The 54,461-nt window shown below is 53.8% G+C and overlaps 5 protein-coding genes across 17 annotated transcripts; 1 reads left to right on the top strand and 4 right to left on the bottom strand.

Moving 5' to 3' along the window:
• Positions 1 to 10,544: 10,544 nt before the first annotated feature.
• On the bottom strand, positions 10,545 to 24,443 carry OSBPL7 (oxysterol binding protein like 7). Of its 7 annotated transcripts, none has more exons than XM_073235500.1 (24): positions 24,279 to 24,443; positions 23,653 to 23,915; positions 22,798 to 22,952; positions 22,560 to 22,685; positions 22,339 to 22,392; positions 21,609 to 21,722; positions 21,145 to 21,255; positions 20,928 to 21,045; positions 20,130 to 20,233; positions 19,695 to 19,787; positions 19,477 to 19,609; positions 19,305 to 19,399; positions 19,022 to 19,129; positions 18,217 to 18,354; positions 17,475 to 17,604; positions 16,578 to 16,810; positions 16,241 to 16,378; positions 13,793 to 13,856; positions 13,597 to 13,675; positions 12,492 to 12,636; positions 12,256 to 12,403; positions 12,042 to 12,168; positions 11,719 to 11,841; positions 10,545 to 11,558 (listed from the first exon to the last, which is right to left on the bottom strand). In XM_073235500.1, the coding sequence occupies exons 2-24, from the start codon at positions 23,687 to 23,689 to the stop codon at positions 11,450 to 11,452; spliced, it is 2,682 nt and encodes an 893-aa protein (XP_073091601.1). In that variant the 5' UTR covers positions 23,690 to 23,915; positions 24,279 to 24,443; the 3' UTR covers positions 10,545 to 11,449. The 7 variants fall into 7 exon arrangements, 6 of the variants coding, with proteins under 6 accessions (XP_073091601.1, XP_036854998.1, XP_036855000.1 ...); XM_036999103.2 differs by having other exon boundaries at positions 23,653 to 23,804; XM_036999105.2 differs by having other exon boundaries at positions 17,511 to 17,604; positions 23,653 to 23,804.
• A 1,690-nt stretch (positions 24,444 to 26,133) lies between these two features.
• On the bottom strand, positions 26,134 to 31,337 carry MRPL10 (mitochondrial ribosomal protein L10). Of its 4 annotated transcripts, none has more exons than XM_017659461.3 (5): positions 31,213 to 31,337; positions 29,210 to 29,379; positions 28,207 to 28,371; positions 27,824 to 27,968; positions 26,134 to 27,095 (listed from the first exon to the last, which is right to left on the bottom strand). In XM_017659461.3, exons 1-5 carry the CDS (start codon positions 31,262 to 31,264, stop codon positions 26,833 to 26,835), a joined length of 795 nt encoding a protein of 264 aa, XP_017514950.1. In that variant the 5' UTR covers positions 31,265 to 31,337; the 3' UTR covers positions 26,134 to 26,832. The 4 variants fall into 4 exon arrangements, with proteins under 4 accessions (XP_017514950.1, XP_017514958.1, XP_036854968.1 ...); XM_017659469.3 differs by lacking the exon at positions 31,213 to 31,337 and adding an exon at positions 31,053 to 31,203; XM_036999073.2 differs by lacking the exon at positions 31,213 to 31,337 and adding an exon at positions 29,574 to 29,612.
• Positions 31,338 to 31,365: 28 nt separating this feature from the next.
• On the top strand, positions 31,366 to 36,033 carry LRRC46 (leucine rich repeat containing 46). 2 transcript variants are annotated; one of them, XM_036999069.2, is made up of 8 exons: positions 31,366 to 31,743; positions 31,840 to 31,945; positions 33,186 to 33,345; positions 34,106 to 34,152; positions 34,391 to 34,500; positions 34,684 to 34,753; positions 35,062 to 35,210; positions 35,543 to 36,033. In XM_036999069.2, the coding sequence occupies exons 1-8, from the start codon at positions 31,734 to 31,736 to the stop codon at positions 35,908 to 35,910; spliced, it is 1,020 nt and encodes a 339-aa protein (XP_036854964.1). In that variant the 5' UTR covers positions 31,366 to 31,733; the 3' UTR covers positions 35,911 to 36,033. The 2 variants fall into 2 exon arrangements, with proteins under 2 accessions (XP_036854964.1, XP_017514924.1); XM_017659435.3 differs by having other exon boundaries at positions 31,369 to 31,743; positions 33,237 to 33,345.
• Positions 36,034 to 36,537: 504 nt separating this feature from the next.
• SCRN2 (secernin 2) lies at positions 36,538 to 41,457 on the bottom strand. Of its 2 annotated transcripts, XM_017659422.3 has the most exons (9): positions 41,265 to 41,444; positions 40,065 to 40,377; positions 39,505 to 39,678; positions 39,053 to 39,234; positions 38,312 to 38,511; positions 37,649 to 37,864; positions 37,343 to 37,508; positions 37,066 to 37,246; positions 36,538 to 36,855 (listed from the first exon to the last, which is right to left on the bottom strand). In XM_017659422.3, exons 3-9 carry the CDS (start codon positions 39,676 to 39,678, stop codon positions 36,697 to 36,699), a joined length of 1,278 nt encoding a protein of 425 aa, XP_017514911.3. In that variant the 5' UTR covers positions 40,065 to 40,377; positions 41,265 to 41,444; the 3' UTR covers positions 36,538 to 36,696. The 2 variants fall into 2 exon arrangements, with proteins under 2 accessions (XP_017514911.3, XP_036854963.1); XM_036999068.2 differs by lacking the exon at positions 37,066 to 37,246 and having other exon boundaries at positions 41,265 to 41,457.
• A 2,199-nt stretch (positions 41,458 to 43,656) lies between these two features.
• SP6 (Sp6 transcription factor) lies at positions 43,657 to 50,418 on the bottom strand. Of its 2 annotated transcripts, XM_073235499.1 has the most exons (3): positions 50,263 to 50,393; positions 49,391 to 50,057; positions 43,657 to 47,254 (listed from the first exon to the last, which is right to left on the bottom strand). In XM_073235499.1, exon 3 carries the CDS (start codon positions 47,194 to 47,196, stop codon positions 46,066 to 46,068), a length of 1,131 nt encoding a protein of 376 aa, XP_073091600.1. In that variant the 5' UTR covers positions 47,197 to 47,254; positions 49,391 to 50,057; positions 50,263 to 50,393; the 3' UTR covers positions 43,657 to 46,065. The 2 variants fall into 2 exon arrangements, with proteins under 2 accessions (XP_073091600.1, XP_017514976.1); XM_017659487.3 differs by lacking the exon at positions 49,391 to 50,057 and having other exon boundaries at positions 50,263 to 50,418.
• Between the last annotated feature and the right edge of the window lie 4,043 nt (positions 50,419 to 54,461).

The raw sequence follows: 54,461 nt of genomic DNA, 5'->3' as shown, positions 1-54,461 counted from the left end.
TCAAAAATCTACCTCTGTCGTATTCTATTTCTTCAATATTACTCAAAGGCAAGAATTATTTTCCTTTTTTTCAAGTGGATTCAGGTTATTTGTATTCTGAGAAAATTGCCCACTTAATCCACCATTCACTTATAACTATTTTCATTAACCCAGCAACTGTTAGATCCCCTTCTTAACTCTCAAAATGTATTTCTGTCTGAAGGCTAAATTAAAAAGAATAGTATAAAATGTTGGAAAGGATATAGAACACTAGATCTCTCACACATGGCTGGTGTGGGTAAAAATGGAAACATCTACTGAAGCTGAAAATGCAGATGCCCTAGAACCAACAATTCCACTCCTGCTATATTCCCAGCAGAAACATGCATGTGTTCCCCAAAGGACAGGTTCAAGAATGTTCCTAATACTCACGATTCATTTTTTCTGAATTACTGGATACATCCCAAATTTCCATCAAGAGGAGGATGAATACATAAATAATGGTATGTTTATTCAGTGGAAAGCCAAATAATAGAGCAAAGGAGAAAGAAAGTACTGCTCCTTACAACAACGTGAATGAGTATCACAGACATATATTGAGTAAAAGAAGCTATACTATGTAAAGAATGACATCACAGTAAGTTCAGTGGTGACAAAAAGACAATTAGTGGTGACCTTTATGCAGAGGTGTATCGGCTGAGAGGGGTTGCAAGGCAGCCCTCTAGGGTGCTGGAAATGTTCTAAATTCACCAAGCTAGACATCTGAGATTTGTGCACTTGACTGTACATAATTATAGTCACTATAAAGTAAAAAAGAAAAAGGAAAAAAGTACTTCTGTTTTGTAGTATTTCTCCAAGTGTGAATTTCCTCTCTTGTGAGTTACTCATTTCCTTCTTTTTGTTTCATATTTTATTAATGGATACCATTAGGTCACTTTTTAAGAATTACTATTTCCAGAGTAAGCATGATTAAATAACACATGTGCTATGTATCCAGTATGATCATGGCTGGATTTTCCTGGGGTTTTCTCAATCATTACTTGAGGATTGTAATAAACCTTCCCTTTACTTAAATGTAAATAGTAATTATATTATATTATAATAATATATTATTAATATATTATATTATATTATTTGTCATTGTGGTAAAAAATGAATAACATAAAATGTGCCATTGCGACTATTTTTAACTGTACTGTTTAATGGCATTAAGTACATTCAGATTGTTGTACAGCCATCACCACCATCCATCTCTGAACTTTTTTCATCTTTCCAAACTAAAGCTCTATACCAATTAAACAGTAACTCCCCCACTTTCCTCCTCCCCAGCCCCTGGCAACTACCATTCTACTTCCTGTCTCTGTGACTTTGACTATCATTTGACTACTCTAAGTACCTATGTAAGTGGAATCATACAGTATTTGTCCTTTTGTGACTGGCTTATTTTGTTCAGCATTATGTCCTCAAAGTTCATCCATGTGTAGTGTGACAGCAGTTCCTTCCTTTTTAAGGCTGAGTAATATTCCATTTTATGTATATACTACATTATCCATTCATCTGTTGGGATGTTTAGATTGCTTCCACCTTTTTGGCTGTTGTGAATAATGCTGCTATGAACAAGGGTGTGCAGATATCTCTTTGAGACCTTGCTTTCAATTCTTTTAAGTATATACCCAGAAGTGCAATTGCTAGATCATACAGTAATTTTATTTTTAATTTTTAAAGAACCTTTATTCTGTTTCCCACAGGGACTGCACCATTTTATATTCCAGCAGTGTACAAGGGTCCCAACTTTTCCATATCCTCCTTGTTATTTCTGTTTTGTTTTATAAAAGCCATTTTATTATTAAGGTGTGATGTCAGCAAACAGTAATATTTTTGAGGTGGGTTCATTTTACTGATTGTGATTTGACAGGATTTTGAAGATGTCAGTTGTTGCCTGAAATATAATGTGAATGTTTATGTGAGGCGGGAAAAGTATGTTTTCAAACACAAGAAGATCGTGCTGCCAATATTGAAGGAAAATAAAACATTTTCTTATCTATTTGTACAAGGCGGCCGAACATTTAAGAGGACCCTGATCTGTCCAGGGTGCTGATAACTCACAGGCCATCTTGCCAAACGGGTTGAAAAGATTTGATGCTAAGTATGAAATTGGTTCCAGTGGCTTTATGGTTTCCAGTCTCAAAGAGAACTGACAGTCTAGACTCTTCTCCCCAAACTCTCACCCTGGAGGAAATTAAGTCAGAGATGTCCTGTCTTGAGCCCAGTAGACTAGAATCCCAAGGAGTCTTTAAAAGAGTTACAGAGCTCAAAAGAAACAAAATGAAATAATACTTCATTATGAGAATATGAACATTGGAGTAAAAAGATTTTAAACAAGGAAGTAATAAATTCACATTCAGTATAAAGGTAAAGTCTAGGGGAGACCAAGGGAATTGGATAGGGAAGGAGGACACAGACAGATGCAAAGTTATCAGTATTATTTTGTTCCTTAATTTGAGTGTTTCATTCACAGGCATTTATTTTAATATTATACTTTAACTCCCTAGTGTATGTCATATGAATTATTTTATGTCCACCAAAATTGCAACATAAGAGGTAATGAGGATTAAGAATATTTCTTCAAGGAATCTTGAAAAGAATTGAGCCTATGGATGTGTTTCCCTGGTGCTGGAAGAATTGAAGCACCCAAAGAAATAAAAGCTTTTGTTCCTTCATTTCCCACATTGTTTGTTACCAATAAAAATGTTTAAGTAAGTTTACTACACTTTCAAGTTGAAAATGACATTATATAAAATAATGCAATATATTATAGGCTAGTTTAGAAATATTGTTTTGCCAATCTCCCATTTTATGAAACTATTTGACCCAAATATTTCCTTCAGTATTTTTATTCTTGCTTTCACTACTGGGACTGTTTGAGCACTTCCATCTGAGGTACTTGAGAATAAGCTATTGTCACATCATGTATGATGGTGTCCCTGGAATTTTTATTCCAATCTACCCATTCACTATTTGTGATCTTCACAATGTAGCTCCCTAGTTATAAATTTTTCACTGTTATGAAAATATTAAACAGACAATGTAGAAAACACATACAATGAACCCCCACATTCTCATCCCCCACTATGAGCAATTATCAGACTTTTGGCATACCTGCCTAATCTATTCTTTGTCTTTTTAAACTCCAGAACTCACATCTTTTCAACCCTACAAATTTCAATATGTATCTCTAATGTATGGATATTTTCCTTAAAACTGCAGTGCCATTCTTTCCTTAAAAAATAACAATTCTTTGGTGTCACCTAACATCTCATCCACTTCCAAATTCTCCAAGTGTTCCAAGAATATCATTTTGCTGTTACCGTGAATCCAGTCAAAGGTCCACAAGGTGCCTTTGATGATTTCTCTTAAATCTCTTTTAATCAATGGGAGAATGATCTTGATATAAAGCTAAAGTTTAAAAGCAGAGTACAAATGCAAATACAGTTTGGTTACATAAGTGATAATATTAGGAACAATTTATAATTTCTGAATTTCATTGTGAAGTTTCAAATTTTCTAGAATTTATTTGCATGACTTTATAAACTAATAGTGATTTGTTTAAATAAACGCAAAGATAATTTAAGCCTGGAAAGAGTCCACAGACCACAGACCACAGACCCTTCAGCCCCTCCATAAAATGTCAGTGTCTCGTGCCTCCAACACCACCCCTGAAAGAAGAGAGGGGATGCGAACTCAACAATCCAGGCAGGTTTATTGCTGAACCTGAGAGGGACCCCTCTGTTCTAGCCAGTAGAACAAAGGAAAAAAAGGGTCTCTAACTGGTCAAGAGGCTTTTTATGGCCAGGGTTTTTGGTGGGCTCTTCGAGGGGAGGGGTCAGGGGAAAGGTGGGCTTGTGGCTTGCTGACGTGTCCTCTGGAGAATGCTTATAGCCTGGGTAAGATGACACTTAGGTCTCTCTGAGGTGGTGGGTGGGCTTATTCAAAAGGCGGTATTCAGGTCCGGATTCTATCAAACCCCAGCACCTTTTCTTCCAAACTGCCCACTCGCCTAATTCAACCTCTTAACCCCCAGTCCCTTAATTTATGGGACCTGAAGTGCCTTTTCTGTAGGCATCCTATAGCCTCCCCACTCCCTTAGTAACTAGCCATAAGTGGTAGAGGACCACCAGGATTGGGGTGCCCTGGGCCCGCGCTGTTAGCAGGGGGAGGGCTGACGGGCGCAGTCCGGGTCCGGCAGCGCCCCGGTGCCCGTGTTGGGGTGGGACCCGCTTTCCTGCGCGCGGAGATTCGGCCCGCCCCGCAGCCGGGCTGCCCGCCAGCCGGTGACCCAGTCCGAGGTCGCCAGCGGTCCCCGCACCTGCCCCGCCCCGAGCCCCACAGCCCCACAGCCCCGGGGCAGCCGGGACGCCCTCGCCGCTCCCGGCAGAGGTGACCGAGGAGGCGGCGCGCCGGGTCCCTCTGCCGGCCGAGGCCCCGCGGTCGGGCGTCCCCGGTCCTCGGGCTCCGCCCCGCGGCCTCCGGGCCGGCTGCACCCAAGCGGCCGGGCGGGGCGCGCGGCTGTGCGCTCGATGCTCCCGCGAAGCTGGTTGTCCACACGCGCCCCGGCCACCTCCCGTCCTGGGCCACCAGGTGCCGGCTCCAGAGCCCGCGCTGAAGGTGCTGCCTGGGGACAGGTGTCCATCTCGGCCCCCTCAGCCTTCGTCTTTGCTGGCCTGGAGCTTCCTGCCCTTCAGGGACTTTCTGGCCCGCTTTAGGCAGGTTTCCCTGGTGAGTCTGCGGTGCGGGGGCCGAACTGCCACAGTTCAGGCTCCTTAACTGGGGAGGGGATCGGTCAGCTAACAGGTGGAAGGAGGCCGTGTTCTGTGTCAGGAACTGGTGGGGAGAGGACCACGGAGATGAGGGCTGCTGCCCCTTCCCCCTTGACTAATGTGTGAGCCCCCAACACACACCATTTTGGGGAGATGCTTTGTATCCTCTTTTTCTTGGCAAAAGTATCCGGCAACTTAGGGCACCAGCTGGTGTCTGTAGGCCCACACTCTGAACTCTGCTTCTCTGTCTCTCTCAGGGAGGACTTGGTGCCACACTGAGAGGCTCCAGGTGTGGGGCAGCAGAGCCGCTGCTGACCTCTGGCCCATGTTACCTGAAGCCACCCTCATCTGATGCGCCACTTGGAGGCTGCACAATGCTAAATCGCAGGATCTCCTCTGACGAAAGAGAGAGCCCTGGGAGGAAGCTGGGCCATTATGTTATGTCCACTCTGCAGAGGGGAGACAGAAGAAGAAAATAAATGGCAGAGCCAGGCCCAGAACTCTGATCTCTTGGCTCTAATTCCAGGGCTCTGCCCTGCCCACCCTGTCTCACAGGTGGTGGAGTGTGGTGGCCTCTGATGGTCTAGCTTGGAGGAGAAAGGCTGTCTTGCTAAGCAGTGGAGAAGGGCGGGGAAATGGGACCCGCCCTCCCCACCTCCTACCTTTCCTGGCTCTCTCCAAGGCTGCTAGGTGAGATGGCTTCCTACGTGAGCCAAGACTTCTCTGCTAAATTGGCACTGTCCCAGCTTCCCCCTCATCCTCAGTCTCATCCTCCCCAGAAGGGCACAATGGACACAACTTCACTCCCTTCAGAAGCACAACACAAGAATCTTCTCAGGCCCACCCTGAGGTACAAATACAGGTCAGCATATCATGTGTTAAATATTTAACCATTATAAACCAACTGATAAATATAACTTTATTATGACTTGAAAGGCCAGGTTCAAATTTAGAATTCTCAGACTCCTCTGAGTTCCTAGCCAGGGTAGGGAGACCTGGCCCTAGGCCAATGGCTGATCCCCGTGTCTGTCATGCACTGGGAGGGATACACAGAGACAGTTAACCCTTCACAGAGTATACCTGGGAAAAACACCTGCACTGTGCTCTAGAAGCCAGTTGGCCAGGATTTCCAGGGTCCCAAGTACCCAGAATGTTCTCTGTGAGAGATCTGGTACCACATTCCCTCAGCCCCACTGATTCCTAGCCCCCTGGGAAAGAGCACTGTCAGAGGAAAGCTAAACACTGACCTTTGAAAGCAGAGAGCCTGGCAGGGCACCTGCTGTTTGGACCTAAGGGTGGTCCTCTTCTTAGTCTCCACTCTGCCTGCCTTTGAAAGTCAAAAGTTAGGGCACAAGGCTAAATTCAGGGTACCTTCCCCAGTGTGTGATGGTTCTTGGGGCTACAGAAGCAGGAGATATTAGTGGAAACTTAGGGCAAATTTCTCTTAAAAGGGTTCCTTTTGCACACATGCATGCGTGTGTGTGTGTGTGTGTGTGTGTGTGTGTGTGTGTGTGTGTGTGTCTAGTGGGGGAGTCCTGGACCAGCTAGCTCTCCTAGGTTGGAGGCTGTTACCTGGAAGAGAGGAGGCATCAGCAAAGGGGGTCTGACCACAGTTCCTGAGACCACCTGCGCAATTTCTGGGAGGGCTGGGGACACCTGGGTCTCCCAGAAAAGGGGTTTCCTGCCCCACTGAATGTTCTCACCTTGAGGAGTGAAGGTGGGCAGGGCTGTGCACTGACAATCTACAGGAATGTGAGCTGATAAACAGTGTCTGCTGCTGCCACGCATCACTACTGAGCTGGGCCGCAGCCATTGCCAGATTCTTGGGGGCCTGAGACTCTGAGCAGACAGTGGATGCAGCCAGCTGCCAGGTGAACTCAGGATGTGCCAGAACTGGTCCTTTCAAGAGACCCAGGCGCCCTCTCGAGGATGCTTGAAGAATTTTACCATCCTTGTTCTGGATAGGAGGACTCTGAAGCTGACTCTCATTCCCATTCTCCCTCCTTCCTGCTCCTGCCCCGACACTTCCAGTGTCTTCTTCCATCCACATCCTTCTCATAGCCCAGACTACCCAACAATTTGAGAGGCCTCTTCTATTAGGAACCAGCAAGGCCCAGAATCCCCAGCATCATGGAGCAGAGTGCAATGGTTTGAATTTAGCCATATGAACCCCCCGACCCCCGGCACACACACACATACATTAGGGCTACCTGGAAGCATCTTTCAGCAACTTGAAGATCATACACCATGTGATGACATGTTAATGAGGCATAGGTAACCCTTTAAAACCTTCCTCCCAGGGCCAAGCTCCTTCCCCCCGATCGGGGTGTCCTGCCCCAGAGCAGCCCCATGCTGAGCTCACTCTGGTCTGCTGGGAATCTCAGTGACCCCTCTCTGCACTGGCTCTTAGGGGACAGGTGAGGAGAGGATGGGGGTGTGACAAGAATCAGGGCCGATCATTTCCTGATCTCTTTAGGCTAGGTGGTCTGGTTAAGAGTCTGTACTGGGAAGCAGTCACTGGGTGAGCAAGATGTGGCCTAGGCCAGCCTGTGAGGATTCCTCTAAGACCTATGCTGTCCTCTCTGACCACATAAGGGGCACAGACATGGATCCCAGGGGGACAGCACTAAGCCCCACCTCCTCTTCTGCCCATGCTGGAACCAGAGGGTCTCTAAAAGGGAAGTCACTTGTTCAATGGGTCATTTCCAGGTAGGTGGTATCATTAAGCTAATGATCCAGCCACAGGTGGCCACCTGAACCTCCCTAAAGAAGTTGGACTGGGCCAAGCACTGTAACTCAGAATTTTTAAGGTCACTCTGGAGAATTGGGACCAGAATAGTATAGCCTATGAGGTTCTTTACAGGGACACACTGAAATCAGTAGACTTGAGGTCAGAGATCAAGACCTTTGCATCCTCAGCAGGGGTCAATCAGAAGCTGTGGGCAGCCCCTGCTCCCCGCAACTCTCATTGCTTTCCTTTCCCTGCCACAGTGGGAAGCCCCGCAAACAGCCACCTCAGCTACGCATGTCTGGGGGACGCAGGCTTCAGGGGCCTGTGTCCTCACCCTGACCTTCAGGAGCGGATGGGAAGGGCCCTGTGAGAACTACCGACCTCAGCACATAACATCTCCATCCAAACGCCTGCACCAAACTCTAACACTGCTTCCAGACAGCATAAGGCCTGTCCTGAGGTTGTCCCTAGGATGATCCCAGCCCCTCTTTAAAATGCCTGCCTGAGAACGCCCAGTGTTGCCAGGAGAACTGACTCTCCCGGCCAGTGTGAGGATCGGCCCCTGACTTCCTTTCCTTAGAGCATTTACTAAAGAGGGCTTACAGTCATGACTCCTTCCCCTGTCTCTTTGAGGTACACATGTATCTCCTACAACTTAGGAGTGTCTTTCTCAAGGACTTGAAAGCCTTCCTTTGAAATGTCATCATCAGGAAGGCGAGGGCCTGCCTCTTGATCTCCACAGGAGGTAGGAATCCTGACTTTGATCCTTGCCAGCTAGCAGACGCCCCTGGCATGGACACCCACCAGCCCTTTGTAATTTCTCCCTTCTCTGGCTCCCCCAGAGCTCCCGCTTGCCCCCTCCACTCCCTCATTCTCCCTTTAAGCGCCCGTCCCCTCTGCCCAGATCCTAGTGGAGCACAGCCCTTTCCCCGACTGTCATACTGAATATGATCTGTTTCACCACTTTAACATCTGACTGTTTATCTTTGATGCCTGGTTCTGCGGTTCCACTGGTTCAGGGCTCTTCCCCCTCTCTGGTTTATTACAAATGCATACACACATACCCCAAACCACCCTTTATTAAGAACATTCAAGGAATTGGGGACTTCTAAGTATTTTCAGCCTTTTTTCACTGCTGGCAATCCAGGCATCACATCAGCTGCTCAATAGCTGAATTTAAAAAGGCAATTTTTCTCTCTCTACATGGAGTGGTTTAGAGTTGGGGGACCCAATGGAGGTGAGGTGAGGACTGCACCTCTTGCCTCCCTCCCTCTCCCTCTGCCTCCCTTGTTGGCCCAAGCGCTACTCCTGCTTTGCTCACCCAGGGAAGCAGGGCCCCGGCTTTATAAACTGGTGCATTCCACCTGCATCTTTCCTGACTGAGTGAAGTCACGGGCCATTAAGCCCACAGCCCTCACATTTGCCCCATGCCCACCATATCCTCCAAGGACTGGGGGTCCAAGTCTGTGCCAGGCTGCCCTACCATCCAGTGGTGAACAGTCTTCATGTGTATCATGTCACCAGATGAGACTGAGATAGGCATTAGAATAGGGCCTATCAGTCCCCCTCAGCCCAGACATGAGTACCTGATCCCTGTCTTCCCAGTGGCCTGGAGGTGCCCACCATCCTTTGCATCCAAAGCTCCTTTGGGCCCAAGCTCCAGGCTCAGCATGCTGTCAGCCATGGCCCACCAAACCCTGGCCAGGTGGGGAGGGTTTTAAGAAGACATCATTCCTCCAGCAGGGAATGCCCCAGCAAGAGCAAACCAATCTGCCCATTTTCCCACCGCTGAACTGGCGCCTGGGCTGGGAGAGCATGCTGGCCTGGGTGGCACAAGCCAGAGGGCTTGGTTCTCCTTGGGCAAGTGTTGCTAGTTTCCTGTTTATGTTTGAAAAATAACTTTAGAATTTGGTCCTTTTGAAACTCTAGTTCTTAAAGTGTGTGGATATTGAATGTAGGCTGGTCAGTTGGTGTTGCTCTGAATGGAGGGGTGGGGTGGAGGGCAGGGCACCACATTTTAAACAGATCCTGAATGGGTGTAGGCTGTGGCTTTTTTTGGAGTGGGTTATTTCCAGTACCTGGTGTCAGAACAAGTGTGTTCATTTTAACTTTCACACTGCTCAGGAATAAACTGTGGATATGTGGACCACCACCCCTCCCTTGGGGTTGGGGGAGAAGAAAAGGACTGGGATTGGACAGGTTGCCATGGCCCTGGGGTCCCCTCTGTTTTTGCCACTCCCAGAGACAGCATGACCCTCAAAGCAGAGCAGGGCCTGGGGCCTGCTGTTGTGATGGGGCAAGGGAAGGGGCTCAGAGATGACTAATGAGATCAGGAGCCCAGGGCCACTTCACACACGTTCTCTAAGATGCAAAAGAAGCCAAATGAGGGATCAAAGTCTCTAAACAGTAAAGCAGTTGACCAAGATCACACAGCTTTGGAATAACAGAGCTGGGATTTGAATTCAGTCTAGGCGGTGGGGAAGCAGGAGAAACTGCAGCTTGCCCTGTTCTCTGTCCCTTCTAGTCCCACCCGTCCTTCCCACCTCTTCCTTGAACACTCACTGACCCAGGAGGCTGGAGGACACAGAGCTGACTCAGGGTGTTCAGTGTGGGTGTCGGTTCTAGGCCAGAGAAGGACAGGGACCATCCAATTTCCTGCCTTCAGAGTCTGGATGTTTCCTCCAGCCTTTCAGAAGCAATGGAGGTATCTGAAGCGGGCATGAGGTACCAACGGTATTTTCTCTTTTAAAGTATCACCCTAAAAGCCAGCATTAGAATGGGAGTGACTGGAGACCCCAGGGCCAGGGGGCAGTGGTCCAGGCAACGGTTGATAAGGGCCCAGGATAAGCCAGATGCAAATAAGAGAAGGGGCCAGAGCTGAGGGACAATTGAGGTAGAATTCAGGTGAGGATTAAAGAAAGAGATGACATCAGAGTTTTAGGCCAGTTGAGCAGGTGGCTGAGGGCCTTCACTGAGCTTGCATACATGTTTTCATGCTTAAATGAGTGGTCACAGGCCAAAGCTGGGGACAGTCTTTATTGGAGCTTGGAATGTTATAGCAGTTCATCTTCATCAGAGGCAGACTGTGCAAAAATGAGCAGCAACAGTGGTGGACACCCAGCAGAGGGAACATCGGGGCTACGTTAGGAATCCTGCTTGCCCGCAAGCAGTGCACAGGCACACACATGCACACACTCTCCCACACAAGCTCACGCTCTCTCACACGCGCCCCCTCCCTCCCTTTGGGTCTGAGGCCAGGCCTCTGGCTGCTCAGTCGGCTCCGCCTCACAGAGGCCTTGTCTACTCTGGGGAATCCGCTCAGTAGAGGCTGAAGGAAACCACATGAGGTCCAGGGCTGAAGGAACCGGAAGCTACAGGCATTTTGTAGTTTGGAAGAAAGGGATGCAGGAGGATGGGAAAGGTTGGTAGGGACCAAGCCAAGGGAGCCCCACTGGGTCAGGGCACGGGAGGGACAGGGTGGAAGAAAAGTGGCTCCCCCCCTTCACTTCCTCTAACCACAAAGCTGGGGCCAGAGCCCATGGCATAGGAAGCCTGGGGGGCATCGGGGTCTCCTGTGTCCTGAGAAGGCACTGAAATGGAGACCAGATCCTGAGAGCCTGGAGTCCCCCACAAGCACCCCAAAGGGAACAGGAAAGGGGATGACAGAGCAAGAAGGGCTTACATGCCGGTTGTCTGGGGAAATGAGACTGGGGAAGCATGAATCCTGCTTCCCACCCCAAACTCAGGGTGGGCGATGGGCTGAGAGGCAGCCCTTCCGGCTGGCACAGGGGAGAGGGCCAGAGACAGGGCTGCCCCTTAGGTCTTCGGGGCAGTGCTTTGGGGAGCCTGGCCTCGCCCTTGAGTCCATGGGCAAGTGGGGGCAGGAGGGAGGAGCTGGAGCCTCCTGCCCCCGGGTCCAGGGCTACCAGAGCACAGCCCCGTCCAGGTTCCCGTAGCCCGGCGCAGCCCGCAGCTGCCAGTATGTGTTGTTAGTCACCCACCACTCCTTCCCGCTGCTGTCTGTCTGCCGCCTGGGGGAAGAGGGCCACAGGAGGAGAAGGGAGAACATACAGAAATGAGGCAGGGGTCTGAGATGCTGCCTCCCATTGCCAGTCCCACTCAGAGCAGGAGGAGCCTGGGGGAAAGGAAGGGAGCCTGGACTGCAGAGACCCAGGGCGGGAGCAGAGGCACCTGAAGAAGCGAGCCTGGTGAACAATGCTGTTCTCCTCCATCACTTTGCGCCTGTCTCGCTGAAGCTGCTCGATCCTTCTCTTCTGGGCCTCAGCGGCCTGAATGTTCCCTTCCTCCAGGTACCTGGGCATCCAGACCACCATCAGTGGCACTGGCCCCTCAGGGGCCGATCCAAGGCCTCCATCCCCCGCCCAGCTCTGCCCCCCAAACAGGCCCCATCTCCCTGAGGAACTCAAGGAAGGTAGGCCGCAGCTTTGTGTGGATGCCCACACGGAGGCAGGAGGAGCCGGGGGGCTCCGGGGTGCCACCAGCCTGACATTGACCTCTGGTCTGGCCGCAGCCGCGTGTCCGTGGAGGGCAGGGACCGTCTCAGCTCAGCCGTCAGCTCATTCAGCTCCAAGGCAAACTGAGTGAAGCCAAAGTTCCGCTCGTGGTTGGGGGGCATGGAGTCTGTGGGGGAGGCAAAGGGCTAGGGCAGGGGGCCTGTGCCACAGCTGCTCTCATCCCTGCCCAGCCCTCCCCGATGACCCCACTTACTGGGTTTCCAGATGCACTGGCCGCTGCCAGGCAGGGGTCCCCGGTAGAGCCCCTCATGCCACTTCCCAAAAAGTCGGTGGAGGACACGGCCACTCCGGCTGAACACGGCACCCTGTACCTCGTGGATGCTGGAGCTCCAGTACTTAGCCTGGGGTGGGTGTGGGGGCAGGGGCTTAGGGGAGGTGCCCCTCCCCTTCCCAGGGGGTGGATGGGCGGGGTCAGGGCAGTGTGCCCACCTTGCAGAAAGTGATCTTGCAGTGGCAGGCGCTGTTCCGCGTGTTCCGGATGAGCACCTCCCCATAGTGCTCAATCCAGCGCTGGCCACTCAGGATGTTGTGAATGCAGGATGTCACCTTGTTCCACTCAAAGTGGTCCCCAAACCTGAGAGAGACAGCATGGGAGGGCAGCTGACTGGTCCTGGGGAACTAACGCCACCCTGAGCCAGGGAGCACCTATCTCACTGGAGCAGGCCACGCTGAGTCAGTGGAAGGAACCCTGGTTCTAGTCCTGGTTCTGGCTCTGCCATGTAGGATGATGTATTTTTACAAAGCAGAGCAGCCTGCACAGGAAGCATTCAATTAACATGTCTCCATTCATTGATAAAGCCCCCGAGAGTTTAAGTCACAGGGAAAAAACAGACAGGGTCCCTGCCCTTGGGCACCAGGAATCTCGGTAGGTCTGTTCACATCTTATCCTGTATACTCCCACTTTTATCGGGCATTACTCCTATTTTACAGAAGAGCAGACTGGAGACTCCAAAGCATCAAAACGTCACTGCTTGCATAACTATTAAGTAGCAGACCAAGTCTCCCAGCCGGGTTTCTGACTCTGAAGTCCCAGATGTCCTCCACACCTGTGCTGGCCTCTCGCTCACTCCTGGACCTTGCTGGGGAAGACTTGTCTCTGGCTGCAGTCCCACCTATAAAATGAGCTAGGTAACGGTGTTTCAAATGTGGTCTGTGGCCAGTCCTGAGATCAATTTAGGTTTCTGTGTTGTGTGTGTGTGTGTGTGTGTATGTGTGTGTTGTGTGTGTGTGTGTGTGTGTACACGGGTGTGGGTGTGCACTCGCTTAAAGTCTCAGATGGATTTCTTACTGTGAGTCATGGTCAAACAAGTGTGAAAGCCACTGCCTCAGATGACTTTGATGAGGCCTTCTAGCTCTACTGTTCTAGGATTTTTTCACCTTTCTTCATAGGCAACTACTGTAAATGGGGGTGTAGGACATGCAGACACGGCCTCACCCCTAAGAGCTCCGGGCCAGACCTTTCTGTCCTGTACCTGCCCCCTGGCCATCCCAGCCTGGAGGGTGGCCGGGCTGCTGTGGGCTTAGGAGCACTCACCCCGGCAGGCTGACATTGACTGTCCCCACAGGCACAATCTCCAGGGACTTTCCCCAGAACTTGTTCTTCCACTTCATATCTGGAGTTGGGTTGGGGGAGGGAGAGAGACAGCTGAGATAAAACCAGAGAGTGTTCCAGCCCCTTCCCCACCTGCCCTTCACCCCATGCCCACCCGCCACGCCTCCCAAGTCCTCACCTTGCCAGAAGATGAAGTTCTCAGACTCCGCGTGGCATGCTGAGATGGGGGGGTGGTGAGAGACCTTGAAGAGCAAAAGAGGTCTCTTAAGGCTGCCAATGAGGACCAGGACATCTGTTCCTGACCTCAGGGCCCCCACAAATCCCTTACTCCCATTCCCAGGTTCCCTGCAAGCCAGAAAGCCAGTTAGTTCCAGGGCTCTTGTCCTTGTCATCCTTGGCACCACCCAAATCCCATCATCCTCTCTTTTCCCACAAGGCCCCTGTGTCCTCGCTTCTCATGCATGCCCTCCTAGAGCCCTCCTTGCCACCTGTCTACAGTGCCCCCCAGACCCCTGCTCAAGCCCACAAAGTGCTCCAACAATGACATTTGTGGCCCCACCCATGCCATACCTGAAAGGCAGCCCTCCCCCGAGGACACCCTTCCCTTACCATCTTTTCCCCCAAGGCTGACCTTCACCCTGTAGCCTCCACACCATGCCCTTGGAAAAACCTGGCCTTGTGCTCCTTGGATTGGCTCCACACCTGGAACCTTGAACTCCGGTTTACACGGACAGCCCGCCTGGCCTCTTTCCCCACTCCCACGGCTCCTGCCAAGACTTCAGCGGCTCTGATTTGTTGAGGCCTGTGAGCCCAGCTTCGCCTTCTTCCCGCTCAGCTGAGATTTCTCCATCAGCTGCACCCTCTCACCCAGCACCCTTGTGAACCCACTGTCCCTACCGACCACAATGCCCAGCCTTGGCCTCATCCATCCACCTTGGCTCCCTGCTCTTTAGACACCCCCCACCAGACGCAGCACACAGGGGAAAACTAATTCTGCATGATGTCTACACCTGGGCCCTCGGCATCACCCTCGATCCTCCTAAAGGGCCTACACCCAAGCCTTCCCCTTTCAAACCACATTCATCCCCACAATCAGAGGGAGAACAGAGATGTAACTCTTTCCACCAACTTCCGGGCTCCCACCCAACCTGCTGCCAGGCCAGAGCCTACTGCCCCCCTCGCCACCTCCACCCCTTCCCACAGGACCCCTCCTGCCTTCCCCACTGGCACTGCAGTCTTTCCCTCTAGATTCCTCTTTCTCTCTGAACAGAAATATCTCATTTCTTCCATCTTAAAAAACAGTAAGCTTTTCCTTTCTAAACCTGTACATCTTTGCTTGCATGTACAGAAAACAAACACTGTCAGCGGGGCCCCCTCAGAGGGGCAGGGTGGGGGGTCATTTTCTACTGTAAGTACTAGTGTACCCCATGAACTTTCACCAGGTTTTCAAAAACACTTAAAATCTAAACAAAAAAATGGCCTCAACCTTTACCCCTGCCTTTAGCTGCCCCCATCTCCTTCCTCTTTCACTCTTGGTAACATTTTTTGGAAATAATCTGCATTTTCCTCTATTTTATAAATTTTTGCTTCCACTTTAAACCCACTACAGTCCAGCCTCTCTGAAGCCTCCCCGCTCAGGAAATCAAAGACACCCTCGAAGTCTCCTGGGCAGCCACCCTGCCCTTCCGCCTTTCCAGGCCCTCTCCCAGCAGCAGGCTGGGACTCTCCATCTCAGCTGCTGACTCCCCACTCTGCCAGCCCCACCCAGTGCTCTGTGAGGAAAAGGCCTCCTAATTTGGTGAACTGCCTCACTTACTCTCCAGCTCGCTAACTGGCCCCATCACACACCCACCGAAATCCCCCAGCCAGAAATTCGAGGTCACTCGATTCTCCCATATCATGAAACACCTCCCCTATCCCTTAGATGTAAGAACATCCTGTTGACCACTAAGTCCTGTCAAGGGCTATTCAAAGAGCCCTTGAGTCCGATGTCCTCCCATTCCAGCTGCCCTGGGCTAAGTGCAGGCCCTCCCCAGCTCATACAGAGATGACTGAAATGGCCTCCTAATGGCCTTCTGTGAGTCACCGGCACACTGCTGCCTGGGCGCTCTTTATGAGTTGCAGCTCTGAGTCACTCTACTGCTTACAGCCCTCCAGTGACCACCTCCCACCCCCCGCCCCAGCAGCCTTCCTTGACCTCTCCACAGGGCTCCTCGGGGTTTGGCCCTGCCTTTTCTTCCTGCCCCATCTCAACTCTTCTCAAACATGCCCCCTGTGTTTCTTACACCGTCTGGAACATCCCATTCTCTCCACCCTTGTACTCCTGGTGAACTCTAATTTCTCCGGCCAGACTGAGCTCTAGATCACTCCCTAGAGCTGCCTTCCCAGCTGGAGCCGAATAACCTCCTATGAGCTTCCACAATCCCAGCTCTAGAACGTGGGGCTCCTTGTTTCAAGTCCACCCCTGACACTAAGCAGCAGAGAGGCCCCCGCACCGCCAGCATGTGGTACAGTGCCTAGCACAGAGCCAGGTGCCCCATGCTCTCCTCTGAAGCCCAGGTGCCTCAGAGACCCAGATATCTGCCCAGATACCCAAGAGACCTAGCCTCTTCTTCCAGGGCCGCACCTGCTCACTGATGAAGCGGAAGCCTCGGTCAGGCCGCTCACACTCGTAGGTCTCCCCCAAGACAGGGTTGAAGGGCTTGCAGCCCGCCCGGTGGTACGTGGAGGAGTAGGCAGAGACGGCAAAGGCTGCAATGTACACCTGCAGAGGAGGCCAGGAGATGCCACTGGGGGGTCACAGGAGGGCGGGAGAAGGGGATGCTACCCCAGCGCTAGCAAGGATGGGGGTCCTGGGGTGGGACTTCAGCAGCAAGGAATAGCCCAGCAGGATTTCTGGGAAACAGGGCCCACGGGAGAAAGAGGCGGTGGTAGCTGGGCTCCAGGGCAGGTGCAGCCGGTACCATGCGCTCGCAGGGGTCGGCGATGTGGCTGGCCTGGTCCAGGAGGCTGCTGTACTCGAGCTCCTCACAGAGCCGCTGCAGAGTGTTGAGCGGCTCATTGAGCTGCACAGGCATTGACACCTTTGACAGGTCCTTGCCAATATTGTTCCGCAGAATGTTCCACAGGCTCACGTCAGTCCCGGGCCCGCTGGCTGCCGGTAGGCAGCGGCGACGGGGTGGCCCTGCAGCTCTCCCTGGAAGATACCCCCCTGGTCACCCACCCACATCACCCTCTCTGGGCACCGGCATCCAGCCATGGCAGGCCTCAGGCCAGCCCACAGCCAGCTGCCTCCCAAGCTCCTGAGGGGCTCTTGGAAGTACTCATTCCCAAGCCCCCATCTCCACTCACTGTGGGGCAGGGCTGGGGTCTAATTCTTGCTGAGTCCCAGGGCATTTACGTGGGCAGCAAGGCTGAGGTGCACTCAGATGGGGTGGTTCTCACTGCTGGAAACCCTGCACCTTCCCCACGCCCCACCTGTGCCTTCTGTTCCCTTCCCTAAACACAGAGACCAAAGTCAGGAAGCAAATTATTCAGCCCATTTTAGAGATGAGGAAACAGACACCAAGAAGTAAGATGAGACATGTCCAAAGCCACACCACTAAGAAGTGACAAAGTGGGACCTTTGCCTATTAGGCCCTCTGCGAGCCTTCTCAGTTGGAACGGAGGCTACCCCCAGGCCTGAGTCTGACCCACCCCTGGATCCACACCAGGAACATTCTGCAGCTCATAGTCTAGCCTTGCTCACTTCCTGGGGTCACCTCTGGAGTCAGCATCCAGAGCCACCAGCCCACCGGTCACCACAAGGGAGTATTCCCCAAGGGGCCTGGGCCACAGGCAAATACCACGTCTCCGCCCACCTTCAGCCCCTCCCTGCCTGCACGCCTGGCTGGCACCTTTCTGGCAGCGCACAGCTTCCCTGAGGTCCAGCACCTCCTCAGACAGGCTGGTGGTGATTTCACTGGCGCACGACTCTTCCTCCTCTGAGCCCTGGGCCGGGACAGATGACAGGCCGGGCAGACTGGGCCTCCCCTGGGCAGCTGGGCAGTGCCCAGGGCCTGGCAAGACTGCACCCAGCTAGCCCTTTGGTGGGAAGGGGAAGAGAACGTATTTGGGAGGGCCTCTGAGCCCTAAGACACTGCCCCGGGAGGCCTGGCATCACAGAGTGCCCTGCCACCTTGGGAGGAGGAGGGCCTGGCTCTAATACTGCGGCGGGGCTCGGAGGCGGCAGGGGCAGGGTGCTCAGGGTCTTGGTGGAACACAAAGGGAAGGGAAGTTGGTGGTTCCTGAGATTCAGGGTCTGGGGCTGGCGGGTCAAGGGAGTGCTGAGGCCAAAACAGGTTCACAGGAAGATGGCTGAGGTGGAGCTGAGGCAGCAGGGTCAGGAGAACCCAATGGGGATAAAGCACTTCCAACTGGAGGAAGGACCCCAGCAGAGATTTCTGATCAGGGCCTCACAAACCCAACAGGTTTGGACATGTTGGCAGAGATAGCGGCTGAGGCAGTTAGAAAGGATTTGGGAATCTACAAATTCTAGTCTTCTCTGGACCCCGCCCCTTTATTCCCAGGGTCCTACCACTGCCAGCTTCCTTCGTCCCTCACCTCATTCTCAGAAGAGCTGGCAGACAGCAGGACCTCGCAGGCATCAAAGAACTCTGTGTGAGAATCAGCAAGGGACAGGACACTGCTCTGGGACAGCTGGGGGGTCAGGTCCTGCCCCTTCATGTACAGAGCTTCTTGCTGTGGGAGCAGGACACAGTCAGGCAGGCTCCCCTTGCCTGACAGTTTCCTTGAGGGTGAAGCCTAACTGGGGATTTCTACTGAGTCTGAAACCTGCTGAGCATGAGATGAAGCAGAGGGGAGCGAGTACAGTGGAACATAAAGGCAGGTGGGATAAATCCTGGCCTGGAGTTAGGTTCCCTAATAACTGCTTCTACTTCCCGGGCACTGTCTCTGAGCCCGGCTCCAAGCCCTCTGCATATATTAACTCGATCAATCCTGACACCCTATGAGGTAGGTGCAAATATTACCCCTACAGTGAAGATTAGGATCCTGAGGCTCATGGTCACAAAGCCAGCATGCAATGGAGCCAAATTCAAACCCATGGAACCCCAAAGTCCCAGCTCAGCCAGTCGACAATTGAGGGAGCCTAGGCTCATCAGTTACATTCTTTGAGTTTCAGTTTCCTCCACTGTGAACTTCAGGTAAGAAGCACTGCCTCACGGGACTCTGAATTCAAAGCAAGAGCCCTCTGCACACTGTTAAGGTATGACGAAGATGCAGCTGCTAGCCATGTTATGTGGATGGAGTTGGAGCTAGGATTTCTGGGCCCTGTTTCAGGTCTGAAAGCCAGGCTTTCACTTCTGCTGGGAAAGAAGGCCCAGGAGAAATGGTCCCCACAGCCCACCTTGGCTCCTACCTCCTCAGGGTTGAGGGAGCTGAAGGAGTCTGCAGTGGTGTCTGAGGAGATGGACAGTGAGTGCAGGCGCCTTGGGCCAGTTGGGGCCTCAGAGACCTGCAGGGACAGGGCGCCGGAAGGATGAAGCCCTCCTGCCCTGCCACGCTGACCTCTGCAGAGATTGCCTCTGCCAACTGCTCTCCCCCAACCTAAATCTGCTATCATTCCCAGGACTGCAGTCCTCAGCCTCAAGCCCTCTCCTCCCACTGGCTACCCTGCCCCCGAGCCTCACCCCCATCCTTGACGGCTCTGAACCCTGGTGAAGGTCCCTCAGTTGGTCCCATTCAGTGGAGAGGGCGGCCAGCACACTGCTGAGGGAGCTGTGCACTGTGAGGACAGAGGCAGCCATCAAACTCCTCTCCCTCCCTGACCTGCTCCCTGCCACCCCTCGAACACACACTCACCCTTCTGGGCCAAGGCCCAGAAACTTCGCTGCAGGTGGGCATAGTCTGCGGGTGGCAGACCACGGGGACCCGAGGGGTCCCGCGACTCCAGGTAGCGAGACAGGTTTGGAACAGAGCCATGGAGACGACCAACCTGTGGGTGAAGGGGAGGGACTGGAGGGAGACAGCCTCCTTTAGAGCACCCCGCCCCAGCGACCTGGGGGACACCCCCTCCTCACCCGTCCAATACTATCATCCTTGGCAAAGCTCTGCGTGCACCACATGCGGCTGGTCCGTTTCCCTTTCTTGGGTCTCTCGGTTGTCACTGAGGCCTGGCAAGTTGAGGAGGGGGGACTTTCACTCTCAATGTGGGGACAGGGGGCAGCAAGCACAGAAGTCAGGAGAGAGGCAGGTGGCCATGGAGGAGGGCACAGACAGCTGACATGGCAGAGGAAAAAGACCGACACCATGGCAGACGTGTGGGCAGAGGAGGAAGGGGCCCCTCCAAGGGGCAGGGAGACATGCAGGGAGAGGCGACCGGGAGATGTGTGGCTCTCCAGGGAACTGCCACATACAAGGTGGCGTGAGGACCTGTCCCAGGGAAGTAACGGGGATGAAGGTGGCAAGCAGGAGGGGGATGCTGGGCAGGCCCCTGCCTCCTCCCTGGCCCTCACCTGGTGTGTGGGGATCACGGGGGCAGAGGGGATTCGGTGCAGGGCCTCCAGGCTCTGGAGGAGTCTGTGCAGTTCCTGGAGCTTCCCCTGACACTCAGAGAGCTCTGCAGGGAGGGGGAAGGGGCGGTGACAAGGAAGTCCCTCTTTGGGCACTGACCAGGCACCCAGAGGCCGTCCCTCAGCTTCTCTCCCTCCTCCAAACATGTCACTGGGCAGCCACAGAAATCCTGACACTGTCTCCCTCTCCTCCACTCACAAGCCCAAAGCAGTTTCCAGTCCCCACTCCCTGGTCTGGACTTGCAGGAGGTTCCCAAGGGAGCCCACTTGCCAAACTCCACTCTGCCTCCAGACCACACCTTTCTTCCACTGCCTCCACACAGACCGGGGAGGGAGGACCTCACTCTCCCCCACTTGGCTGGCACATCCCTCTCTCAGGCCATGTCACAGCCCCCCACACCAGGAACCAGGTTCTGGAGCACACCCCTTCCCCAGCACTACTCCCAGGATCCTCCCTGCTGGGGCATTCCGTATCTTCTTTCTCTTGAGTCTTGGTTCTGTGTCTGTGTTTGCGTGACTGGAGCACAAGCCCCACCGAAAAGCCTGACGCTGCCCAGGGCAGGGCCCAAGTAGGCCTGGCCAGCTTAGAGGCAGAGGCTACCTCCCCTGTCAGCCTATCAGCCTGGGCCCTGTGAGGCAGGGACGGAGATGACATTTTCTGTTTTCTTGTGACTGCCGACGCCACCTAGACCCAAGACCATGGGCCCTGCACACAGAGGCACGGTGCCAGGGGCCTCTCACCATGAGAGCAGCGGTCTAGCCCATCACTGTCCCTCAGCCAGGAAGACACCTTCTCCCGAGGTCCAAGCCCAGGGAGAGGTGAGGCACTACCCGCCGTTGGAAGCTGGGCACTGGGAGCCTGTGGGGTGAGTTGAGGGTCAAGAAGGACAGTGCCCAGCTCTCAGTGTCTTACCCTTCAATCCCCACATCACCAGTCCCCACCCAGGGCCCAACTTACCTTCCGGTGAGTGGTGCTGGGCAGCGGGCCCCGAGGCATGTCCAAGTGCTGGGCCAAGCGGTGGGCACGCAGCTGGGCCACCCAGCTCTGGAACAGGTCCTGAGACTTGATCTGCAGAAACGATGGAGGGGAGGATGTATAAAAGAAGGGACTGCTTTCCAGGAGCAAGGCGTCAGTGCTCTGTCCGCACGCAAGCAGGGTCTCCCCTTGAAGTGCCCAACTTGTGCAAAGACCTCTTGCAGGAAGGTGGAATACAACATCCCCAGGTACCTGAGCCCTTAGCTTTGTGCCTGTTCACATACCAAACAACAGGGGCGGTTTGCCATTGGCTACTGTCTATGATGGGAACTCCCTTCTTGTCAAATTCAGGGACAGACCTTCAGCCCCTGCCCTTGCCTCCTGTATGGCCCAGTGCCTCTGCCAGGCTGGGGGCCAAGCCACCACCTGGCTCCCAGGGATGTCACCTTGAGGTGGTAGATGTTGTCTTCTGTGTCAAGGTCAATGCGCTGGGCCTTTTTGTTGATGGACATGACAGAGAGTCGGACATCAATGGAGCCATGGAGCTTCCCCTTGGTGATCTGGAATGGAGGGTTGGCAGGAAATAAGGGACTGCTTTTAGGCCCCCAGGGCCACAGAGCCACCATCTCTCTGAAGCCACTTTAGGCTCAAGGGCAGGCAGCCGCCTCACCCTCTTGCCCAAGTCACAACATCAGCTCAGACTTGTAGGCTGTCCTCCTGTGCACAGAACACCCCACCATGCCAAGCCACCTTCTGAGCTCGAGGGAATCACAGAGCAAGGAAAAAACTATTCCTATTCTCAGAAATCTGCAAGGCTAAGGAAGAAAACAACATTCTGAGAGAAAGCCTGAGTGCCTAGGCCTGCAGGTTCTTGTTCCCAGCATGTGAAAGGGACAAGGATGATAAAGCTCCCATTTCTTGGGCACTTATTTTGTGCCAGGCACTGTCCTGAGAGCCCTTACCAGGACGGTGGCCCTATTAATGGGTGATAATACTCTCTTCATCTTAGAGATGAGGGAGCCAAAGCCCAGGGAAGTAATTTGCCTGAGACCCCAGACCCAGAATTGCGTTCCAGGGATTCAGCCCCTGCTCTGATGGATTCCAGACCCCTCTGCAGGCCCATGATGTTCAGGGACCAGACTCCTCCCACAACCCCCAGAAGAGGCCCTGACTCACATCTTGCCGAGTCGTTGCATAGTGAAGGATTCCATCCTCGAGCACAAAGTATCTCTGTGATGTTTCCCAGAAGGAAAAAGGACCCGGGAGGCCAAGAGGAAAGGGAGAGAGCAACCACACAGTCTTTTCTTCTTGATACAGAAACAGCCCATGCTGCCCAGGAGCCCCACCACCACCAGCCGCCCGGCATCTGGCCCCTCCCTTTGCCCTGCCCACCCTACCTTGTGCCAGCCTTTCAGAGGCCACTTCCTTTTCTTGAGTAGGTGGCCTTCCTGCCTCTCGGGCATGATACGCTCTGCTCCCAGCTGGCCCCGAGGCTCCTCCACCACCTCCCACAGCTCAGAGGCCTGCAGTCCAGGGCAGAAAGGTTGTGGAGTGGCTGGTGAGGGGACCACATCTCCCCCTCCCCTTTGGGCCACACTAGGCCCACCCACCCTGCCTGCCTCCCCACCCTCAGACCTGCTGGGCACCGCTGGGCTTGGCAGACGGAGTGCTCTCAGCCGGTGAGGGAGGGACCCTCTCTAGGAAGTCCATGAAGATGGGAGCAGCCACTCCCCGCTGAGGATGGAGAGCACAGCGGGAGGAGAGAGGTGTCTCCTTGTCCTGAGGGAGCCCTTGAAGCAAGAGAGAAGCCCCATTAGCACAGACCCTACCATCACCTTCCCCACCTCCAACCCATCCTGCACCCTCTGAGATAAGAGCTCACCAACACACCTGCTCACCTGGCATGCCTCTTCTGTTCCTACCCCACCCTGGGCGGGTTTCCCTGCCTACACCCTCCTGCTGCAGCCATTGCTCCAGGAGATGAACTAGCTCTTGCCGGCAGGGTTAGCCAAGAGAAACTTGTGAAAAGTCCACCCAGCCCCACCTTGGGCACACATTCCCGAGCTCCAGGAAACACTCGGTGCTTTCTCTGGCGGATTCCCCGAGGGTGATCGGAGGTGAGGCAGGAGAGAGAAGAAGGAGGCTCCAAAAAAGGGCAGAGGATCCAGAGACTGGACAAGCGAGATCCCAAGCCAGTTCCTCTTCCTTCAGGAGCCCCACACCCCACCCAGACGCTTGGAAACTCTTCTGCCATGATCCCCCTGTAAAGACCCCAAACCCCTTCATCTCGACTCCCCACCAGTTGGTCTCCATATCTTCTAGCTCTTGGGCTCCCATTTTCAGCATGGGGAAACTGAGGCCTGAGCCTTATTTTCCCCTGTGCCTCTTCTCATCACACATCCCCCTAGGATGCCCACCTCGGATCCTCAGTTTCCCCAAAGCCTCCTTTCTACCATCCCAGTCCTTGGGCTCCTGAGAAGTACCACCCACCCAGAGAGAACAGGAAACTGGCCAATGAAGACACCATGGGTGGGAGAAGAGGTGGCCAAGGTCTACACAGGTCCCGCAGCAGGGCCCACAGGCGCCTTTGGCCCAGGCCCTGCCATCCTGGCTCCGGGGGGAGATCGATAATGCACGAGGCTCTGCATGTGTGAGACGGGAGGGGACTGAAGAAGCGAGGCTGGCCTGAGGCTGGGGAAACAGCTCAGATCTTCGGGTGGAGTTAGCAAGCAAAGCACTTGAGGAGCTGGGGCCTGGAAGGGGATAGGGACATGGTGGGGAGGCAGTGGCTGGGAGGTCGGGACAGAGTGGCGGCTGCTACAAGAGGCTAACCCGGGGAAAAAACTGCATTCAGCCACTGAAAGTTCCCAAACTCTTCCCGTGTTGGGGTATCTCTCCGTGCCCTTTTCCTGACCCCGTAGGATCCTGGCCCCTCGCTGCTTGTGAGTGGAAGGGGAAGCTCTGTCGGTACAGGCTGTGGGGTTGAGGTGAGCCAGGCGGGTGCCCCCTCTCCACCTCCATTCCCGATCCCATCTCCCAAGGGGCTGACCCACCAGCTTCAGGTGGGAGGAAGCCTTCTCGGGGAATGTCAGCGGGTGCCAGCGCGGCCCTCTTACCTCAGGGTCCATGGACACCAGGGCTCGGTGGCTCGCGCGCCGCTCCGCCTCTGAGTCACCGTCTCCAAGCCGCCCGCTCCCTTCTCCTGGAGCTGAGCAGGGGCAGCAGCTGCTGCAGGAACCAGGAAGGAAGGAGATGCCGGAGCCTCCCCTCTAGCCGGATCTCCCCACCTCCCCTCCCCCACCCCTCCTCCCGCCAAGTCCCAGGCAGTCGCTCAGCTCTGCCCCCCTGCTCCCTGGAGGACTCAGGACTGAGCGGACTCCCCAGCCCCAAGGCAGCCTGGGAGTCAAAGCAGAGTCCCCACTGGGAACAATTCCAGATGGACCACAGAGGCCTTGGGGAGCTGCTGGCCTCAAGCTGGCTGTGGTAAAGGGTTTACTCAGACTAGCATGGCCTTGACCCCAGTTAGTACCCAAGGCCATTTCCTTATTAACTCCCCATCTTGTTCTACATCTGAAAATAGATTGCAAAATTTGGAGCCAGCAGAGGTATCAGGTTGACAGGAAGGAATGGATGTCCCTGGGGGACCACAACAGAGGCACTAAGAGCACAGTCAGCAGGGCAGCCGAGGAGGTTCGAAACAGCCAGTTAGCGGCCCCACCCTGAGGTTGATGCCCCACTAGGTCAGAACCCACTGGAGGCTGGAAGCACCTTATGTGGTAAAACAAGTCCTGATCCTGCTGATTGGGTCAGGAGAGTAGGGCGTAGATAGCTAGATGCTCAAAAGGGCTGGCGAGCCAGTGCAGGTTCCATTGGCCTCCCTTTCTGGGCCCTTTTGCCTTCCTGCTGGAGTACTGTGTTCAGCTGCTCAATCCTAACTAAAAATCAGCTCCAGAGAAGGGCCTACAATTCATTCAGATGAATATGGAATGCACTGACAGAGAAGCCACTTCCTGTTAAGAAGTGGGTTTTTAATGGTGGGCCTCAGGCGCTGCCAGCCGTTGAAGGATGCAGTGCGGGTTCTTTGATCCAGAGGTAGGCCGCTTGCCCCACTCACCTCATCCCCACATAGGCCTTGGCTTACCCTTCAGGGTCTTATACACGCCTCAGGAGATGCCTGCTTTCAGGACCTCCTGCCAGCCCAGGGGTTCCAGGAGCCAGGACAGCATTGCTTAGCACTGCCAGGCCAGCTGTGACATCCAAGAGCCTCAAGGCCTTTTAACTCATATTTATCAAGCATCCCGGGGCATCCAGCACAGAGCTGGGCACTGTGGGAAGCTGGTTCTGGACCAGGCCACAGAAAACTGCTGGTCATCGCTGCCAGAGCTGTGTCTGTCCAGGACTATGGAAGCTGCAGCACTGCTCCAAGTCTGGGAGGAATACTCAGCAGCCACCTTCTCCCTACCCCACTATGTCCTCCCAGAATGCACTCCTATCAAGAACAAGTGTCATGAGCAGAGACAGCGGAGCAGTTAAGGCTTGAGACAACCACTTGGCCACCCCCACACTGAGGCTGTATATTGGGGTGATGCCCCAGCAGGTCAGGACCCACTGGGGGCTGGAAGCTTACCTAGTGGCTTCTAGTTAAACATCCTCTCTCTCCTCATTAGGAACTTCTGCTTCCCTTACACTCCAATAAAGCCTCCCACTTGAAAGACCCCAAGCCCCCTCATTAATACAGAATCCTGGTTTCCCCCAGTTCTTTTGCTCAAAACCACCTGAGACATGTTAGCTATTGGAAAAGCTGGCAGCTGCCTTCAAAAGGACAAGCATATGAGATGCCATTTGTGGGAGTAGATACAGGGAGGTAACAGGCTTGGGGATAGAAGGACTTTCTAGGGAGGGAAGTGAGAGTCAGAGATGATCCTGAGAATAAGTCTTCAGGGAAGGTAAGCTTGTGACCACCACAACAGATAAGGTAAAACACACTGCGCTTTATCACAGAGCAGCAACCCCAACCTTTCCGTGACATGGCACATGCCGGGAGTGGACAGTTAACATTCAGACACAACTGGCACCCAGATGAGGAAGCTCTGGTGTAGAAATCCAAGGCACAGTCTTCAGAGCTGGGGGCCTGGTTCAAGTCCCTGGTCTGCCACCTACTAACTGCACGACCTTGAGCAGGCTGTCTAACCTCTCCACCCTTTAGCTTTCTTCACATGGTGAGAAATAAAGGAACACACACATGTAAAGTGTAAGCACAGTAGGTTCTCAACAGATGCCATCCTTAGCACAATTACTCAGTTGAGCCACTCTGGTATGTTGGACCCCCGAGGGGACAGGCTGAGAGACACATGCCACAAAGGACGGTAAACACAGAGGCGAGGGCAATATCCTCATCTGCTCAGCTTCTCTGGGACCTTGGGAGCCGAAAGAGACCGCTTCTATCAGGTCTCAAGTTGGGAAAACTAGGAACAAAGACAGAGATTAAGAGCTCCATTCTGAAATGAAGTCCCTCTGCATCTCTGAGTGGCTCTGTACCTGAGGTCATTGTCAGTAGGAGCCAGGTAACAAATGCCACTCCCCACCCCAAGTTCTCCCATCTCCAATGGAGAATGGCACAGCCAATGGGGGCAGAGTATATTTATGGGCAGGCTGGGGACAATGAGCTGGCTAGGAGTCCAGAACAGGGTTTGCAGGATCACCAGTGGGCTGCCCACTGGCTGGCACGATGGAGTCTCCCTCATGCTGCTGTCTGATGTGCTGATCCAAGAGGGCAGTCAGATGGCGGGGCTGGTGCTGAAGCAGAGAGCAGGTCCTGGCTGCGAGGAAGCTGAGCCCTCCTACCAGCTCCCCCTGCACCAGGGTCAGGCTGGGAAGCTTGGAGTAGTTGATGAAGCCCTGCCTGCTGAGGATGGTGTCATCAATGCAGCCACCTGGAAGAACAGAGGGTCAGCGAGGCTCTCACAGATGGCAAAACAATGTTCTTTCTTCTCTGAAAACAATGTTCCAACTCTAGGTGGAGAAGGGCAATTTGCCCTCCATTGCCGTTCACCACTCTCAGCCTTCCTCCAAATCTGGTTCCCACTTGTGCACCATCCCCACCCCCATTCCCTAAAACCCTTACATAACACATCCCCCTGGCCCAACCCCCACTAAGTCACTGCTTCCTAAACTTTCTTGGAACCGTGGAGTGTGTGGTTAAGGGGAGGGGGATGTGATTATAAACGCATATTCCTACTCTCCACCGGACAAAGACCTATGACCTATGAAATCAGTATTCTCTATAGAAGCACCTCCATGGATTCTTAGCATCGGGGAGTCTGGGAAGCATGCCCGCTCTCCCTCAGCACCCTGCCCTTGGGATACTTGCTTTAAGTATCTTTGTGTGGGTTTCAGCACCCACGTCCCCACTGCTAGACTCAAAATGTCTGAACTTTCTCTCCCCACAAAGCCTTCTCTCTGCCTTCCTGAATCTTCAGTAGGGAGACAACACAGGCAGCCTTCAACAAATGTTGCTACTAACTCAGGCCCCATCCACAAAAGGATGCCCCCTCCAAGGATGTCCACAGTTTTCCCTACAAATACCTAGCAGATGGCACCAGGCAGTCGTAGCACCCACTCCCCATCACCCCCACCTCAACTAGCAGGACCACCTGCTCACCAAGCAATGGCAGAAAAGGCACACCCTTCAAGATTCGCACCATCTCCTTGACCTTGGGCTCTTCACTAACGAGCAGCAGGTTGTGACCCACAAAAAGGGGGAGCAGGTTTTGGTACTTGGAATCCTCCAGGAAGGGCTTCAGGACCTGGAACAGCAGGAAAGAAGGGCTTACTGGGGATGAGTAGAAGGAAAAGCCACATACTGTGGTCACAGGTGGCATCCAGATAAGGGTCTTCTCAGCTCCTAACTGCAGTTTCAGCACCAGACCAAAGGGTTGTCTATGGAGGGGAGGAATTGGAAGTGCCCTATCTAGGAAAGACACCAGGGTCTGAGTTGGCGGGGAGGGGAATATGGGCAACCCACGACAGAGGGCTGCTCCCTACCTGGTTGGGGAAGATCTTCATCAAGATCTTGTGTTTCCGCAGCTGGTGCCGCATAAGAAGCTTGTCCTCTGCACTCAGAGCCACGTTCTGGCAGACAGCTATCATTCGGTTGTCTCGGAAAACAGCTGCTATCTCTCGACGGAGGAGCCGGACGAGGCCTGTCTCCTGAAGTCAGGAAGGGATGACTGAGGGACCATAAGCTGCCTTTTCTCCCTACACCCCTTATCCTTCAGGGATGGCTGCTGGGGCTCCGAGTGATGCCCAAATGTGGGAAAGATCAGTGTATAGGCAGAAGAGTTGGACCTGTGACTCACAGACATGTTCCATCTCCGGTGCTATTCCTCCATTTTATTAGATAACTGCAGTCTTTAGAAGAGTTTTTTCCAAATCTGAGAACACTCAGCCCCCTTGAGGTCAGCAATCTGACCCAGCCAACACTATTTGACACTAATGTCCAAGTTACTTTATCTGATACTGTATTCACGTTGAATTACTTTACCAACCACAAATATAAGATAGCACTTTTGCAGTCCTAATCCAAAATTAAGGCATTTTCACAGACTAAGACTTCACATTCTTAAGGCAGCATTTCTCAAACATGGGAACTTGTGGACCTGAGAACCTCCAAGAAATTACAAATTCTCCGCTGGGCTTCCCATTCTAAGGACAAAACACTTCTAGAAAATGTGGAGGCTTCCAGTCCTTTTAAGATGGGACAGAGACTCTCCCTACCCTCATCTGCTGGGATAGCTTTCAGACACACATTTTTGGAGACAATTAGAGAACAAAGGAAATCCAGGAGGCTCATCTAATCCCCAGACTCCAAAAGACCAATGCAGAATCAAGTGCAGATTTCATGTTAAAGTGTCCGGACCACAGGGCAAAGTGGAGAAGTAATGACGTGGATGACTGTATCCTAGAAGGCTACTTCATTATGGCCACAGAGACAATATCACTTCAATCTACCAGCTTACCACCAGGCGACATACAGTCTCCTCCTTACCTCCTGTGGGGGGCTGGGAGGAGGTGGCAGGCATTGTGGGTTGACAGCAGGTTTTGGGGGGATATACTCAGTCACAGCCATCAGCTTCTGCCGGTCAAAGTGCATCACACGACGGTGGCGGGTAACAGCCTTGGAGCCCCAGCGAACAATCTGGAGGGTGGGCAGACGCCCTGGGTGGGGGAACAGTAATGTGGTGAGATGCAGTCTCTTGGAGGCCTAAGTTGGCCCCAGATGGAGAAAAGGCCCACCCTCTGAGCAGAGATAACTATGGCTCACAGACCTACAGTCAGCACAAGAATGGGACAAGAAATTGTTCGCTAGAAATCCTGAGTTCCCAAACCTCCTTTTCTCTTTAATGGGTAACCTTAGGTCAGATGCTTGAGTCTTTGAGGTTCCCAAGTCTTCAGCTCTTCTTTATGCAGAGATGGGGGAAAAGATGAGAACAAAGGAGAAAGTATTTTGAACACATTAAAGAAAGCAGGGAGAAGACAGAGTAAACTTTTTCTTAAACAGTAAATATTTTGAGAGCCATACGGTCTGTTGCTACTATTCCACTGTGCCACTGTATCACAAAAAGTCATGTCATAGACAACACAAACAGATGTGGCTGTGGTCTAGTATAACTTTATTTATAAAACATGGTGAGCAGTTCTACTAAGATCTGCCAACCTCTGATCTAAGCAAATGCATCCCAAAGTGTGCTCCCCACACCCCAACCAGCAATATCAGCATCACCCAAGATATCCTTAGAAATACAAAATCTCAGGGCCTGTCCTAAACCTACTGAGTCAGAGGCTCTGGAGTGGCACCTAGCAAACAGCAATTTAATAAACTCTCCAGGTGATGCTGATACAGGCTGAAGTTTTGAAACCACTGCTTGAAGCACTGCTCTGAAGCCTGATCCTGTGATTAGCAAGAAAGAAAAAAAGCACAGCCCTCACAGCTCCCCCATACAAGTCTCCCTTCCCTCCCTCCACTCTTTTTGTTTATAGTATCGCTGGACAGCACGCCTCAGGGCCCTGGGCCTAAGTGAACCCTCATCCTCAACCAAAGAAGCTAGGCTAGGGCTTCCCACTTTCAGCCTTCCCAAGGCTGCAATGGGATTTTAGGGAAAGGTTCAGCTAGAAGATGGCCCTAACAGTTGGACAGCATGATTTGCCAGGGTGAGAGGTTTTAACACCAAACACCCCAAAACCTTACTTCAAGAGCACAGATCTAGATCAGATGGAACCAGACTTTAATCTCTTTTGCCACTTACTAGCTGTGACCTTGACCAGTCATAGAACTGGCCTAAACTTGAGTTTCTTCATCTGTAAAAAGGGGATGTTAATGCTTCTTCATAGGGTACTTTAAAATTTTAATGTGCTAATACACTGCAAAGCATTTATCACTACTGTGCCTGACCTATACTACGTGCTCAAAACCATTAAACAAACGTCTACTGCATGCCTTCTAATGTCATGCACCATACCACTTTCCGGCTATGCTGAATGAATATGGTTCTGCCCCTATGAGGTTTAAAGTCTAACAGAAGAGACAACAAATATATGCAAAATTAGATTGTGTGAGCTAAGGGATCAATAAATAGGGGGCAAGATACGGACTTAACAGGGGAAACCTACTTTGCAGAGGACAGTGAGGACAAACCTGAGGTGGTGACATTTAGGCCGAGACCTTAAGAAGGTGTACAGTGCCAAAACTGGGGTGGGAAGTGGTCCAAGCAAAGGACACTCTGAAAGCAAGACAGAGCTGGGTGGTGAATTACTAAAATCCACAGAGGGCAGGGGGACTGAGGAAAGAATAAATGCTGACGTTGTCTGTGATTACTAGAGCCTGGAGTTACCGGGAATTGATGGGGGAAGGAGGCCAGTGATCTAGCTGGAGTGAGGGGTGTCTGGGAGCTGTCTGGCTTCAGAGATTACGGGAACAGGTCAGCAGTAGATGAAAGAAGAAAGAGAGAGCACCGGCCGGGATGCGCTGTGAGAACCTGGGCCGCTCCTTACCCGCCTGGGGCAGGTGACCCCCTCGCAACATCGCAGCCGCGACCGCAGCCATTGCCCCGGAAGAACCGAGCAAGGCGGAAGGAGCTAAGGATTGTGGGGAGTCCCGGGGCCGGAAGCATCGGGAGGACGCATCGGCTAGAGCAGTAGTCCGCATGCGCTGAGCCGGGCACCTGCGAACCCGCCCTCCGGACGCCTTTCCTGGCGTCCTGTCTCCTAGCAACGACGCTGGCCTTTCCAGGAATCGAAATTTCTCTTCCACATGCACCGCCCTCTACCCACAAACCCCCAGATTGCAGCCAGCAAATCCCCTTTACACCGGTCAAACTCCAGACCCTCCACCCCAATTTACTTTGGTCTTCTACCCTACCTCAATAATTTGCTCAGAATCAACCCTTGTCCACCAAGTCTCTGAGCTTCTCTCTCATAACATTCTGGGTTCCGCCATCCCCAGGGACTGGGCTGTCCAAACTGCTCTCCTGCTCCTTGTTCCAGTCCCGCCCCAAGACTGCCGCCTTTAGATCATGCCTGGAGGTAAGGACGAGGGATCGTGGGTAGAACAGTTGATTAGTGGTAGAGGCAGGCCTCCAAGAATAAAGTAATTTAACAATTGGGCATATCTTCTCACAGCCAAGCTTGCCCAGAGTCCAGAGGAAGGGGTTGTGTGCATTACCGAAGCCCTTATCACTAAGCGGAACTTGGCCTTCCCTGAGGATGAGTGTCTGTCAGAGAAAATGTGAGTGTACCTGGAAGGAAAGCGGTGCTGGAAGTCTGGAACATAGTCCCTTGAACTGTACTGACTTGTCAACTCATCTTTATCCCTCTCTTTACTTACTCCACACATCCAATCTGTGATAGTGTACAGTTGATTTTCTCCCCTTAAAAATCATTCTTTCCTTTTCACCATGCCCCCCTCAACTGTCTTGAATAAGGCTGTCATCACCTCTCAACAAACTCCTAGTCAGTCTCCCTGCCCCCAGTCCTGGCTTCCCACACCTTTGCCAAAGTGATCCTTTTAAATAACAAAGAAGATCTGGCACTCTCTGATGGAAACTTTCTTGGCTCCCTAGTACCTCTAGAATAAAACCCAAACACCTTAGCATGAGTTGACTTCTCTACCTCTTCAGCCTTATTTCTTGCCACTCTCCACAAGTGTGAAATTTTCCTTAGCACCTTACAACTCAGAGTGGTTCTGGGGTTGGGGAGCGGTAGCACTATCTCCTGAAAGCATGTTAGAAATGAAGAATTCAGGCCCATCCCAGACCTACTGAATCAGTCTGCATTTTATCAAGACCCCCAAGGGATTCATAGGCACATGAAAGTTTTGAGATAGGCTAGATCAACACATATTCCTTATGCTTGAAATGCCTTCTCCTCATCCCCTCCTTACCCTCCTGGCTACCCCCTACTCGTATGTCAGATCCTCTAGGAAGCATTCCCTGGCCCCCAAACTCTGGACTCAGTGTACAGCCCATGTGTTCCCTTAGTCCCTTGCACTTGCTGCTGTCATCCACTTGTCCTAGATGCTTGGCCTACTTCCCTAATAGTGATGGGCAGGGACACATTTATTTCTAGTGGGCACTCAGTAAATGTTGTGGAACTAATGAATGGGTGGATGGAACAAGTGGTTTTCCCTCCAAGGACCACTTCAAAGGGAGGCAAGGAAGGATCTTCCTGCAGATTGCCTCATCTCTATCCAAGCCCCTGCTTCCACCATCCAAACTACCCCGAGGAAGGCTTCCTTTGCTTCTGAGTCTCTCCAGGAACCATAAACTGCCATCACCCAGTTTTCTAGTCCAAAGGCCTTACTCCTCTCTTACTCTGATTCTCCCCAGTGCCACCAACAGAGATGCATGTCTCCAGGTCAACCCAGTGTCATGATCTGGACACCATCTCATTAATCAAGGTGTTCCTGACATCTGATCATCACCCCTCCTTGAAACACCTTTCCTCCCTTTCCCATCTTTCCTGCTAAGAGACCAGAGAAGTGGCACTCTGTTACACCACCCTGCTGACCATTCTCCCAGGTTTCACACTCTTGCTGAACTGCAGACTATTCGCCTGGACCGGGAGGGGATTACCACTATTGGGAACCTAGAAGGCCTCCAGAATCTTCACAGCCTCTATCTGCAAGCGGTAACCTCTTCCCCACTGCCCTTCCTCCCCATCCTCCCTCCCTGTGGACCAATCTGTCTAATCTGAAAAGAGCCAGTCAGGTCATCTTGTCCATTCCCTGGTGTTCAGGCAGGCAGACCTTCACTGCAACCATTCCCAGGTGATTCGGTGATTCTCCTGAACTGGAAGCTCAATCTTGCCAAGAGAGATCCTGAACATACTCTTGAATCTTGTTTTTTTTGTCCCTCTTGGTCCAAAAGTTGTTGGTGTCTACTCTGAATCTTTCATGTTATATAGCTCCAGCCCATTTCCTGTTTTGAAGAAAAGGAAGAAGGAATCAAGAAGATTCCTCTGCATTCTTCAGAGCCTTGAAGGCTGCTTGGTGGTGGTGGTCAGCTCCTCTTCAGCTTTCCTCGGGTTGAATATACCCAGCTCCTCCAACCTTTCCCCGCATAAACATTACAAAGCAATCTATGTTCATTGTTTCTCTGTGCCTGCAAGCCAACACCAAGGCCTTCTCCATTTCCCTATGAGTGGCCCCTTGGTCTTCTGATTTCCAGATCACTCTTTGGTTGTGGGGTGAGCAGGGTATACTTTAATCAAGTTTGCCCAGCCCCCTAGTTTACACCCTTAACCATCCACCTAGAGGAAGCAAAGTATCCTAAGGTGGTGACAACCAGTCAATGAGTGGGGAGATCATGGGATTGGGGCTTTGTCCCTTTAAAGGTCCCCCACCCAGCTGACCTCAGCTTGGTTCCCTGACCTTGGTTTCTTCCTGCAGAATAAGATCCAGCGAATTGAGAACCTGGCCTGCATTCCCTCCTTACGGTATTTGGTGCCAAGACTCAGGCCGGGGAGGGGGCATGACGTGGGAACACCCCAGTGAACTCGTTCAGACCTCTCCAAGCCTAGCTTCTTGTCAACTGAGGACTCAGCAAATCTAGCTCTGCTTCTCTCATCCCAGAAGGCCATGTGTCCCCACTTGTCATCCAGCTGCCTGGTGCCCTCCTGCTTTTTGCCAGCTGCTCTGAGTCAGCTGTCTCTGCACCTCTTTCTTCTCCTGCAGCTTCCTATCTCTGGCAGGAAACCAAATCAGGCAGGTGGAGAACCTCCGTGACCTCCCACACCTCCAGTTTCTGGACCTTTCTGAGAACCTGATAGAAACACTGAAGCTGGGTAGGAAGATCCTTGCCATGGCTCAAGGAATAAGCCCTGAGTGGGGCCCTCTCTCTGCCTAACTCCCTGGGCTTGCTCTGGAGGCGTACCCTTCAGGAGCCAGGAAGCTGTGCAGAGGGGCAGTGGCTTTGGGCCGGAAGGTAGACGTGAGAATCCCATTCCCCCTCTCTCTGGTGTGCGCAGATGAGTTCCCCCAGAGCCTTCTCATCCTTAATCTGATTGGAAACAGCTATACCAAGCAGGATGGCTACAGGTGAGGAGGAATGGAGGGTGGGAGGAAAGGGGTGAACCTGGGCTCTGTCTCAGCCTGTAAAGCTGGGATCATTGTATGTGGCACCTTCTCCACCACCACCCCAGCTTAGGTCAGCCCCTTTTTCCCTTACAGCCCCATAACCCCACATGGAGCCAACCTTTAGGTCTTTGGGGCGGACCACAGACCCATCTCTCAGCTCCTGAACACCACCCTCCCGGTGTGGTTGCTGTGGCTTGTGTCTGCACATCCTCCCAGTCACCACACCCAGGAGCCTTCTCCTGAAAGCCTCTTTTCTTTCTGCCCTTCAGGGAGCTGGTAACAGAAGCCCTGCCCCTGCTCCTGGACCTGGACGGACAGCCTATATTAGAGCGCTGGGCTTCAGATGAGGTGGATCAAGCCTCAGGCAGTGAGGATGACGAGTTCCCAGAGCTGAGTGGCCCATTCTGCTCAGAGCGAGGTGACCCCCACTTTCCAAGGCTTGCAATCTACCCAGAGCTCAGCCTTACCCTGTGGGGTCTAGGGGAAGCTTAGATGGCACTAGTGTCTGGGGAGGTGGTCCCAGGCCCAGATCAGCCTCTGGGCAGGAGGAGGAGATGCAGCCAGAGCCAGATACTAGCCTGGGCGTGCAGGCCACTCATCCTCCCCGCCCCGGCTTTAGGCTTCTCCCTGTCAGGGATGGCAGGGGGTAGTCTGCTCAGACAGTCAGCCAGAGAACTTCTCCCTCAGCCCAGGGATGCTCCTGCTGAGCTGGGGGCTCCAGCCACCAGCCACCCTCCCGGCCCCTCATAGGCTTCCTCAAGGAGCTTGAGCAGGAGATGAGCCTGCACAAGGAACACAGGCAGCGGGCAGCCCTAACCGAGCACCTTCTGAGGATGGAGACACAGCCCATCCTCACTGACCTCCCCCAGCTCCCTGGGGCACCCACGACTGAGGACAGTAGTCCTGTCACGCCCAGGGAAGGGAAGGAGGCACCCCCCAAACCCACCTCCTTGCCACAAGCCTCCCCTGCCACCAAGAAACTGTGCCCTCTGGTTTCCAGAGGCCAGCAGAGCGCTGTCCAGGCAAGGGGTAGGGCCAGAGCGGCCGCAGCCCCCAAGGACTCTCTGGCTAAGGCCCCCAGCACAACCAAAACTGTGACCAAAAGAATCAAGAAATGAAGTGCAACTCAGCCCATCACCAAAGCCCCAGGCCCAGGGAATGGTGAAGGGCAAGGAGAGGGCCCCCCTTCTCAGAGCCCTCACCTGCGGCAGGAGCCTATCCCCAATAAAGTGTCTCCAGGCCTTTTGTGTCACCTAGGGGCCTCTCAGGAAGCAGTCATGAAGGCACTGGGAACAAACAGTGGCAGAAACACAACCTGATTCTAAAGAACACATTTCTGATCTTTCAGAAACTACCCAAAGGATGGCACACCTTCTCAGGTCCCACCTGGCTTCCTGGCTCCTGAGTGGGCAGGAGGCAGGCAGCCCTTGTGGAACAGGCCATCTCACAGTGGGCACATCTCACTGCACCTACGGAGTGCCCTTGTCAGCTTCAAGCCGAGGGCCAAAACCCATGATTCTCATTCTCCCCAGAGTAGCCACCTACTGTGCCAAACATGACCTTTCATGCACACACACACACTCCTGAAGGGGCTGCCTCCTCTCCTCACAGGTCCCCTCTAGCATCTGCACTGTCTAGTCCCCATCACCCAGGTCAGCAGGGCTGCCAGAGGCCCCACAGGCAGCTTAGAGCTGCCCTTTGCCCTCACGTGGCTCTCCCAACCCCTGGACCTGGATCAAGTTCACTGAACGAGGAAATCACATTTATTAAGGCAAAGGCTGAGTTGGCCACTGAGAACAAGGCTGAGGGGTGTGAAGGAGTTGCTGAGATCCTGTTACCCCAGGGGTCCTACGCCTACCCCCAGCCCCCTGCAACCCAGTCCCACCCAGGAGGAGCTAGGGTGCTCAGGGATACACCCAGCTCTCCCTCTCCACAAAGGCCTGGAAGAGGCTGCCCAGCTCCTGGGGGGAGGGGGCCCACTCCCCGGCTAGCAGCCCCCGTACAGCGTCGAGGCCTTCTTGCTCCAGACGGCACTGCTTCTGTCTGAGCTGCTGCCCCTGATCCTGCCGGGAAAGGCAGAGATGAGTCGCAGGCATAGGAAGTACAGAGCCGCTGACATTGTCCTGGGCAGCTGGCTTAAGAGGGAGAGACTCCTTTCCCCAGCTCTGGAGTCTCTCCTCCACTCCCAGGTCCCCTCATATTTCCAGAGTCCCGGTTGGGGCTGGGGGAGGTGAGTCATCCCCCAGGGGTAGCCCCTACTCCCTAGGGGTTACCTGCTCACTCTCCATCAGCCCCAGGGCCGCTTGGTGTCCACGGTAGAGGGTGTGCTGGCGATCTACCTGAGTCTGGAACCGGGGCAGGGTCCGGACTGGGTCCTGGGCTCCAAAAGTAGGGGAGAGCACCTGGGGGGCCTGCGAAGCCCTCACCCCAAAGATGAAAGGTTTGAACACTGACCTAATGGGACACGAAGGAAGGACCAAGTGCTGTCACATCTCGCCACTCCCCTGCCTGGCACAGTCTCCCCAGGCTTCCTGCCCTAGTTCCTCTGACCTGGAGGGGTCTGGGGTAGCTGTGAAGAAGTGGACACAGGGCTGTGTGGGATCTCGGGGCAGGACGGACACCATGCTGGCCGTAGTGCAGAAGCCTCCAGAGTCCATACAGATGCCACTCTCCTTGTTCCTGAGGATGCCCATCATCACCTCTGCCGTGATGCCCCCTGCCAAGGAGGACAGGGTGAGGGGCCCCAGGGCAGTAGGGCAACCTCCAGCCTCAGAACAAAACCCCCAGAGCGATGGGAGGGGAGAGAGGCTAGCAGTGCCGTGGCCCTCCTGGCCCCAGCCCCGCCCACCCACTGACCTTGCTCTTGCCGCAGCAGCTCCCGCCCAGCGTGGAAGCGGGCCTTGGCGGCCTCCATACGCACGGGCTGCTGGGTCAGGGAGAAGGCCCGCGTGAAGTCAAAAGGGCCCTGCCCATCCCACCAGCCCTGGGCCAGGGCATGGGTCCGAAGCTCCGAGTGTTCAGCCGAGATGTCTGTGCCAATGCTCAGCTGGTTGGAGATATTGCGGGCCCCCTCTGTGGAGGAGACAGGATTGCTCACTTATCATTAAGCACTTATTCTGGGCCAGACACTCGGCTAGGTGCAAGAACATGATGGTGAGGAGAACAGACCTGCCCTTTGGTGGGGGTTGAGGGTGCAAAATGATCACAGAAGCGTGAGTTTGCAACTGTGATGAGTGTGATGAAGAGGCACCTGCTTGCATGTAAGGGGGAAACCGGACTACCAGGCAATCCAGAAAGGCTCCCCAGAGGAAGTGGCAGGTTGGAGCACAAGAGGACTTAACCAAATCAAGGGGGAGGGAAGTTCCCCAGTGGGTTCATTTGTCATCTCCTTGGACGTCCCTGTCACCGAGAAGTTTGCACCTGGATCAGGCCTTCCCTGCCCCCACCATCTTTCCCACCCTCTCCCAAAGCTGGCAAGAGGCAACACCTCTAGGGGCAAGCCCCAGGGCTGGGCCTCACCCTGGATCCTCTGTGCGGCCCACAGCCTCCCTGCCGTCTCCAGCACCCACGCCTCAGTCCGGTCAGCCAGCAGGAAAGTGTTGTGGTAGCAGAACGGCGTGGGGTCCTCCCGGCAGCTGCCCCCCTGCCCGTAGCGCTCCAGCAAGCCTGTGATCACGTGCAGGGCCTCCTGGGCTGAGCTGCCCCGTTCTAAAGCCAGCCTGGCACAGAGAGGTCCAGGGAACAGAAGGGCAATGGGGTGTTGGTGGCTGGTAGCAGAAGCTCCAGTGGACAGAAGCCCAGAAAGGTTTGGTGACAGGCCAAAGTCAAGCCAAAAACCTGCCCACATTGGTTGTATGAAGCAGTTAGGTCAATGTTTTCAAGCTATGCTCTGAGGGTTTCATGGAAAGGCCTGAAACATAGTCTGAGAGAGAGAAGTGCCCTGAATCCCCCAAGCTGCTCTTCAATCTGAGTTGCTCTGCTTTTATTGGTTTTATAAAGTAGGACTCTACATTAGATTTCGTGTGAAAAAAAATTTTTTCTTTTGGAAAAAAAAAAAAATCAGTGCCCTATTACTGGGCCACATCCGGGGTCTCCTTGCCAACCACGGGATGGAGCCAGGACAGTGGGTGGCAGGCGCAGCCTCCCTGGTCATGGCAATGTGGGCAGAAAGGGAGGCCCTTGCGAACCAGGCTGAGGGGAAGTCAGTGCTCAGCCCAACATCGGGTGCATTGAGGAAACGAGGGAGGGCAGGGTGCGCACCTGAGTAGATCCATGCCCAGCAGGGCTTCCCCCTCCCCGACTGGCTCCTTGGTCCACACCGCCTCATTGCCAATGCAGACACCATGCTCGTTGGCGCCCATCTCGGCCCCCCACAACCAAGAAGGGCGGCTCAGGATTACAGCATGGGTCTTTGACACCTGTTCCACTTCAATGTAGGTACACTGAAGGTAAGGGAGGAGAAAGGGAGAGACACCTACACGGTGAGGGCACTGTGCCAATCACCTTACACAGCCCTTTGAGGAAGATCTTATTATTCCCATTTCACAGATGAGGAAACTGAAGTCAAATAATAGGCCAGTTCCAGGTGGGTAGACTGGAAGCTACTCTTTCCACCCACTCTGGTGGCTTCTCAGATTGGGGAGCGAGGAGGAAGGTCTTAACAACTGCCTAGATCTGCCACACCTCCCAGCACCCTACAAGGCCTAACCCACCTGGAGCTGGCTCCCAGGGACATGAGTGCCTGCTGGTACAAACACCACCTCCTGCACCTCATCCCGGGGCCGGTCTGAGTTCTTGGCAAAGATCACAGCTGGGATGGCTGAGGCTGGGGGCACTGAGACAAAGCAGTCGCAGGAACGTGGGATGTCCGGGCTCTCCGATGCCATCTGGGCAGAGATGGGGATGAGTGTGTACTTATTAGCCGCCACCTCTCCACCACCCTGGCTAGACCTCTTAGGGGACCCCTCTCCCAACACATGCAAACAGACACTCAGGGCAGACACTGCCTTTAGGTTCTGGACTCTCAGCATCTCACACTCGATGTTCGCGACTTGCGCAGCGATGGCACCCACTCTTCCCCCAAGCTACAAGCTTGGGAGTCAGCAGGCCAGGGCAGACCTCAAGTTCCAGAGGGCCCTGCCCTAAGGGGAGCCCTGGCCTTTCCATGCAGTTGCGGGACCATCTCCCTCGCTACCCTAACCCTCTCCAAGAGTCCCACGCCCCTCTTCTGTCCACACTTTCTCGCTTCCCCAATACTGTAAGCCCGTCACACCTTCAAGATCCTCAGCTGAGTCCCGAACGCCACCACCTCCTCCTGGGGTCACATCCGTCCCATTGGGCGAAGGCTCCCAGGTGACCTGGAAGGCTTTGGTCTCAGGGGGCGGAGCCGGAACCGAGCACCTGCAGTTCCGCAGTATTCCACCAGGGCGCGCGCCAGCACCACTTCTTGCAATGCAGCGGCCCTCAAAAGAGTTTTGCCAGAACCCCTGCTCTTCCTCGGCGCCGCTTTCAGGCTCTAAAATGCTACGAATCCGTGGGCACCTCCCGTGGGGTCACTATAGGGAGCTGAAGCCGGGCTTAGGACCCTACGTGAAAAGGGTAGAAAGAAAAACCGGGTTGATTTGTTAGAGAGCGGGCACTTCTGGGACAGCTGAAGATTAAGGAAGGACCTTAGCTTTTTGTATCCCGGCTTGAATTCCAAAGGCACGATCCCACGCTGTGCTTCTCCCCACCCCCACAAACCCCGGCAAATCAATGAGTGGTCACAGGCCAGGAGGTGTAGGGATAACTTAAGTTAACGCATTTTTTTTTAAAGGCACTTATGCTTAAAATCCATCTGACCCTCAAAAGGCCAATTTGATCCCACAGTGCTCAAACTCAGGAAAAATAGCTTTGAAAGAAAAATCGAAAATGTCTAGTCTAAAGTTTCGGTGCCTTTACATATAGTGAAACTGAAACAGCAAAGGCAAAGTCTTAGCCAAAGGGGCACATATTGGTGTGGAGATGGACTCCAATACCCAATGTTTCTGCTTCCTGGGTCATTTTTCTCTCAACTGTCTCCATAACCAGCATTTAAGCAAAAGCATCTTGCATCCTTTTTGCTCTCTGGAGCCCTCCAGGAATGTGGGAGAAGGGAGACACTGCAAATTATCTATCTACTTCCCCCACCCTGCCAACCAATCAGGGCTGCTGCTCAGAGCCTTGGCCACAGTTTCCCAGTTTGTGGTCACTCCTGGGATGGGAATGAAGACAGAGGCTCAGGCTCCCCCAGGAGGCAGGCTGCAGGCAGGTGTGCCAGATAAGGCTGTTGGGGGATCTGAAATCTGAGATATTTCCTAATTGCCTCTAGGTAGTCAAGGCTGATTCCCAAGAGGAAGCTGTCTCCAGGGAGATGGATTTCACTTTCAGAAAGGGGACTGCCATTTGTAGAGAATGACCTGGGCTGGGCTGCAGGTAGGGGACAGCAAGTTACCTTGAATTCTGCAGACTGGCATCTCATCTCGCTCCTGCTACGGATCTGCAGGGTCTCTTCAAGCAGGGTCTCTTTACCTGCAAGGGCCTCACTTTCTCCAGTGGCAAAATAAAGGTGTTGCACTAGATCTGTGGTTCTCAACCACAGGTGGGGTGGGGCAGGATTATTTTTCAACCACATGACTCCCACTGCACAACACAATACTTTAATACCCTTCTATTCAAAGTATCCATGGCCTGTCTGCATCAACATCATCTGGAAATGTATTAAAAATGCCGAATCTTGGGCCTCACCTTGAACCTACTGAATCAGAATCTGCACGTTAAAAAGACCCCTAGAGGTGAAGTTTCACAAGCATCATTCTAAAACACTAGCAAGGGGCATAACTCAGTGGGGTGTTGGGGAGTGAATCAGGGAATCGGGGTATCTTGAAGAATTCCATGGGTGATTCTAAGATGCTCTCTATCTGGTAAGAATACCTAGACGTTTTGGTTCCTGAGATTCTTTCAAACCTACAGTGCTCGCATGCTGAGCAGTCAGCCTCACTAGCATTAATAGGAAGATGAAGGCTGCTTCTGATGCAATGTGGGGAGGGGTTGTGAAGTTGCCACTGGATGTCATTCCAGAAACACACGTCAAGGCTGCATGCTGGCAGACAGGAGCACCCACTGGGCCTGTGGCAAAACTGGCTCACTCCTGTGCTTCCCCAGCTGCCGCTGTGGGGCAGGAACAGGCCAGAGAAGTGGCGAGGTAGCAGCGCAGCCCCAGGGCAGTTCAGTTCCCAGGCTGCCTGCTCCTCTGTCACTTTCCCATTGCTGATTTCACTCACCCACCCTAGAGGGATTCCACTCCCACTTCCCAGGAGAGGAGGTGGCTGCTCAGAGAGGTTGCCCAGAGGGTCAGCTCAGATGTTCTGATTTCCCGCCCTCCCTGCCCCTCCAGGATCCTGCTGCTGGGAGCCCAGAACTGAGGGGTCAGAGGTGGCCTTGGGCTCCATCATGGGGGCCAGGCCAGCCAGGCTGCATTGCTGCCAGGGTAAGCAAGCGAGCAAGCGTCAGGGCCCCACCAAAGGCCCCCGCTAAGAATGCAGGTCAGCAGGAGGAGCTGCGGGGGGTGGGGGAGGAGGGGAGGAGAGGTAGCCTCAGCCCTGCCCAGACAGGCCCAGCCAGCCCCACAGCTGCCCTCCTGTCCCTGGGGGCAGCAAGAGGGGAAAGGAGGAGAGGACTTGCCAGGTTCCTGGGGTCTAACTCCCTCAGAAGCAGGAAAACAAGAGGTGCCCCAAGGAGTGGGGAGGACATGAGGTCATGGAAACACATGCCTGTCCCTCCTCCCAGGCTTCTAAATCCAGGAGCAGGTGGAAACAAATGGTCCCCCCAAACCAGTCTGGTTTCCTTTGTAACCCCTAAATCATTCTGATGCCCCCATCCCTAGGTGGCTTTAAACTTTGTGACCCCAAACTCTTCTAAAAAATAGTGATGAATGAGTCAATCTGAGTACCAGATTTGGCCCTGAGAAGCGGGTTAGGAGTTGAGTGGGGGAAGATAATTTTAGCCAAAATGTAGGATGGGAGGAGGAAAGAATACAATACCTTGCCCTCTTGAAGCCAAAAACTGATCCTTCCTAGCCTCGGAGCTCTGGAGTCATGAGGTTTTAACTCATTTGACACGAATGAGACACCAACTGCTTACCAGGCATTGGGCAGGTTGGGAGAGTGTATACAGATGGGTATTGCTGCATATCCGAGGGCACCCGGTGGGTCCAGTGAGGGAACGTTTTGTGCACACTGGGGTTGTGTAACTGCAGCAGGCCTACAGCTGGGAGTTGCAGTAGGAGCTTGCCTTCATACTTTCCAGCTGGGTGGGAGCCCATCAGATATCTTGGCTGCCTTTCATCGCCTTGTCCCTGATAGGGATCATCCTGGGTGAAGAAATGGCTGTCGATCACCCCCACCTCACTCACAGCCAGAGGGACAGACTGACAGGCACACCCCCATGGGAGTGGGGTGAGATTGCCAAGAGGCTAGCCATCTCTGGGAAGGCAGGGAACCAGATTCTTGGCAGGGGAGGGGAGGCAGGGGACTTGCATGTGGAGGAGGAAGGAAATATCTAGAATCTTCTCATCTCCACAGGTGATGACCAGGGAGGGACAGTCAGCCCAACCATCAACCCCCAGGGAGCTCCTCTCTCCTTCAGCACCAACCACCTCAGGGGCAGGATCAGACCCTTCAATCAGCTCAGTTCTGCCCCAAACAAAGGGAGATGAGGCTGCCTGGGGCTGCAGGATCAAAGATCAAAGGAAGTGTCCACCCTGCCCCATAGCCCTCCGGGTCCTCACTGCTGAGGGACACTGAGTCAAGAAGGAAACCAGAGCTGGAAGACAAATGAACCAATGATGTAGTTGATGACTTTATTATGGCATAAAAAACACAGGCAGTTTCTTCCTCTTCCTCCTCCCCTTCAAAGTGGGTTCACAGCAGTTAAAGAAAAAAAATTCCTACATTTCTCCTCTAGGGGGCTGCCTAAAGGGGGCAGACAGCCAAGCAACCTAGATCTATAAGGAGGGGAGCAGAAGAAAACCTACCCAAACCCCTCACCCACACACCTGAGAGCCCCAGCCACTATGGGAGGAACATCTGTGTGCCACCCCCACCCCCAACACCAATTTGGGAGTTCTCCTTAGAATGGTCACTGGAAAAGGCTGCCCTGGTGGCACAGGGAGAGGGTGACTGGTTTCAATGGGTGGAGGAGAAAGGCATCCCACACCCACGATGCCCACCCCTTTTCCCCCTCACCAGGCAACCCGCAGGCACTGCCAACTCTCTCCTGTCCTCAACCCTCTCAGCAAGGAAAGGGACCTCTGATTGGGTTAGCAGGAGGTAGGGAAAAGAGGGAGCATAAAGAAAGAACATTACTTCTTAAACTACCCCAGGCCTGCTCATAAGTCCCTCAGAGAGTCACCCTGTCCCTTTTAAGAAGGGCTCTCTTCTACACAAACCCATGTTCCCACCCAGATCCCAGCCCCACTTCCCATAAAGCTCCTAGTCCTTGGACTGGGCTCCAGCGACCCCAAGGGAGGAAGAGAGGCTACGGGCCTAGGCCACAGGACCCTGGACAGGGGTGAACAAGGTGGGGTCTCCCTGGCTAGAGACCCCAGGCTCAGTAGAGAAACACACACACACACACACACGAGTACACACAGCGTGCACACACACACATGCCCTAATATTAAATAAAATACCTTTTGCTTATAACTTAAAAATCAATACACAACTAATCCTCACATAGGTTACTGGGTGGAGATAGAGCAGCGGGGGGGGGGGGGGGGGGAACAGAAGCCAAGCCAGTGGGATTCTTACTGCCTCACCTTGAGCCTGGGAAAGCCCACCAGCTCCAGACCCTTCCCCCATCAGCTTCCTCTCCTTTGCCTGGCTCGCCCCTGCTGGGCTTCGCCCCTCCCCACTCCAGGATCACAAGCAGGATGTATTTCTAGCATCTAAAGGGAACAGGGACAGCTTCCTGGACATCACCTCAGTAGGCAGACCCCTTCCAGTGGGAGAACAACTCCTTCATATGGAAGGGAGCCCTCCTTCCCCATAGGCTGGATGGGAGGAAGGAGCCCCTGACACATTCTGCAGGAGGGGCCAAGCCTGCAGCAGGGAAAGGGAAGGGTCCTGCTAAAGAAAGGGTGAGGCTTAGCTTCTGGGTGACCAGGCGATGGCCAGTTAGGGGCAGAGTCCTCCACTCTGAGCGGGAGCTGCTGGAGATCCCTCTGCTGGGATACCCCTACCTAGCCCCAAGCAACAAGGTAACCCTCTTCCTTCCATCGTTGAGAGGAAGACAAATGAAGGAGGACCTAGAATGAGGGGGCCACATCTATTCTAGATCAGAGTCTTCTGGCTTCCTTGAAAACCTACATCAGTAACAGATGGGGAATGTGGACTGCTGAACTATTTATTTTTTATAAAGACCAAGGGTTTTTTTTATAAAGGTATTTTATATTAAGGTATTTTTTATAAAGGCCAAGACTAAAACCAAGTCAGAGAGGGAAGGGCTTAGTTCCCTTTCTCTCATTTTAGAAAGGGGATGTCCTTGATCCCCCTGCTTCCCTCCCCACCCCCCAATCTAGTTCTCTCCTCCACCCCACAGTTCTGGCTAGGAAGTTATCTGGATTCTGGCCTTCTACCCTTCTTCCTTCATGGCTCCATCAGACTGTCTGGGAGGGTTAATAAGGAGGTGCATTAAAGGAGTTATTTCCCAGCCAGAGAGAGACCCTCCATTAGAGGGACCCTCAATTTCCCATACCCCATCTCAGCTCTCTCCAAAAACACTAGGGGTAAAAGCACTATACGGCAGATGAAAGAGATCTGGGCCGCAGCTTTTATGTCCCGGTTCCCAAGAGCTAAGGACGTGTCCAGACAGCTACCCTCAGCGCCTGGGGCTGCCCCACTCCTCTGTGTTCCAAGGGGGCAACGTCTCCTCCCGCTGGTCCCCTCCCCCCACCTGCCGCGATAGGGGTACCCCGCCCTAGCCCCCAGCCCAGGGGCGTGAGCGGACAGTGAGGAAGGGTAGAACAGAGGGCCATGTGCAGTTCCTCCCGGCCCAGCCAGTCTAACGGGTCCCGTCCAGCCACCGAGACTAAAAACCCCTAGCGCCCTGTCCCCCTGGCCCCGCACCACTTTTCCCCCTTTCAATAAATAACCACATTCTCCTGTTACTCAAGCCGCCCCCCAAGGGCATTAAGCCAGGGGACCCTCTTGTGATGCCTCCAGGGGAGGCCAGCGGGGAGGCGGTACCCCAGGAGCTCAGTTGGAGGGGGCCGCGCTGCCCTCGGCCTCCCGCTTGCCTTTCCCCGCTGGGGACTCAACCGCTCCACTGGCCTTGCCCTCGCCCGTGGGTGCCCCAGAAGCCTCCTCTTTGGCGCCCTCGTGGGTTTTCATGTGTTTGGCCAGGTGGTCGCTGCGCATGAAGACACGGCTGCAGACTGCACAAGGGAACTTCTTGGTGCCGGTGTGGGTCTGGAGGTGGCGCTGCAGCTCGTCTGAGCGCGTGAATCTCTTGCCGCAGAAAAGCCAGTTGCACACGAAGGGACGGTCGCCGCTGTGCCAACGCAGGTGCGCTTTCAGGTGGGACGTCTTGGCGTAGGCTTTCCCGCATCCCGGGATGTGGCAATTGTGCAAATGCTTCTTCTTGCCCCCATCGGGCCCGCACGGAGCCCCCAGTCGTTCGGCCTCCAGACAGTTAGGACAGCGGCACGCGGTCTGGCCTGAGCTTCGGGGCACTGACCGCCGGGAGCCTTTGGGCCGGGCTGCCCCATCCAGACTGGAATCCAGCCCCTGCGACTCCGGGGCGGCTGCTTCCAAGGCCTTAGCCCCGTCGGGAGGCCCTAGGAGGTGCTGCCCTCCGGCGGCTGGAAGGAGGTGGTGCGGGTGTGGGTGCGGCGGCGGGGCACAAAGCTGGTGGTCTCCGATGTAGCCCCCCAAGCCAGCCTGAAGAGCCCCGGGGTGGCCAGTTGAGGTCAGCGCGCCCTGAGTGTGCTGGAGATCCATCCAGCTGGTGCCCGGATGAAGGTCCCACCACGAGCCATCCTCGGTGCCTGGGTGAGTCGGCCGGAACCACGATTCATAATGGTGTGACATGTCCGGCTGCAGGAGCTTGGAAAAGGGTCCTGGGGCCAAGGGACTGTCGCTTTCCAGGTCCTCACAGGTTACCCGAGAGGAGGCCCCAGGTAGCTCATAGCCCTGTGTGAAGTCCACCTCGGGGCCCAGCGGGAGGCTTTGCAGCTCTCCAGGCTGCAGCGGGGAGGGGTAGTCCCCGGCCTCCGGGCTCGTGTGGCCCTGGTATGTTTGGAGAGGTTGTAGATCAAGACGCGGCGGGGAGGCGTGAGGCGCGTCCGGGTGCTGGCTGCCCAGAGAGCCACAGACAGCGGTTAGCATTGCCGGGATCCGGGATGGGGTGGGGATCAAGGACAGTCAGGGGCACCTCAGGTGGGACCTAAAGGACGCAAAGAAGAAGTGAAGAAAGTAACCAGGGTACTTTCCATCCTAAACCAGATCCCCTCCCTGCAAAGGGCTCCTCTCTGGCCCCCAGGAGTTAAAGAGGAACACACCTCTGGGTGGGGACTAAAGATCAGAATAAGAGAATTTGAGAGTGCTAGGAAGGGTTGAAGGTGTGAGGTTCTTGGCCAAGAGCAGAGGATGATGGAAGTCTACCTTTTCCTTGATGATCCCTACTATAGGTCCCAGCTCACCCTCCATTTGGACTGGTCCCAGGCTGGTAGGTTGAATATACCTGTAGTATAGTGCTAAAACCATGCCCACACCAGCTGCCCAGGCCTGTGCAAGAAGCAATGGTATTTCTCCCCTACAGAACTCCTGCCAGCCCAAATGGAGGATCTAGACTCATCTCAGCTTCTCCAGTTTAAATCAGCACACAGATGATGTGCACAGTGAAGTGGTCTGTTTCTAAAACCCAAAGCTTGAGGTGGCCCGACTTACCAAAGCAGGTTCTGAGATAGCAGAGGAGCCCTCATTCCATCCCCGAGGCATACTCAGTGGATGAGCATTTCACTGCCCCACACCAGCTCCCTGCCTGGCCAGGTTGCCTCAGCCCCACCAAATCCACTCCCATGACTTCCCCGACCCCCTTCCATCAGGGAGGGACTTCACCTCCCTGGGGTGCAGCTGCATGGCCAGTTTGGGGGGGAGGGTACTTTTCCCTACCAGAGAAAGCTAAGCCCTCTTCCCTGCCCTGCACCAGTGCTAGCCAGCTCTCTGGCTGCTACCCATTTTCTCCTCCAATCTAGGGGAGACCCAGATGTGAAGCTTCAAGAGGTTGGCTTCCCCAGAGAAGGGGGTCAGCCAGAGAAAAGCTTACCAGCAAGTTCAGGAAGGTAAAATTGCCACCCTCCCTAAGGAGCGCAGGGTCAGAGTTGGGGTAGCAAGGGGCAATAGGAAAAGCCAGAATCATGGAAATTAAGAAGAATTACCCAAAGAGATTATATAGAGGGGTGCATTCTAGACATGGATCAGTTTTAGGAGCTTCCCAGGTGATTCAAATATGCAGCCCAGTGTTGAAAACCACTGCTTCAGGTCAACCCTCTTATTCTAAAAAAGAGGAAACCCAGGTAGTGTTTGGAGAAGTAACTTGAACATTCATTTATTCATTCAGTCAACAAATATGTATTGTATGAACCTCTGTGAACCAGGTCTCTTGACTCAGTCTGTTATTCTTTCCCTAAACCATTGGGAACCTAAAGACCCCCACCTCTTTATTGACCACATATCTGACTTGCAGGTCTACCCCTTCTCACTCTAAGGCCTGGGAGCATGGGTGCCTCAGGTGTGGCATTGGTGTGCCTGGACCTTCTCTGATGGTGTGGAAGGAGGTGCAGTAGTTTAGGGCAGGAACTTCTTTCCACAGCAGGGCTCAGCTGTCCCTACCACCTTCTGCCTCTGGGACTAGGGAGGTGGCCCTGGTAGTCTGGGAGAGGGAGGGAGAGGGGGACTGGGGCGCCTACTCAGGCTCCTGCTGCCTCACCACAAGAAATGGAACAGGGTGAAGCAGCAGGAATGGAGCCTCAGGCCCAGGCGGGGCAGCCCAGAAGGGGCTGGCGGGAGCAGTGAGGCCTGGGACCCTAATAGCTTTCGGCACCTGGGAACTGCCCCCAGGGTCTAGAGGGTGGGAAGGCTAACGACCCAGGCTTCAGACTGGCCTCTCCCGATGGAGGGCCAGGAAGCCCAGTCCTGGGCTGCAAAGGCCTGCCAGCACGGTTTCGGTAGGGGAGACTGCAGGGCGCTCACTCCCAGCTTCCCCGCTCCCCAACGCGGGAAGGCGGTGAAGACCCCCTCCTCCTTCCTTCCGCCGGCTGCCTCTCCGGGATCACCGGCGCTCGGGTGGTCAGGACTTCCATACTCCCAGTCCTCAAGGTTCCAGTCCTCCGGTTGTCCCAGTCGCGCCAGTTTCCCCAGTTTCCAGTCTCCTCGGTCCCTCCAGTCTCTCCCGTCCGCCCAGTTTTCACTCGGCCAGGGCTCTAAGCCCCTCAGATCCTTCAGGGCCACCTCCCCCCAAGACCGAGGCTGTGGCGCGTTCGAGGCGCGCACCCCTTGCCGCCCCGACCCGGGCTCCTACCTCGATGCTGCGCTCGGGCTCTCCGGCACGGCGGGCTAGCGCGCTACGGACGGGCGCTCCGCGGCCCAGAGCGCCGGCGGGCTCCCCAGCAGCGAGGGGCGGGAGCTGAGGGCGAGCTGGGGATGCGACCAGACCCCGCGGCGGGCGGCAGAGGGGGGGCGGAGAGAGCCGGCGGGAGGGCCGGGGATGGGCGGGAGCCGGCGAGCGAGCGAGCGAGGCCAGCTCCGCCCGTGACTCACCCCGCGCTCTGCCTTCATCCACTGCCCTGCGCTCCTTTTTCCCCGAATCTGCGGCCCCGCCCACCTCACCTGCGGCCGCCTTTAACCCTTGCGGGCTTGGCGGGACGGGACAGAGCCTTCCCGGCGGCGGAGAGGGGGCGGTGGGGGGAGAGTCGGGGAGGGGTCGTTAACTAGGTCTCGTCCCGCCCCCTGCCTCGTCCCTCCCTGGCCCCTTCAGTCCGCCTGACGAGCGTTTAGCGCGCTCTGAAACCCGCCCACCGGCTGGAAAACTGCCCTGGAGCTGGCGGGTCTGCTGGGGGACGCGGACTCAGACCCTGAGGGAATGCAGGAGGGGGCGGCCCCGGAGGTGGTAGAGAGCCACCCTTCGGGAGCGGCTGGCCTCTGGCCCTTGACCCACCAGCCCCGACGTGGGCAGCGCTGTCCCGGAACTGAGAGGAAAGGAGGAAAAAGGACTGAGCGCTAAGTATGCGTCCGGGCTACCCCCCAACCCCCGCCCTAAGCCGTGAGAAATTTGTGTTGCTGCCGTCTCGCTTCACCATTCCCTCCGCAGCTTCTCTCCACCACCACCACCCTCCGCCGTCCTTTTCGTTCTAGCTTTCCAATTCCCCCTCTCCGATCACTTTTTTGGGTTACCTCCTCTCTTCCCCCTGCGCCCCAACTTGCTCATCTCTGCTGCCGCCACTCGTCTCCCAGGCTCCCTCAGTTTTCATTCGCATCTCCCTTTGAGCAGCAAACCCAGCGCCTCCTGAGTCCGCCTCTCAAATACACGCTCCTCTCGTGGCGGAGGTGCTCAGCCTACGCCCTTCCACCCTCGCATCCCGCACCCAACCCCGAAAGTGGGGACAGGCGCCTGAACGGCTCTGGATATAATTGAGCGACCCCTTGCCATCACTGCTTCCCGATTGTCACCTAAATGTCTACACTCAAGGATCTAATTTTGGAGAAGCGTCTGGGATTCCTTTAAGAAAAACAAGTGCACGTACACAGTGCAACATGCTGGCAAAATTGCAGGGCGTTTGCAGCACCCTCCTAAAAACTTCTCTCAAGATCCGAGTTGGTCGAGAGGCCGAGTCCGGGTGGGTAGCGGGGTTCTCCCCTCCTTCCCGCCCGGCGGGCCTGTGTGTCCGAGTGTCTGATGTTCCCTTCCCGGTCTGTGCCACCTCTAACCACCGCATTAACCTCCCGAAATGACCCCTTTCTTGCGGGGCAATTCTGATCAATTTCAACATTTTTTTTCATTGTGCTGGTTGGCTGTCCCTATGAGCTTTGCCATCGGCTTTTTAAATTTCGTTTTTGTCTTTACCGTCCATTTTGCACAGTCGGACCGGAATTCAAACTGATTCAATCTCGCCTCTACAGCTGAGATTCCACCGTCCTGAATTTCCGTTTGGGACATACTCGAAGTGCGACTACAAAGCGGCTAAACTGAATCCACAAGCCACTTGATAATCAATGTTGTGTGTGTGTGGTTTTCCACACATTCATCTGTGCATCCTCTCTCTTGTAACACTGAAGTTTCCTCATTTGAACAACCTGAGTAAAGTCCAGAGGGTGTCCTGGGGCTTGTAGGAACTGATGTATCTAAAATACTTAGCCACGTGAGGCCACTGGTAAGCTCACAATAAAGAGAAGATACCGTGTTTTTGTTATAATTATTAAATAAGTGGATTCTCCGCAGGTGTTTGTGGGATTAAGTTATCTTCACAAAGATCTTTTGACTAGAAGTTGGTGGACCTAAATTCTAGCCCCAGCCCTATATTTGCTAAGCTGATCTGGCGGGTCAGGCTGCTATGAGCTTCAGTTGCCTTCTCCGTGAAATGCAGTTAGAGCAGCCACTCCGCTGGGTAAAGGACAGGTGCCTGGGAAGCCTAGAGGTACCTCCCAGATGTCAGGGTTGTACTTTGTGGTCAGTCTAATTTCCTTCTTCCAGACACTCAGGCCCCTGAAATGCATCTTCTCAAGAACTGCTGTGGATCTTTATGGCCATGGTTACATCTACAACCCCCTCTATTGACATGGTTTTATCTCCATTCACTCAGTCTGCAAATCTTAGCTATTTAGGTTTGCATCCCGGTTCACAGCCACATCCGGAACAGAGTTAGGGGATCCTGTGACTCAAGTTCTTGGATTAAATCTGATTGGACCAATAGGCATTCTCTGCCTCTACCTTCCTGCATCCTTCTGGCCTCTGGCTATTTCAGAAGCTAATGCACAGACACCTGACTCTGAGTTGGGGAGTGAGTACTCTCTCCCATTTATTTAGACACCAGATTGTCTTATCTTCTTGGTTCCTTCCATCTTTCCCTGGAAAGCAACCCAGAGAGGGATCCAGCCCTTGGATGGTGGACATTCCACCCCACTTTCAACCCAGGCCCCCTTTGACCCTATCCGACTCCACCCTAACCTGCAGCCACCTGGCATTCCTAGGAGCAAAGACCCTCCATCTACCTGTGGCTCCTCAGCATGAAATCCACCTGTAAAGCATTTGTCTCAGAAAACTCAGCCATTCTGGTTTCTGCCTCTGACTCAGGGCACTATCTTCTTTCTAGATCCCCTCTCCTTGCTGTCCTCTGATTCCAGCCCTTTCCATTTCCCACTTGCTAAATAAATATTTTCCTACTGAACAGTGTGCCTGGTCTGATGCTGACATGACTGCCAAGATCACCACCGCCCAGTATTCTTATCTCACCTCAAGACTGAACAACACTGCCTACCACATCTCCCACCAAACTGAGATCTGCCTGGTGTCAGGGCCATTTCTGCTCCTCTCCCTCATTCCCCCAAAGGGATAAATAGGCAGACTTTGCTACAGGTGTCCACCTCCCATTCCTGCCACCTCTCTTATTTTCATACCTCACTTACAGTCAGCAATCCATTCTGTGCTAGGAGCACCCTCATTAGTCTCCATTTTCATCAAAACCAGCATTTATTTATTGAACAGCCACTATATCCCAATATCTCTAATTCTCATGAGCATGCAGCAAAGTAGAAAAATTCCCCCAAGGATCAAAGGAATTAAATGACCTACCCAAGTTTACAGAGTAATTAAGAAACACAGAAGGAAACCAGGTCCAGATCTGTCAGGCTCCAAAGCCCTGCTATTCCATCCAGTCTTATAATGACAGTGATGATGGCCCTGGGAATCTGGCTCCCCTAGATCCTGAAGGTGGAGGGGACAGTGTTCTTAAATGACCCGTAGATCAAAGTTATCCTGATCCTGCTTTAATAGGACAAACTGGTCCCACCTCAGATTGCTGGGACAAGTCACAGCTATATCTGTGGTCCCTTTCAACTTCAATTGTCCTGTGGAGATGGCTCTGAAAATACTAAAGCTGGCCACCCCTTAAAAATGGGCTAGTGCAAGCCTTCATTTTACTGGTAGGGAAACAGAACCCCAGAACAGGGAGGCAAGCAGCTCAAAGTCATAGACAGTGATATGCAAAGCAGGGACCAGAACCCCAGGCTTCCTAATTCCTGCTTTCCTTGTTGCTTGCTCTGCTTCTCTGCTCCACATCCCCACAACCAGGCTGCAAGCTGGTGACCCTGGATACAAATCCATTCCCCCTTTCCTGTCCCACCTGCTTTCCCAGGTTCCTGAGACACTGGACAGAGTCCAGGGCTGAGGCCAAATGTTTTTCTTTCATTTGTCCATTACTTGTTCAGCAAACACTCACTGAGGGTCTTCCTAGGGTGAAGCGCTACACTCACTAGACACTAATTCTACTATAAATCCAGATACCACTCTCATCCACATCTGTTTTCAGTCTGAAAGATGATCCTAGCTGAGGATAGGACATCTGTATGTTGGGGTGTATATGTATCTGCAAATGTGTGTGCACATTGTGCCAGTGTGTATCTTTGGGGCTTGAATGTGGGGTGTCTGTTCTCAACATGTAGTGATGCTGGCTACTCCAGAAAGGGAGTTCCCCAAGGACATGTACAGTGGTCTGTCCCTCACGACTTCTGCAGGGGCTCTGTCATGCTGAACTTACATGTGCCCTGTGTATCTGTACTTCCTGGAATGAAGTCACCAGTCATCTGTTAACTGGTAAATCTGTTTCTCTCCCAGATCTCAGACCAGCCCAGTCCAAAAACCCCCAAGGAATCCTCTTTGGTTTTCTATATAGAGCCTCCAAGATCTCTCTCTCTCATCCTGCCTCCCCAATTCAGAGAGAATCAAGCCTTCCAAACCCTTCTTAGTGATTCCCCACTTTGGAATGGAGGCCTGAGCCTCTTGTCTCCTCACATGGACAGAGAAATAGTCCCTCTTCCAGTCTGTGGAGCCCAGAGCTGGCAGCCACAGTGAGGGGCAAGTGGGGGTGATGGGAGAGCTAGACTTTTAAAGGAGGTGACAGTCAGAGCCAGAAGGGAAGGTGAGAGACACAGGCAGGGATGCAGCCAAGTCCTAATGGCCTCGGAAGCTTTTAGGATAATCCAGGAAACAGTGGCCCCAGCTCTCTGGAGGGAGTAGTAGGGGGTGAGATCTGGGTCTCTGAGGTCTGCCAGGAAAGGGGATTTCAGCTGGAAAAGACAGCTGGGGGTGAGGGGCAGAGAAGCTGGACTTCCTTCCCTCCCCTGAGGTTACACAGGCAGTGGGAGAGGGACAAAATGATCCCTACAGGATGGAGGAGATGAAAGAGCATCACCAGGGAAGAGAGCTGGGGTGGCTGGGAGCCTCCAAATTCCTCCCCCTCCTTTTGAGGTTTCCTCCATAGGAAAGAAAGAAGTGCCACTTTTAAGACTTGACCCCCACACCCCTTCAGGTCAGTCCATCCCTGCAGAGCTCCCTGCCAGCGATGCGGGGCTGCTCCTGCCCATCTCTCCTGCCTCTG

The sequence above is a fragment of the Manis javanica genome, chromosome 4, assembly GCF_040802235.1.
Source record: "Manis javanica isolate MJ-LG chromosome 4, MJ_LKY, whole genome shotgun sequence".
Classification (NCBI taxonomy): Eukaryota; Metazoa; Chordata; class Mammalia; order Pholidota; family Manidae; genus Manis; species Manis javanica.
The sequence above is the reverse complement of the archived record's forward strand: the minus strand, read 5'-3'. Positions and strand labels throughout refer to the sequence as shown.

Excerpts from the sequence above, each read along its gene's own strand:
- OSBPL7 (XM_073235500.1), bottom strand. The coding sequence starts at position 23,689 with ATGGTGTCTTCATTGGCCAGTTTCCTGTTCTCTCTGG. Across the intron at positions 22,686-22,797 it reads AGCCCAGCGGTGCCCAGCAG|GCCTCTGAGCTGTGGGAGGT; the intron begins GTCTGAGGGTGG and ends CCTGGACTGCAG. Across the intron at positions 17,605-18,216 it reads CCAGCTCTTCTGAGAATGAG|GGCTCAGAGGAGGAAGAGTC; the intron begins GTGAGGGACGAA and ends GTCCCGGCCCAG.
- MRPL10 (XM_017659461.3), bottom strand. The coding sequence starts at position 31,264 with ATGGCTGCGGTCGCGGCTGCGATGTTGCGAGGGGGTCACCTGCCCCAG. Across the intron at positions 27,969-28,206 it reads TGAAGATCTTCCCCAACCAG|GTCCTGAAGCCCTTCCTGGA; the intron begins GTAGGGAGCAGC and ends CTGCTGTTCCAG. Across the intron at positions 27,096-27,823 it reads GCCTTTTCTGCCATTGCTTG|GTGGCTGCATTGATGACACC; the intron begins GTGAGCAGGTGG and ends CTGTTCTTCCAG.
- LRRC46 (XM_036999069.2), top strand. Across the intron at positions 33,346-34,105 it reads ACAGCCTCTATCTGCAAGCG|AATAAGATCCAGCGAATTGA; the intron begins GTAACCTCTTCC and ends TTCTTCCTGCAG. Across the intron at positions 34,153-34,390 it reads GCCTGCATTCCCTCCTTACG|CTTCCTATCTCTGGCAGGAA; the intron begins GTATTTGGTGCC and ends CTTCTCCTGCAG.
- SCRN2 (XM_017659422.3), bottom strand. The coding sequence starts at position 39,678 with ATGGCATCGGAGAGCCCGGACATCCCACGTTCCTGCGACTGCTTTGTC. Across the intron at positions 39,235-39,504 it reads TCCCTGGGAGCCAGCTCCAG|TGTACCTACATTGAAGTGGA; the intron begins GTGGGTTAGGCC and ends CCTTACCTTCAG. Across the intron at positions 37,247-37,342 it reads GCTACCCCAGACCCCTCCAG|GTCAGTGTTCAAACCTTTCA; the intron begins GTCAGAGGAACT and ends GTGTCCCATTAG.
- SP6 (XM_017659487.3), bottom strand. The coding sequence starts at position 47,196 with ATGCTAACCGCTGTCTGTGGCTCTCTGGGCAGCCAGCACCCGGACGCG.